At 41.2% G+C, this 51,319-nt stretch overlaps 2 protein-coding genes across 2 annotated transcripts; both read right to left on the bottom strand.

Moving 5' to 3' along the window:
• Positions 1-3,170: 3,170 nt before the first annotated feature.
• On the bottom strand, positions 3,171-28,790 carry LOC129740536 (uncharacterized). The gene is made up of 9 exons (XM_055732242.1): positions 27,849-28,790; positions 15,537-16,439; positions 14,156-15,469; positions 13,178-14,090; positions 11,462-12,392; positions 8,432-11,268; positions 6,267-6,827; positions 5,789-6,206; positions 3,171-5,109 (listed from the first exon to the last, which is right to left on the bottom strand). The coding sequence occupies exons 1-9, from the start codon at positions 28,415-28,417 to the stop codon at positions 4,286-4,288; spliced, it is 9,270 nt and encodes a 3,089-aa protein (XP_055588217.1). The 5' UTR covers positions 28,418-28,790; the 3' UTR covers positions 3,171-4,285.
• A 20,401-nt stretch (positions 28,791-49,191) lies between these two features.
• On the bottom strand, positions 49,192-51,313 carry LOC129740544 (uncharacterized). The gene is made up of 3 exons (XM_055732254.1): positions 50,614-51,313; positions 50,450-50,553; positions 49,192-49,941 (listed from the first exon to the last, which is right to left on the bottom strand). The coding sequence occupies exons 1-3, from the start codon at positions 51,037-51,039 to the stop codon at positions 49,275-49,277; spliced, it is 1,197 nt and encodes a 398-aa protein (XP_055588229.1). The 5' UTR covers positions 51,040-51,313; the 3' UTR covers positions 49,192-49,274.
• Between the last annotated feature and the right edge of the window lie 6 nt (positions 51,314-51,319).

Genomic DNA, 51,319 nt, shown 5'->3' with positions numbered 1-51,319 from the left:
GAGTGAGCGCCCAACCTCAGCTCGAGCCGACCTCAACTAACGTAAGCGTTCGGGAAGCATGAGCGATTGCCTTGAGAGAACCATCCGGAAATCGATGCATGTGGTGCATGACTGCACCAATTCCGGATTTCGACACATCAGCAGCAACGATGATGTCTAAACTCGCATCGTAGGGGGTCAGGCAGCAGCAGCTGATCGGAGCGTCGTCTTGAATTTTTCGAAAGCTTGTTGGAATTCTTGAAACCAGATAACCAAATTCTTCAATAGTGCATCAAGAGGGCGCCTAAAGGGTGATACGGTCAAAATTTGGTCAAGGGAAAACGCGTGTAAATCGGTGAAATCGTTAATTTAAAAAATCAAATTAAATTTCTTTTTCAAGTTTAATTAGTATAAAATTCAGGAAAAATATTCAGTTAGGCTTCCGCTTTTCCAAATCCGAATTGCCGGGCCTTACGCTTAACCCCTGCCATCAGATTTTGTACAGCCACCTCGTCCACCTTCTTCGCCGCAGAAGGCCAGTTTGCCTTGAACTGCTGCTCGTCCTTAGCAGTTTTTTTGGTCTTCTTTAGGTTCCGCTTGACAATAGCCCAGTATTTCTCAATTAGGAGGAGCTTTGGCGTGTTGGGAGGGTTCTTGTCCTAGGGAACCACCTGCACGTTGTTGGCGGCGTATCACTCCATGGCCTTTTTACCGTAATGGTAAGATGCCAAATCCGGCCAAAACAGTACGGAACAACTGTGTTTCTTCTGGAAAGGCAGCAGACGTTTATTCAAACACTATTTCACGTAAATTTCTTGGTTGACAGTCCCGGAAGCTATGAAAATGCTGCTTTTCAAGCCACAGGTACAGATGGCTTGCTAAACCAGATATTTCTTCGCGAACTTTGAAAATATCTGCTACCTTTCCCCTTCCTTTTGCCGTATAAAACTTTTGTCCCGGAAGCTGCTTGTAGTCGGCTTTGGCGTAGGTTTCGTCGTCCATTACCACGCAGTCAAACTTCGTCAGCATCGTCGTGTACAGCCTCCGGGATCGCGCTTTGGCCGTCGTATTTTGTTTATCATCGCGATTTGGGGTCACTACCTTCTTGTAAGTCGATAGTCCGGCTCGTTTTTTGGCTCGATGTACGGTTGTAGACTAGAGTGCCCCAAATGACCCGACTTTTGAAAAAGTTATGCGCTGCTGGCTAAAATTGATCCTTGGCCTAGTACAAGATCTCATACCAAATTTGGGCGAGATCGGATCACGGGAAGGGGTCGCTCAACGAGCCTGAAGTTTGTATGGGATTTTGAGACATTTTGTTCGGGAGAAACATGAAAACCCAGTTTTTCATTAATAACTTTGGTTTCCGTCGGCCGATTTCTTTCAAAAACGGATTCGGTCTTACTGAAAATCATGATGTTGTCTAGGAACGTTTCAACGCCTTCGATATTCGCTATCATTCCGTTCAGCAACTGCTGGAATGCCCCAGGAGCGGATTTCACACCAGGAGCTAGTCTGTTGAACCGGTACAGTCCTCGATGGGTGTGCTCTGCGAAGTAGTTCCACCTCCCCGTGGTGCAGAGTGGAAACGTGTCTGCAGACTCGTCACCTGTAGGCGTACAGCCAAGAGAACTACACGTCACACTTGGTGCAGCCAGGTCGCCGACGAGCTCCGCGCCGAATGTGGCACAAACGTGGTGCTTGGGCGACTGGGTGTACCAAGGCTCAGTCGCAAGAGGGAGGGGTCGCCACGCCTATCGCGTAATCGCGACCCCGATACGCGGGGCGACCAAGTGTTCGAGCGGGTGTTGATCGGTCTGCTTCTTGGGGAGGTTCCTGGCCTCAATTTGCGTGTATAATCGACTCACGACGGGCAGAGGGCTTTATGCCGTAAACATGTGGCGCCCAGTGATTGGGCTTCAGACTGTGTCTCGAAGAGTCGAGACGACGAACACGTTAGGTGATGTGAGTATCTCCAGACCCGAGAAGAGGCGAGTTGTACTAGTCTCGAATTGGATCAAGAGACGGATCGAAAGAGGGCCCTCAAGACATGAATAGAGGTGAGTTGTTCTCGTCTCAAATTGTGTCAAGAGGGATGAGCGTGAAAGGTTTTCGAGTCACGAGAAGAGGCGCCGGTCCTTAAGCCTCAAATTGTGACAAGAGGACGAATGTAGAGTAGAGAGAGAGATTTCTGCTGGTGTAGAACGAACAAATGAGTATTGCCGTGGAGCGCTCCGCGCGAGTATAGTCTCCCATTATGGGTACCGCCTTCGTTGCAGGTGCGGATGGGAATTATGGCCAGAGGCCCCAGGTGGACTTTATGGTGTAGGGGTACATAGTATCATGAGTCACCAGAGTAGCAAACTTGGGGGACGCGGTGGCTCGCCGTGCCTTGGAATGCAATCCATAAAAAGGATTTACCATCTGGGTGATCAACTAATAAAAAAAAGTCCTCCATGGGTGTTGAGGTGCAGGGGTTTGCCAGATGCTGATTTTGCCTGTTTGAGAGTTGGTTGTAGGGGTGGTGATCTAAGCTTCGTCTCGTGAACAGAGAAATTCTGGTTCCAAAGAGCTGTTTTAGTTTCTCGACAGTATCTTCAAAACTACAATCCCTCGGATGTCTCGGTAGAACGAAGTTCAGGTACCTATCGTGGACTATCACGTTCCGAAACTCCAAAGCAGCAGCCGTACCTTGACCGCATCGAAATATCTAGTAAACAAATACTCTTCATGCACCAGGAGCACAGGAATGCTTACTTTACTGACAGACGTTGAATTTGATGATTTGCCCAGAAACAAAAAAAAAACAAAATATTTTATTTCTGACTATCGTGATGTTATTTCAGTGAATTGGTAGAACTTTAATGTCAACAGAGAAAAGACGTCAGATTTTTGGGAAAACATCCCCGATTTAAAAAATACACATTAAATGGTGATTTCGGGGGGTTAATTGTGTCTGGCCGGTGAATAGTTACTTGATGGTAATATGAATAATAAATATCTTACCTCTGTTATGTATATAGTTGTACAGATGCAACCTTTCTCGAGTTGTTGTCACCAAAGACTTCATACAGAAATGAGCTTTTACCAAAAACATCAAAGAGAAGAACTACAGCTAGAACAATAAAAAGTAATTAATTATAGGTATCATTTCTCAACTTTTCCACGACAGAAACCGCCGAAAACGGTGCTTATTTTTGTTCTCATTTTTAATTGTAAGGAATATATGTATATATTTACAATATAATAAGAGCAACATTACAATGTTCGTTAGTTAAGTGTCCTCCAAAACGCTGTGAAATGGAGACGCTTTCGAGCTTTTTCCTTCAAATTTTTAACATTTTCCGCGGGCATTCTAGCGTTCTGTTTGTTTTAGTGATAGTGATTTGAATGGCTAGGAAATGTGGCAACAGTGTTTTCCGTCTACTTGGAAGCTCGTACTGTCTTTCTAAAGTGACAAACGTCGTTCGTCGATAAACATTCAAGATGTGGAAAGTTTTATTTATCAGTATAATACGGAACGAAATACAAAAACACGTCACCTAAAAGCCGTGTGCTTTCTGGAAGCATCAGTGCAGCAATAAAACACGGAATAGAAAAACCTCACTCAAAGGAAGCTGAACAAACAAAAGGGAAATAAAACGAAACAACTCCTACATAGCATTTTTTGCTATCTGATTTCCACCTATCCAAGCACAAGAACAAGCCTATTTTTGAGATAGATAGATACAATGTCTATTGGGTATCACACAATCGAAGCTGCACAGTTAGCTGGAGGCATGATGCGTTATCCAGCACGTGCGCGTCCGCTACATAGTGCCTGAAACTCTACGATTCGTTGATGCGTAGTTCTTCCAGAACAACGATGCGCTCTCAAACGAATGAATCAATAAGCTAGTAGGCAACATACAGCGCAGTGAAGCATTCGTTTGGTTTTGGTTTGGGATTCTCTCGAAACATTTGCGTTGAATCTTTTTTCTAGTTGGACAAGATTCCTACAGATACCATTCGCAAATTTTAAGTGGCAGTTTTGGTTGTAATTTCTGTTTCTGAAACAGATCTGGAACGTCATGCGTCCACAAATAGATTATTTTTCTGTTTTTTAACTAGCTCAACTAGAAATCTTTGCTAGAAGGAACTAAGAATCGTATGGCACTTCCGTTTCGAAGGCAACTTTGAGTCGTTTTGAATGGTGTATTTTGTGCCCTACTACTGTTTAGTTACTAATGGTATTGCTTGCGTGGCTCTCTTCTTTTTCACACTTGTGTAATCAATGGGTTTGATTGGATTGGTAAGCATTTAGCGCTCAATTGCTGATGAGGCTCTGAGGCATTTCGCTTGCCGAAGGGTTAGTAACTGGAGCGTTATTAGACGACGAACCCGCAACAATGACGCTTCCTAAACTAGCAGCATTACCAGAAGTGCCAATGATACCAAAGTTGGTGCTTCCTACACTGTCGTATGCTATCGGATCAGAGTTGGACTGTTGTAGATGGGTAAAATTCAAGTTTAGATTTAACCCCAAGTTTCCACCAACTGCTCCTCCAGCTGTACCACTGCTCAACAAATCGTTGTACAGATCATCACAGGAGTGCGCGTGGCTGCTCATCGATGAAGATATCCCGTCGAATAGGGAAGCCGATGAAGCCGGACTATCCGAGTTTGCAGGATACAGCACCCCGGAAATACCGCTCCCAACTACCGTGGTCGTTGTTGAAGTTGCCGGCGGGGTCATCTGCTGCTGAGGGTGATGATGCTGATGATGCACCTTCTGGGAAGGAGTTCCAATCGGTGCTTGCGGCCGAATCGGTTGAATGTCCTCGGTAATACTGACGCCTCCCAAATTAAGATCGTTGCAGACACTGCTATTGCTGCTGTCGTTGTTGCTTTTAATTGAACCCCCCTCGGTTGGTACCTGGGAACCTTGGTGGCTGATCGGGGAACCGCTTCCGATGGTTGACGACGTCTTCTTACTGTTACCTACTAGCTCCTTAACGTTGAGATTGATTTTCGTTTTGTCCTTCGGTGGATCGAAGTAGTAGTTAAACCGTTTGAACGCTTCGATGTCCCGTTCCTCCGATTCCAACTCGTTCAGGTTAACCATCTGATTCGGGGCGAATATGTTGTTCTCTATTCGAGGGAAAGAAAGATGAAACGTTATCGTCCACTAGACACCTATAGTAAAACGAAGCCTCATGCACTAGATTTGAATAGCATTGCCTCATCACTCTGTATATGCAATAAAAACAGTCATCCAAATTTATTTTGGGCTCCACCTTAAACCCGCTTAAATGTAATGTGAGACCCAGTTTTTGTTACCCTTTTTACAATTGGGTTTCCCCAAAAGGATAAAAAAACGAGTTTTTTTTAATTTTACTTTTTGGATCGTCTTCAAGAAGTTTAAAGTTTCTGCCACACTTTTATCAATTTATTTTCATTATTTCAATGATGTGAATTTTGTAAAAACTGTTTCTGAAATATAATGTGCGAGATGTTTACTGTCGGGGAATTTCCTTTGGGATTACCTTCATGTACCAACGTACGGTAAAACAAATCATACATTTTTTTCGTCATTAGTTGATGTTTTATTTCATAGTTATCAACACAAACTGAAATAATACAGGGATGGTGCTGAAGTTGGGCGTATTCTTTTGCTTCATTCACAATAGAGAACTGGTAAAAAGCAAGCGTGATATTTGTACAATTCAAACAGTAAAAAATCGAACTCAAAGAAATTAAACCGAATCTTATCACGAAAATTTTTTAATATATATGGGAAAATGGTATTAGGGGGTTCCCTGTTACTGACCTCCGAACTCTCCGATAAGTTGCTGCTGCTGCGGACGACCGATCGCTTGCAGCTGAAGTTGCTGCATCTGCTGAGTTAGTTGCTGCTGCAGATGCATTTGTTGAGACTGGTAGTTCTGGGTATACATTTTAGGGTCCACCGCTCCGACGTTTCCACCACCGGTGCTGGGTAGGCCCACGGCCAGCGAAGCAAGATGCTCATTGCCTAGCATGCCGCCCAAAGGCGAAGAACTGACCGGGGACATTAGAAGCCGGTGCTGCTGGGATGAAACCGGCGTTTGGGGACCGGGAGCCGAATGGCTGTTGTAACCAGTCGCCGAGCTTCCTGGTCCCGGTATCCGCGTGATTTCGATATCATTGGGAAGAGACTGTCCCTGCTGGCGGAGAAATTTGGACTCGTTGATATTGTGAATTGTGACCTAGAATAGAAAGCACGAAAATTAAGATAATGGATTGCATTAGAACACCATGAACATTACCTCGCTATTCAATCGCTGACCCGGTTGCAGATTTTGTAAAAACGACATATCGTCATACTTGTGATTGGAACCTGTTCCGTGTAAACTGTCGAAGTAAGACGATGTCGGAGAGTCGTCACAACAATGTCCACCGCTACTGGATCCCCCCAGTGAACTCGGACCATTTGTTCCGAACAAACGGCTTCTACAGTTGGCATCGCTGCCCACGGATAAAGCGGCGGCAGCCTGCGCCCTGGCATGTGATCTTTCCGAGCCAATCGCGCTCACTGTGGACGGCGAATTTATCGGGAAGTAGCCGGCCGGTGATCCCTGATCGCCAATGTACTCCTGGTTGCCACTGAGACCATACTGTAAACTCTCGAAAGGTGAATAGCTTCGCTGGCTGGAGCCGAGCGAGTTGAATGGATCATTTCCTGCATGGGAAGTTCCATTTCCGCTAGTTCCCCCTCCGTTCATCTGATGCCACGGATTATGATGGGATTGTTGCTTCTGTTTCTTCATCTCACTACCGATGGCGGAGTTACATTTCCTGGGAGGTTCCACTGTGGCCGAGAAGGGTTTCTGTATGTAGGATTGGAAATATTCAATTAGATTTTTAAAAAACGTAAATTTTAACCGGTGTTCACGTCGAATAAGAATGATTTAATATCTTTCTATAAAAAAAAGCATTTTTTTTCTCATTGAGAGAACTGCTCTATGGATTCCCTAGGAACGTACGAACCGAAGGTCAAATTGACCTTAACTGTATCAGCAGACAATGCAAAAGAAGCGTTCGTGATCCGCAAGAAATTGAGCGCATCAGACCATCACCTTGCCCAATGGTGCGAGAGTCGGATATCGGTACGACTTTCGTGGGTTGTAGAATCTAGAGATGATAAGTCGAAGATAGCCTGAATCCGGAGCATGGCGACACACGGAACAGTCGAAGAACGGTGGTTGAGTCGAAGAACGCCTTATCCGACGAGCCATGGTACTCCCGGTTAAATATATGGAGGAAAAGTATAAAACCTGCAGGATGGTCGATTATCGGAAAAGGCGAAAGTGGGAATTAGCCGCCAGGCTGATACGCGTTACTGAAAAAGACTGTAAAACGAGCTTGTAGACAAGACAAGAGAGCCGGGAAAAACTCCCTAGCCGAATAGCGAGAAATAGTCGTACGACATTTCTTGCCGGCTTAGTGGTGTAAGAAGTAAATCTAGAATATTACTGAAAGACCTGAAAAACTGAGCCGTTCAGATATTGAAAGGTCAAACAGATCAGCCATGTTGGACTGAGCATTCCGCGCATGGCTTTCGATCCACGAATATCGATGGCCAACAAACAGAACCCGCAGTTCGAAGCGCCAACAGTAAGTCGCATTACTGGCATCAAATCGGAAACGCCCTCGCTGACTGAAAGCAAACACGGCAAGCAAAGACGAGAAATCTAACGGAGCGACTGGAATTTATTGTATTCGGGCTCAAAGCACAAATGTTACATCTTCTGACGATATTTGGGATAATACAACATTCGCAACCGCCTATATGCAGAGTTTCCTAGTGAAAGCCCTGAAGAAAGGAGACCTGACAGAATGAGGCAGGTAACTTGGATATGTACAACCCTCAAAGCACCCTTCAAAGTGGTTCTAAACAAGATCTAGGAATAGATTGACACTACACGGCAACAAGCTGGGTTCCGACCTGGATGATCATGTGTGGATCACATCACGTTACTAACAATACTGAAACAAATTACCGAACCCCAGAACTCTCTTCTGAGGGTGTTTGTTGATTCCGAAAAAAAAGAATTCGACCTGAAAACATCTCTGGGCTGCCATTAGGCGGAGAGAAGTTCCAGAGAAGGCATTTTCGTGCAATGTCCTGCATGACGGTATCTTGTTCGATCCCATCCCGATAACCGCCGGTGTGAAGCAAGGATGTAATTTATCCCGCTACTTTTCCTCATCGTAATGGATGAGATCTTGATTGCCGTGGAATCCTTCGACAATTGAGTAGCTGATATTGTGTTGCTTGCCCGAAGACAACCGGGTGTATAGAGTAAGAAAGTTAGGTAACTTTTTTTTACAGAAACATGTTAAAATTATTCTCATTTTTAAGTGAACAGTGTTTAAGTTTCACTGAACACCCGTTATACGAAACAATATAGCAAAGCAAAATGTTACATACCGAATTTATGCTGCTAGGACCATCGTTGAGCAACGCGTTGTACTCCTTGGCCTGTTGCTGCTGCTGTAAATAGTTGACCGCCGTAACGGTCGCCGTCCCGCCCGGCGGGAGCAGTCCATTCTCCAGCAGATAGTTGGTGTTGAATGGTCGGAAGCCACTGTTGGAGGCCGGCGCGGCACCGGACAAGGCCTGGTGCAGGGCCGGATTCCGAATGGTGTACATGCCATTGTCATTCTTGAAGATGGTCGCCTGTTGCGGATCGAACCCATTATTGGGACCACTGTTGCCGCTGTTGGACGGGTCGTTTGAGGGAACCCTGGAAGAAGGAGCTCCCTGGAACATGGGATTGCGCAATGTAACAATCTTGTTTCCGTTAGATTTTTGATTTTTAACGTTCCGTTCGCCAGATTTCTGATGGTGGTTTGGAATGCCAGCACCATCTTTGTTGGACGAATCACTTTTATTCTTGCTCTTATTTTTGCGATTTTTCTTTTTGCCGGATTTTTTATCCCCTTCGTTGCTGCCCTGAAGTTTGTTGGTGTCAACCATGATGACGGCGTCCTGTGCTCCAGGAGCAGCGCCCATCATCTGTGGCGGCCCTCCCATCATAGGGTTCATCATGAACATACCGGGAGGTGCTCCGACCGAGGGCCCCCCACCCGACATCATCATCGTGTGAGGCGGCATCTTAGGCTGTTCCGGTTGGACCGTTTTCATGGGTTCGCAGATCTTCTTTATCGATTCTCGTTTGGCTTTAATAACTTCAGCTTGGGCAGGGTCGACCCGTGTCAAAGTTATACCGGGCGGCAGTTGAAGACCCTCGACTCGTATTCCGCGGCTCAGCTGATCCATTATGCTGGCCCCGAAAGAAGTATCCCCGGGTGGGAAAGTGTTGGGGATTTTCGATGGGGTGCCGAAGGTGGAAGTATTTTTCGTTTGCTTCGATTCGTTTATCAGTTCAAGTGTAGTGTCCGCACTAGTGGTAGCTCTGGAACGTGGTTGTCGGTCACTGTTGTTACTGGATGATGATTTGGCCGTTTTAACGGCTTTATCTATTTGTCGGTTTGATGGATTAGTAGGTTGCGACTGCTGAGTGTTTGAGTATTGTTGTTGCTTCTTTAACGAAGATTGTAGTACATTTTTGGTTTGTTCCTGTTGCTGTTTGAGCAGTTTCTTTTGACGTTTGGAGAGGTTTGCATCATCTATGGTTGGTTTCTCTGTAGGTTGAACAATACTTGGAGAAGGGGTTTTCTTATTACTGCTTTGACTGTTGTTGGAGGTATTTTGAATGTTTTTGATTTTCTTTTGTGTAACAGAAACTGGTGTTGGAGAAGCATTTTCTTTGTTTTTCTGCAATTCAGTCTCCTTTACCGGTGGCGGGGTAATTTCTTTGATTTTCTCCGGCTTCTTCTTGTTAGGTTTTTTGGAAGGTACTGTCGGAACGGAAACTGGTTCCGGAGGAGTCATTGGTCGAGGCGTTTCAACCACTGGCACTGGTTCCGGAGAAGGAGTTCGCCTGGTTAATCGATCCACAACCGCAACATCCTCAGTTTCTTTATCACCTCCAACAACATCCTCAACTTCGATTTCTTCCTCCGAACCACTGTCATCCAGGTTAAGCAATTTGAATGCATTGTTATCAAACTCTGGATCAATAAAACCATCATTTTTCTTGCGAATGACTTTTTTCTTAGTTTCCACCACTTCTTTAACCTCGGACTTTTTCTCTTTTACTGGTTCTGGTTTACCCTTTTCTTTGGATTTCTGTTCTTTCACATCCTTGACCTTTTGTGAGCTTCCAGTAGAACTTACCGAATCTTTGCTTAGCTTGCGATTCAAATTTTTCCCTATATTTCTTTCTGACTTCTTGGAACCACTTCCAACATCCAAACCGTCCAACCGAGCTACAATTTCATCAATTTCGTCGATTTCTTCGTTCCGTTTCTCCTTCTTCTTTTTCTTCGTCTTCTTTTGTTTGCTACCGGCTGTTTCTTCCTCTGGATCGTCCATTTCCAGTTCCAATTTGTTAACGATTTTATTCAACATTTGTGCCGCTGCTTTGGCCTGAGCTTCGCTCATAGAATTTTTAGCTTTATTTCTAATGTGCGTCAACTTGTCGGTCAGTTTGTTGATTAATGAAACCACATCCTCCTTCTTTTTGCGATCCTTCGAATTGCTAGCCCCAATCCCTCCGATGCTCTGAGCCTGTATTTTCTGCATCAATTCATCGATTTCTCGCATCGATTGTGCCTGTTGCTGCTGCGATTGCTCCTTCAAACTCAACTTCAACAACTTTTCCGTAATCCATATGTCCGTGTCCCCAGTAACTATCTGGTTCTTGGAAAACATCTCACTCAACTGCCTCGCATCGTTCAAAGCCATCTTCATTTTGAGCTGTTGTTGCATTTGTTGCTGTTGTTGTGCACTCTGCCGCGGTGTCCCTTGTTGTTGTTGTTGTTGAGCCTTCTGCTGTTGCCTACTGCTAACCGGGCTCGTTTCCGAGGCAGGCGATATTAGCTGCCCATTGACAAAAGTGTAGAGCAGCTGATCCTGCTCCGGTGACGCACCCTTGGCCGTAACGGTGACCTGCGGCTCGGACTGCGAGAGGAACGTTCGCTTGATAGTGACCATTCGGCGGGCCGGGTCTACGTTTACATTGTCCTGCGGAGACAAACTGGATGCCTTGGGCGGCTGTTGTTGCTGTGAGTTTGGCTGTCGCTCCTTTTGCTGTTGTTGCTGTATCAAATTTATGTTTTGCTGCAGCTTATTGGGTACTTTCTGTGGCACCGGAGGTTCCTTTGTGGCTTCTGGTTTTCGTGGTGCAGCTTTCGAGGCTCCTTAAAACAATTTAAAAAAAGTCGATTTAATACACTTGACAGTGACTTGGAACCTTTTTTTACAGAGTGTAAACTGTTTTTGAAAAAGTTTTGAATATTATGAAATTATGTGGTTACAGACATTCAAACGCAAAAACAAGTCCAAAATCAAAAAGGTAAACTCAATCCGCTTTTACAACGTCAATATACTTACCAGTATCTTTGTTTTCTTTCGTTGGATCGTTCATCCCATCGACATTGAAGTGAAATTCTGGATTGATGTTCCGGATGCTGGAAACCAACGAGTTAATGTCCGTTTGGAGTTGTAATTTTTTGATTTCGAACGCTTTAATGTCCTCCAGTAGCTGTTTTTTGTCCTTCTTCTTTAAATTCTGCTGGAACTGCATCCGCTTCTGAGCCCGCTGTTCCTCCAGATCCCAAAACTGTCCGCTTAGTTTTCCCAGCTCGAAGATTTTCTTCAGTTCCTGCTTCTTATGTTTTTGTTTGGTTTTCTTGCCCGTCTTTTTGCCACCTCCAGATTGTTTGTCGTCCCCATCATCACCCTCAATGTATCGTACAATATCGTCCAGCGATTGTTCTGCCATCGTGGGTGGTGGGGGTGGTGCCGGAATGAGCTTTTTAACTAACGGAACTGGTCCAGCATTAACAGTTTCAGCCGCCCTTGGAATCAGGTGGCCCTCGCGAGGTTTCATAATTGACGATTCCGATAGTTTAGCAGCCTTGGCGGCGGCCACTAGCGAAGGATTTTGCACCATGGGTATTTTAGCGGCTGCTGACACTGCCGCAGCCAGATTGGCACCGGCCGTGCTCGGTTTAAAGTTGCTGTTCTTCATCGCTTCCACCTTGGAGGTGATCGATTCCTTCGTGATGCTAGCAGCAACCGAACTGGGTGGGATAGGGCCAGCGGAAGTCGTCAAAGATGTCGGAACAGTTGCGCCGGTAACAACATTCGTAGAGTTGCTTTTGTTGGTGTTAATCTTTTTCAGCAGCCCCCCGGGAGGGATCTTGATGTTTTTCAAGTTTAACGACTTGAGCTGTTGGTTGTCTTTGTTACTTTGCAATTGTTTGATTTTTTTCCTCAGTCGATCTCGCGTTTCGTTCGTTCGTTGATTATGGTTGCACTCCTGAAAAATAACGAAACCATGATTAGAGTATGATTAATTTGATTTCAATGTTTTAATTTCGATAGATTTAACGTTTAATTTACCATATTTAACCAGAAGCTCAATTTTTTAAACAGAAACCCAAACATGAGAAGCTTTACTGATACCTGTCTGTGCAGAAGGACCTCTACCTAAATCACAAAACTGTTATACCGAATGTGTAGGAATGAAAGGCAATCCTATGAGGTAAAGATAAAAAGTAGCATGGGGGTGACAAGTTGTGGTATATGTCACTTTGTGGCAACAATTCTTAAATGATAGGCTAATATTTCACACAAATAAAATAAACTTTTGACAGTAATCGTCGGAAAAGTTGAAAATATCGTTACAAATCTAGATAGAAAAAATAATAGGTATCTTTTTCAACAAACAAACCTGGAACACAAAGATGTATGAATTCAGAAAATCATTCGCGAAAAATTGTTATATCTACCGAAAGGATTTTCTTCCAAACTACAATCAAAGTATCGATGAATGAACCATACAACCAATTTTTTTTGTTTAAAAAGTTCATTTCAGTCACCAACACCGACAAATATATTGATTTTCAAGATTGCAAGGACCCGATAGTTTATTTTATTCGGTGTTAAAAGCAATTCGAAGTGTTTCCTTATTTTGATAAATATCTGAATAAATTATTCAGTAAGTTCCGCGATTCGATACGAGATGGCGCTTCTAATACATAAGCATGCTCTAGTTAAGTCGATACTATGGTAAAAAGAAACGGAATTCACCCCGAAGCTTACCAAACAAACGCTCTGTCCGAACAGGGTGCAGTAGTAGCAAACGCAGGAACCGTCTCCACTCTTTTCGCCTGCACCGATCATGCCGGCAGCAGCGGCAGCACCGCCACCACCACCTCGGTGACAGGTCCTCTTGTGCTCCTCCTTAGACTGAATCGGGTGATGCGGTTGATGCGGATTACAGCTGGACACTGCCGCAGCCGCAGCAGCCGCCACTCCATTCGAACTGGTAGAGGGCGAAGCAATGGGAGCTGCACCATTATTGGCCGAAGCCGGATGCGTACTGGTACCCTTGGAACTAACTTTACCCGTAACCGATTGCGTTGCGGTGCCCGGTGTCATTGCGACGCTTGAATTTTGCATTGCTTTAGACAGAGTGGCGCCGTTGCTACCCGGAGCTTTAGTAGCTAATAACTTGGAACCATTGGGCGAGGGATGTTGCTGTTGAGATAGAACTGCTGCTGCTGCAGGATTTATCTTACTAGCTGTCGGTTGAGGTTGTTGCCCTATGGGCCCATTTTTGGGTAATGCATTGGTTGCCTGATTCAGCAACGCCTTGGCCGGACTGATAGCGCTAGATTTGGTGACGACAATCGGTGCATTTGAGCTGTTAGAAGGTTTCAACATGGCGGCAGCTGCTGGCAATATCGAAGCTGGAGTCGTCGGTTTAGTATTGTTAGTTGAAACTGACTTCGACAAAGATATTTCTATGCTTTTGCTATTCGTGATAGCGGCAACGAGCTTGTTACCTATGGAACTAGCATTACTATTGCAAAGAATGTTTGCCGCGCTGTTGATGCCTACGCATTGCTGCGCTATGCTGTGCTTTTGTTCGTGAATTTGCTCCAAATCGCGGACCATATCCTTCAACATGCTGTGTTCCTTTTGTAGTGACTTAAGTTCCGTTTCGAGTATTCTGAAATTGAACAAACAATAAAGATTTTTATTTTCTAAAAAAAAAATAAAGTTCATAAAACCTACTTATTGCTAGCAGCCAGTTTCAGCGCTTCCACCAGTGGTTTTTTGATTTCCTTTTCAAAAATTTCCGACTTTGTGACCGAATCAGCAAAGCAATCTTTGCAGTCGTTACAAATGGTACCGTCCTCGCTGCAGAACTTTACCAAAGGTTCAATGACGGCGGCTGCCATCGTCGCTGAACCGCTGCCGATAGAACTATTACTGCCACTGGCAGTTGCCACCACAAGACTGCTACAATCGCTTTGGCCGCTCGCAAAATCTTCCCCATTGATAGCAGCCAAGGCTTCCTCTGGTATGATCGAGCTCCAGTTGACCCCGAGCAATTTGCTTTGCATATCGTCTTCAATCATCTGTCGCAACGGAGAAGTCGGTGTGCTCCAGTTGAACAGTCGAGAACCACTAACGGTTTCGAAACATTTCATGTCGAATTCGATATCCGTACCCTTGACAAGGAAAAACTTGGTAAAATACTGGTAGATGACGTTACGTTGTGGAAATTGAAAATCGATCAGAAACCATTCGGCGAAAGCTGATGCCATATCGCTCAGTAGCGAGGATTCCGAATCGTCCGATTCCCAGAGCAGATCTAGAAAATGCAACGGATGAATGCGATCCGACATCTCCGTTCGCCAGCGTTTATTGATATCATCACAGAAACGCTGCATGAAATTTTTCACATCAATATTCCAGTTTTCTGCCATTTTCCGTCGCTCCTCTTCCTTCAACGGATGATACGATTTGATCAAAAATTTAGATAAATTTAATGGGTAAAGCATAGCGATAATATTGATCGCTACACGACATGCGTTGATCCTACAGGGTTCCCCTTGGAAAATGCAAAACCTTTTCGGTTCCAGGGTTGTCCAGGTGTAGCAACACCTATCTGGTAGATGTTTGAAAATAGCCCATGATATATGATAGATCCCAGATTTATCGGTCAATGCAGTGTTTTGCGTTGGTTCGCTTGAACTCGCAACTGCCGCATCCTTCGACGATGAACCATCTGAATTATTATTAGCGGTAGCACCAGGGGCGGACGCCGGTCTATCTCCTTGGGATTCAGACTCGGATGCTTCAGACGGAACTGCAATGTCAGTGGTAGAACTTGAGGAAGATCCCGAAATTGAAGGTGTTGTCATACCGTTGAGCTTTTTCTCAAGCCGCTCGTTCAGAGGTTTATTGAAAAATTCTCCAATATAATCTAAATAATCCCGATCAAGCTTTTTGAAGAAAGAACATTTAGCACAATATAACTGCTCTTTCAGTATTCCCAGACAAGTTCCACCGGCAATCAAACACGTACGACAATCACATCCACTAAAATGAAAAGAAAAAAAAACATTAGAATAACCTTCCTTAGCTAAACCAAGAAAAACAAGCTTACATATAATGGGTAGCCAATGCAAAGTTACACTTTCGACACTGGACGTTTTCGATGGAAGCCGTTAACCTGGGATTGACACAGGCAATCCAGCGAGATTTGAGACTATGCACTACAAACTCCCAAACAAGATAGCGATTTTCGAGCGCCAGCCACTCGACAATTGGTCGATCCCGCTGCCGCTGAACATCCGTAACGAAATTGAACTCCGACTCCTTGACCGCAACCATGAGGGAATGGGCTGAACTGATCCGCTTCCTGCGGGCAGAATCATCCCGGGCCTTGTGATAGTCGTGCAACAACGACCACACGTCTCGCCAAATTTGGGAGGTCGAGTTCATGTCGTCATCAAACTGGATGAAACGAAACACCATCGATTTGTATTCTTCGTCGAACAATAGTTCCTTCAACTTCAGAATACATTCCGGGATCACTTTCTGCACCTCGAAATACACGTACCGTTGAAACATGCGCTTGTTGATGAGACACCAGGTCAAGGAAAATTGCTGCAAGTGTCCCCGTTGCAGTTCAAACAGCAGAGGGGACAGTGCCTTGGCCGAGTTGCACAACTTGTCGTAACCATCCAAAATGTAATTGAGCAGATCCGTCGGGTTGTACTGCAACTCGCCATCACTCGTTTCCTGAATCAGATCGTCCAGTCCCTGGCTGTAGGCTTTCACGATCGACCGGAGCTGCAGGCAGAGCAGCTCGAACAGCTGGTGCGGATCCCGGGTGTAGAGCATGCTAAAAACCAGAATAAAGGTCATCTCATTGGACAGCGGCAGATTGGAACCGAGCGAAATTTGGATATTTTTCTTGGTGTTGATCCGCCCGTCGGTGAGCCACTTGAGCGATGACTTTTCCATCAGCTTCATGTAACGTCGATACAAAACCGAATCATCTTGCCTGGGGATGAAAAAAAAAACAGTTTATAGATTTTACGAAATTTTCATCTCCATTTTAACTACTTGTATAAATTATATGATATGATAACTGATGAAACTAAGATAAGCATTTGATAATGTGAAAACGCCGAGGACAGTAGCCAATCGATCGACTTGTTTCGAAAAAGTTGTTGCCCGTAAATGATAGAACTGCGCCTTCCTCGATATCGAAGGAGCGTTTAAACGCCTCTCATAATTCAATTTGAATAGCGATGATATCCCGTGAATTCGATGAAAGTGTTATAAAGTGGATTCAGGCAATGCTGAGCAATCGAAGAATTACAGCCAATCTAGTAGACACATCATTGACAGTGAAAACAACAAGAGGCTACCCCCAAGGAGGAGTACTATCGCCTATGTTGTGGATACTGGTTGTAGATGATCTCCTTAAAAGCTTGACTGAACTAGGCTTTGAAGTGGTCGGTTTTGCAGATGATAGAGTAGTCATTGTACGAGGTAAATTTGACTGCACTGTTGGTAACAGGATGCAAAATGCTTTAAACTATTGTCTCAAATGGTGTAAACAGGGAGGTCTTAATATAAATCTCTCAAAGACCACAATAATTCCATTTACAACAAAAAGAAAGGTTAATATAAAATAACTTAGCTTAACTTACCTTATCACTAGCAACTCAAGTTAAATTTTTTGGTATAATACTTGACAAAAAGCTTAACTGGAACGCACATTTAGAATACGCTATCTCGAAATCTCTTTCTTCGTTTTGGGTATGCAACAAGCCTTTTGGAAAATCATGGGGATTTAAGCCGGATATGATCTCATGGATCTATACAGCACTATCGAGACCCAGATTATCCTACGCGACTCTTGTTTAGTGGCAGAAAACTCTACAAGAAACAACAGGGAAGCATGTCTTCCAATAACAGAAGCGTCAAAATCGACTCCTTCATCTGCACTGGAGGCATTGCTATGGTTCGTATTGATCTTGAAACTACACACAAAACTTTCGAGGCCGGAATTTAGCAAAATTTTGCTCAAATTTGACCAGCTAGAAACTTAGCAATCAATTTAGCAATATTTTTTAACTATATTTTTAGCAAACGAGAAAAAAAGTTAGCCGCCGAAATTTTTGCTAAAATTTTTAGCAAAAACCGGAGGAAAAGATTGCCCGGATCTGAAATTTCAAAATTTATAGTTTTTTTTTTCTGGAGAATCAGTGAGAATGATTGCTTATGAAATAGAATACACAAATTTTCCTTTACTTTCAATTTATTTCACACATTTTTTTGAATTTCATTTCACACTTTTCCTACAACGGAAGTTTTGATCCTGAGAACGCATCTTCCGGCGAGCGAAATGCCAAGCCATCTTCGTCAACGAATGCGCCGGAGTGTGCCGGCTAGCAGCTCGTTCAAATTTCAGTTGTGGTTCCCTTCATTTCCGCGGAACAGTTGCGGGTTTCTTGTTTCAGTTGTAACCTGGTAGAAAGAAAAACAAACAAACAATTTTGAATTTAAAAATTGATAAATCTGTACAATTCATAATCGGCCCTTACCTGTACGCATCCGGTGTAGATTTGGCTAGTATTTTGTTTTTAACTTAGCCACCACTCTATAGAACGACTAGCATCGAACTTTCGGAAGCGCGCGCAATCGTGTCAGTTAGTTATTTTTCCTCCAACCGGCGCGACGGCTGCTGACTGTGCACATAGCGGCTATAAAACCTTCATTTTACTAAAATCAAGCAAAATGCACTATTTTATTGCTAAAATCAAGTAAATTTAGCTTTCTGCTAACTCAACAGTAAAAAAATATTTTTGCTAACGGAAAGTAACAGCGAAATTTTGCTAAGTGCACACAAAATTTTCGAGGCCGGAATTTAGCAAAATTTTGCTCAAATTTGACCAGCTAGAAACTTAGCAATCAATTTAGCAATATTTTTTAACTAAAATTTTAGCAAACGAGAAAAAAAGTTAGCCGCCACTTTTTTTACTCAAATTTTTAGCAAAAACCGGAGAAAAAGATTGCCCGGATCCGTAATTTAATGTTTTGTTATTTTTTCTATGGAGAATCAGGGGAATGTTTGATTATTGAGTAGAATACACAAATTTCATTCACTTATAATTTATTTTTAACATTTAAAAAAAATCACACTTTTTGTAAAACGGAAATTCCGATTCAGGGAACGCACCTACTGGCTAGCGAAATCCCATGCCATCTTCATCAAAGGTACAGCACCGGGGTGTTTGCCGGATGCAGCTCGTTTCCAGTTGTGGTCCTTCTTTATTGCCGTTGCGGGTTTCGTGTTGCAGTTTTAACCTGGTAAAAAAAAAACAAACACACAAATTTTAAATTTAAAAATTGGACAATCTGAACATTTTAAGATCGGACCTTACCTGTAAGCATCCGGTGTCGATTCAGATACCATTTAGTCGTGGAGTTGGCCACCACAAGAACCACCAGCAACGAACAACCGGAACCGCTCTTAATCGCGACAGCTTTTTATTTTCCTCCAAATTGGCGCGGCGGCTGGTGTCTGTGAACAAAGCGGCTGAAAAACCTTTGTTTTACTAAAATCAAGTAAAATGACCTTTTGTATTACTAAAATCAAGTAAATTCAACTTTTTGCTAACTCAACAGTAAAAAAATATTTTTGCTAACGGAAAGTAACAGCGAAATTTTGCTAAGTGGAGCCCCGAAATTTTTGTGTGTGGAGCCCCGAAAGTTTTGTGTGTACACACAAAATTTTCGAGGCCGGAATTTAGCAAAATTTTGCTCAAATTTGACCAGCTAGAAACTTAGCAATCAATTTAGCAATATTTTTTAACTAAAATTTTAGCAAACGAGAAAAAAAGTTAGCCGCCACTTTTTTTACTCAAATTTTTAGCAAAAACCGGAGAAAAAGATTGCCCGGATCCGTAATTTAATGTTTTGTTATTTTTTCTATGGAGAATCAGGGGAATGTTTGATTATTGAGTAGAATACACAAATTTCATTCACTTATAATTTATTTTTAACATTTAAAAAAAATCACACTTTTTGTAAAACGGAAATTCCGATTCAGGGAACGCACCTACTGGCTAGCGAAATCCCATGCCATCTTCATCAAAGGTACAGCACCGGGGTGTTTGCCGGATGCAGCTCGTTTCCAGTTGTGGTCCTTCTTTATTGCCGTTGCGGGTTTCGTGTTGCAGTTTTAACCTGGTAAAAAAAAAACAAACACACAAATTTTAAATTTAAAAATTGGACAATCTGAACATTTTAAGATCGGACCTTACCTGTAAGCATCCGGTGTCGATTCAGATACCATTTAGTCGTGGAGTTGGCCACCACAAGAACCACCAGCAACGAACAACCGGAACCGCTCTTAATCGCGACAGCTTTTTATTTTCCTCCAAATTGGCGCGGCGGCTGGTGTCTGTGAACAAAGCGGCTGAAAAACCTTTGTTTTACTAAAATCAAGTAAAATGACCTTTTGTATTACTAAAATCAAGTAAATTCAACTTTTTGCTAACTCAACAGTAAAAAAATATTTTTGCTAACGGAAAGTAACAGCGAAATTTTGCTAAGTGGAGCCCCGAAATTTTTGTGTGTAGAGAGAAAGTTCTGCACACTTGATGCACTGAAAAGGGGGTTTCAAAGTACACCACACAAGCTCGAAAATATCATCGCAAATATGGTAGCGAGTTGTCCTTGAAGGATCTGCCTAGATCCGGAAGAAAACCTGGTTCCAGTCTGCCCCAGTTATATGCTAAAGCAGTCACTCATATCAAACGTAACCGATGGTATTCGCCCATAGGAAAAGTTCGACATCCACGTAAACCTAGTAAAGTCTGGGTTATCTGGGCGCAGATGCGCGGTTGGATGGCGCGCCACTCTTCCCTCCTCAAAGGTCAAGGCCTACTGATACCGTTACCACCGTTACTGTCTGTGCTTTTCGATTTCATGAGAAACTGTTTGCTATTGCTGGAGAATTCAGACAGAGGTTTCACCAGCTGTTGATGTGTCCTGAAGTCAAGTTCTGAGGCAGAACCGGAGGTGTACATCAGGAGAAGTATCCCGATGCAATGATCAACGAATCGAACGTCGATGTTGTTTCTACAGTCGAGATACGGTAGCCGAGGTAGTCAAACTAGCACAGTAGGTATCGATACACCACCATGGCAATCCAAATCCCATGAAGTTGTTTGACAGCTAGGTGGTATCCGGATATTTATATCGTGCTTAGCAGCTTTTTTCTATTCAGGTCAGGACATGACCTGCAACTGAAAACATCCCCGAATTGGTTGAAGGAACTCGGCCATACTCGTTTGGCAAGTTTTAAAATACTTATTTGTAAGTGTTGTGCAACATTTGTTATTAAACGAATTTGTTATAAAACTATAATAGCTATAGACAATTTTAGCACTCAACAACTGATTAAAAATCATTCGAAAAACGAGAGGAAGACTTCGTTCTAGCAAAAATACTTAACTTGTAACGATGGCTAGCTCAGTCGTCGTTATACACAGGGTCGGCTTCTCTTACCTGAGGCGAATTCACAATTCTGAAGTAGGGTGCAGCGAAACAGGGAGGCCAATGAATCGGGGTTTTCGGGCATGCATTGATAACACGTTGATGTACATTTTAGGGGTTATTTATTGGGTCACATTTTTGTTAGGGAAGGGGAAAAGGGACGATGCGGCCGTTCAGGAACGTTGGGGCCCTTGGCGGAACACGTACGACAATTTTAGGAGGTTTATACTTGCGGTTGTGTGAGCGTGCGTAGCGACGGAAACCAGAGGATAGCCGGCTGTTGGGTCCAGCGTGATGACTTCGATAGACGATAGGCCTGGTCGTTTCATTTGCTCTTGTCCACGGCGGTGGGTATCCCCGGCGGGTGTTGGGTGCCGCGCGGGTGCCCCTTGAAAATAGCTGGCACGTGGATGACGTCTTGCACCAGGGCGGCCACCAGTGTAGCTCGGTGGCGGCCAGAGGCTCCTAGGCTCGGTCCCCGAGGTTCTTGGTCGTTCCTTGACGTGGAAGCACCGAATGCCAAGGCGCCCGGTCACAGCTAGCAGAACCGGATTTATCGGACCCTTGGTCCGCCCCCTAACAACCCCTGGCGGCTATCAGGACCGGATGTGCGGAATTGCCAGGAAGCCAATAATCGAGAGCTAAGGGCACTTCCGAAACGCAGACTTTAGTTGACGGTCAGTCTGGAGAACCTCCTGAGCACGTGGGTTGACTGTTCCACGGAGCTGGGTGCACGGGGAAAAACGTCTGCTCTCGGACGACGACAAAGACAAAATTCTCGTGGCTTCGTTCTCGACCCACCAGCTAACCTTTCACGCCACTCAATCTTGCCGGGCTCTTTCTCTCCTCTCTCGTGGAAACGTCAAATTTCCAACAGCGTTGCCAGTTGTACTGCCCGAGTTTTTCGCCGAATTATGCTGTCAGCTTCAGAGGGATAGGAATGGAGGGCGAAGGACCTGGGAGTTGATATACTTATCCTACTTTATCTAAGAAGTATACAATTCAAAATATATTTCTTACTTTGCCTTTACTTCCCGATACTTTGTACTCCCAGTTGTTACGGAGAGTCCGTAACAAACTCGAAGTATGATTGTGATTTTTTTTTTGGTTTTATTTTTGACACTTTACCACAAGGAATATTTAAATAAGGTAGTGTCGAGAGCCATATTGGATTTTTTTTGTGACGTCACAAAAACGAATGTATCGAAAATTTATATGCGAATGGCAGAAATTTCAAAGAAAAACATGTTTTAGAATGAAAATGAATTCCAATTTCATTTTGATTGTGTTGTAAGACCTCTATTTCACTATGTTATGAAATTTTCTGCACAGCAAATTTTTTTGTGCTGGAAACCAGCAAAATTTTGCTGGTTTTTGTCCCGCTGACTTTCCAGCAAAATTTCCAGCAATTTCAATTGCTGGAAAAAACAGCAAACGTTAATGCTGGTTTCCAGCAATTCAAATTGCTGGAAAATCAGCAATCAAGATTGCTGGAAACCAGCTATTTCTTTCAACACAACCGGCAGTATTTAGTATGAAATTTATATTTCAATTCAAAATTACAGTTCAATATTGGCTGTGCATATAATAAGCAATAAAAACAATTATTTTCTCCCATTTTCAATAAGGGATTTATTTATTTAAAAAAAAACTTTTTTTTACAACTTTCTAAAACCGGCTCTGGGGTGGCCGGTTTGTGCCGCAGTGTTGATCATCCGCTACCTGTAAAAATAGTTTTGATTAGTATCTTCTATGGAATATCTACCTGTACAATAAAAACTTACGCTTGACTTGATGCCTGGTTGCTAGAATATAGAGGAAAATAAAATAATTATATTAATTCAACCTAAATTCGTAAAATAGAATCTCACCTTACTTCAGCCCACACACAAAACTTTCGGGGCTCCACTTAGCAAAATTTCGCTGTTACTTTCCGTTAGCAAAAATATTTTTTTACTGTTGAGTTAGCAAAAAGTTAAATTTACTTGATTTTAGTAATACAAAAGGTCATTTTACTTGATTTTAGTAAAACAAAGGTTTTTCAGCCGCTTTGTTCACAGACACCAGCCGCCGCGCCAATTTGGAAGAAAATAAAAAGCTGTCGCGATTAAGAGCGGTTCCGGTTGTTCGTTGCTGGTGGTTCTTGTGGTGGCCAACTCCACGACTAAATGGTATCTGAATCGACACCGGATGCTTACAGGTAAGGTCCGATCTTAAAATGTTCAAATTGTTCAATTTTTAAATTTAAAATTTGTGTTTGTTTTTTTTTACCAGGTTAAAACTGCAACACGAAACCCGCAACGGCAATAAAGAAGGACCACAACTGGAAACAAGCTGCATCCGGCAAACACCCCGGTGCTGTACCTTTGATGAAGATGGCATGGGATTTCGCTAGCCAGTAGGTGCGTTCCCTGAATCGGAATTTCCGTTTTACAAAAAGTGTGATTTTTTTTTAAATGTTAAAAATAAATTATAAGTGAATGAAATTTGTGTATTCTACTCAATAATCAAAAATTCCCCTGATTCTCCATAGAAAAAATAACAAAACATTAAATTACGGATCCGGGCAATCTTTTTCTCCGGTTTTTACTAAAAATTTGAGTAAAAACAGTGGCGGCTAACTTTTTTTCTCGTTTGCTAAAATTTTAGTTAAAAAATATTGCTAAATTGATTGCTAAGTTTCTAGCTGGTCAAATTTGAGCAAAGTTTTGCTAAATTCCGGCCTCGAAAATTTTGTGTGCACGAAACAAAAACAAACTCCAAATTGACAACTCGATTGCTGATTTTCCAGCAAACTAGATCAATTACTGGAAAGTCCAGCAATTTGAAAACCGATTGCTGATTTTTCAGCAAAAATGACAAGCACATAACCGAATGCTGAAAAATCCAGCAATTCGAAAATCGATTGCTGGTTTCCAGCAAAAATTTGGATTGCTGAACGTTTCCAGCAATTTTTTTTGCTGAAAATCGAGGCAAAAATTTACAGTGTGGTCCTTTAAAGTTTGCATTAAAAAAAAGTTTGTTTTTTGATAACTTTTTTGTAATAAGGATCTTAAACGGCACTGACTTGATCATTTTCATGGAAGAATTTGAACTAATTTTAAAGTTTTGCAAATTTGAGTAGGGAAAATCCACCATTTTTTCGAACTTCGATAGTCTATTTCATACAAAAATTACTTGAAAATCCAACTTTTTTCGTACCAAGCTTGAAGAACAAGAATCCTTCTAGAATAACAGGTATTAAAAGTGGAACATTTCCAGCAAATTCTTCAAATAATCAACGAAAAAGACAAATTTCCTAGTAAATTAACAGATTTTTCGTGATTGTGACGTCGCAGTGTGTACTAATACTAAAGCAGGGCTGCCTCGACACTACCTTCTTTAAATATTCATTGACTTTACCATCATTATGGCATTCGTGTCTAGCTAGTTATCTTTTCACAATGTTTCATAGATTTTACATTTCTATAAATATTTTATGAGTGACTTTTCATGCAAGTCTTCGTTTTTTAAAACTTCATAAACTGTTCCATTTATCTGAATCAAAGCAATCGAAAGATTCCTTTTAATTCAACCACGGTTGGTTGGTTGAATTAAAAGGAATCTTTCGATTGCTTTGATTCAGTCGAATCATTCAACCAAGTAGGCTCATACCACAACAGAGTGTTCCATTTATGTTGTATTCTTCTCGAGCTTCTTTATACCCGTGGCAATCCGTCAAAATGTGCTGGACAGTAGTTCGTACACCGCAGAACTGGCATACTGGAGCAGGACTTCTATCAAACAAGTGGGCGTGTGTCAGCCTAGTGTGCCCGATGCGTAATCTTGTAAGAACGCGCTGGTCTGAAGGACATTTTCGGTCTACGTATTTTATTGGTGCATATTTATGTTGTCTTAGGAATGATTGGTTTAAATGCCATCGATGTTTCCAAGTCATCTATATGATAGCTTTTATGGATCTTACAGCGTCTTGAGCTGGAATTCTGGAGTCAACAGATGATGTGGAGCTTTCGCGTGCAATATTTGCACGTTTATCTGTTCCTTCATTGCCGGGTATTCCGACATGACCTGGTACCCAAGTGAAGGTTATGTTTTTATCTATAAAAAGATTCTCCAGTGATTGAATCCACGGATGTTTCGAATTTCCTTTTAGAAGTGCATCTAAACAGCTTGCTGAGTCGGTTAAAATCAGAGCAGCAACGTTCAAAGCATACACTTCAGCAGAGAAAATGCTGCAATCACCTGGTAGAACACGGCTGATTTTCCTTGGCGATGTGTAGATTCCAGCTCCCGACTTATTGGCATGTTTGGAACCGTCTGTGTAAATATGTTCATGGCCTAAATATCTATTGGCTATAAACTCGTTAAACTTCGGGAGTACAACTGATCGATGACTACCTGCTTTGATGCTCTTACGTAGAGTTTTGTCAATTTTCGGCTTTTTATCGTGCCATAAACGGTCAGATAGTCTTGCTACTGGATAGATGTTTGGTACAGCAGAGTTGGTGATTGACTGGAAAATATGCCTAGATCTATCGATAACAGATGAATACCGTTCGATACCTTTATCAATTAATCGAATTCCTAATTGTGCTAATCTTTGTGTTAGTAGAAGCCGAAATGGTAAGCAACCAGATTCAGCTAATAAGGACTCAACAGGACTCGAGCAGAAAGCACCAGAAGATAGTCTTATAACTTCGTTGTAAACGGGAGAAAACATTTCATCCATAAGATCGATATTGCAACTGGTTAGACCAACCACATACATAAGTTTGGAGGTAATCAATGAGTTGCCAACCTGAAGAAGAGTCTTTCGATGACTTCGTTTCAGCTTGTATCCAAGTATTTTCAAAATCCTGATACGATTTGCACAGCTCTGCTTAACACCTGCAAAGTGCTGGCGAAATAGCAATTTGGAATCCAGTAGCACACCCAGAATCTTTAATGTCCTTACTTGAGGTATAGGTTCATTATAAAGCTTAATAGGTCGACTGCGCTTACGATGTTTGATGCCACAAATGTGTATCAGTTTGGATTTAGGAGCCGATATTGTGAAACCTACGTTTTTTGTCCACTTTAAGACAGCGTTGACAGCTGCCCTCACCTGTTGGCGGATTTTGGACTTGTCTGTACCTTTTGCAATGAGAAGCACATCATCTGCATAAAGAAGGATCAATGTTTTCTGGAATGACGTCGAACAGCGGTTGCATGGCTACTAAAAACAGTGTTACGGATAGTGTTGATCCTTGAGGAACTCCATTTTCTGCTGTTCGCGGGCTTGAGAGCGATCCATTGGCAGATACCCTAAAGGTTCTGTTTTGTAGGTAACTACACAAAACATTTAATAGGCGACCTTTAATTTTCCATTTTTTCAGAGTTTCTAGAAGTTGTACCCTGTTCGTTGTGTCAAACGCTTTGGAAATATCAAGTGAAACAAGTTCTATGTGTTCTGAATCGTTAAACTTTATGAGGTTTTCAAGCTGAGCCAGGTGGGTGTCAACTCCTTGACCGGCGCAAAAATAACAACACCCTGTCGCCAAGATTGCGGAAATTGACCCGAAGTCCATATTCGGTTGTAGAGCTCGAGGAGTGCCCGTTTGGATGGTATCTGCATTTTTTATAGTAGGGGATATCCAACGTTGTCTTGACCAGTGGAGCTACCTCCGCGTCGTTCCAATGCCCAAAGCAATTCTTGCATTCCAAAGTCTTGGTTGTACTTTTCTCCCAGACATGGTCGGTCAACTGTAGTGAACATAGATATTGTGTGATTTTGAAGTCTTCTAGGACAGCTTGTATGATTGTGATATAATTGATAGATTGTGTAGAAAAATTTCAGTTTTAGAAACAGCTGCAAATAAGTCAGTTAACATCATAAAATATATATCTAATGGCGTATTTTTTTTTTTTTGATTCCGGATTTGGCTCTGGAACCGTCAGAATAAAAAAACGAGTTTCGGATTTCGAGTTATTCCATACGTAGGTGTGCGTGAGAACGAGCGCAATGTTTACATGCAGCTGTCATTTCGTTCTCCCTTCTGGATTTCTTCACTCGGTTCTTCACATCCGGATTGCCTTATTTTGTGTCCGGATTGCACTGGACAGCAGGTAGTACGATTTTGCTTGGCTGAGAGGTTCAAAATCGCGGCAATAATCATTTTCCCGTTCATTTTTTCAACTGTTTTGCTTTCAGCCAAAACAGCTGTTTAATGTTTTGACAACAACGTTGAGAGTATTGGTGAACTTCTCGCAAAACTGACTTTCTTCTCGGGGCGACTCCGTACGTTTTTCGAGCGAACCTAGGTTGCCTCTCGAGCAATAAATGAGCACGATGACAGCAGTTAGAGCGAACCTAGGTTGCCTCTAGTTTGCCTCCAGGTGAAAAAAAAAAAAACGGTATAATATTATTTTATCTCACATGTCATGTGATTTCATTAAAAAAAATATTTAGATCTTCAGGGATCGATATAATTCATGAATCTGTTAAATTAAAAATCTCTTCACAAAAACAAATTCTAGTTTTAAATTTTTCGGTAGGTGTATGAAAGTTATTTTTTTCTAACGAGTTTGTTGTTTTTTGGATTTATTAATTATTTTTGTTTAATGTAATTGCTTGTATAAAACCCAAACAGGTTGTTTTTTTTTTCTAATCCTACAAGTAAAAATAAAATGAACGACTGATAGAAGAGAAGCTTTGATAATGTTTACAAACAAATTGGCAACACAGTCGGACCAAATTGCGACTATACATTTTTTTCTTCTGTTGCTGTCCTTTTGCACAAATGAGGGGCCTATGATGGAAGGAATGTTATGAATTGCCTAGCTAGAGACCCGAAAGTAATGAAGGTACTTAGGAAGGTAAAAAAAATAATCGGAAAACCATTCTCCGGTCGATACTCACTCCGGTATGAAGTCGTAAAACTTCTTGATCAGCAACTGCAACCGTTCCCAGAGGGTGTTGTACTCGAAATCTTCGACGAAAAGTTGGATGATGGTTTCCCTGTAGCCGAGACAGGCCTGGCAGCAGCAGCTCAATCGGAAGAGATTGCTGTCGTGCTGTTGTTGTTGTTGCTGCTGCTGCTGTCCCTGCTCCAAGGCCACATCCTCTTGGTCACCCACCGAAGAACTACCAGCTCCGTCTTCCGGAGGCGTCGTCGTCGGCCCACTATTAACACCAACATCCTGCTGCTGATCACTTTCCGGAAGTTCGTGCATCGCTTCCCGATCAGCCTGTTCCCTAGCGGAAGCTTTCAAAGCGACAGCCGTATCGCCAACGATTACTTTTTGAGCCAGTGCTTCCAGCGATCGTTGCCAAAAGTAGACATCTTTATCACTGTTGTTGCTACCGCTTCCGGAACTGACAGAACCTGCTGCCACCCCTCCCCGTTCTTCAGTGGCGGATTGCTGCAGCTCTAACAAACCTGCGGCAGCCGTCTTGGCTTCCTCTCCACGGGGCAGGATCGAAGACATCTTTTCCTGCACCAGTCACCCTTAAAAAACCGTGGGGCCACCACCACTTTTCACCAAGTTTTGGCCCCTTTTCGTATTAATATGAGTTTCTTATTGCCGTCGTCGCGATTTTTTCCCACCGACGACGTCGCCGCTTTCCCCGTCGTTTTTTTTTTCAATTCAATCTTGTAGCTCGAAAAAATGCAACACCCGCGCCGTTTGCACCACCAAAATGACCGTACCGGGTACACTTACCCGACCAAACACATAAAACCGGCGGAACGCAATCTCCCGAACGGATTAGATCCGATTTTCCCAAAAGAAAATTATTTCCTTCCTCTCGGTAGCTAGCACACATCAAAAAGTTGTTCTTCTAGCAGCCGTCTTCGGACTTTTTTCTTTTATTTTTTTTCGGTTCCCTCTTCTCGATTGCCGGAATGTTGGCAGCGCTGAATCTGTCGCGGAGAAACGTCAAAAATTGCGCAAAGCCCACCAACACTTTATGCACACAGGTCGGTCGAAATTTTTGTGACGTCATAAGATTTCTTCGGAATTTATTTATGAAATTTATGAAAAATTCTCGCGTGAGCTTTCATTATAAATTATAATATATTATATAGGCCGATGATATAGTGAGAGTAATGCGATGCGAATTGCCGAACGCGGTCAATGCGAACTCGAGCGGCGCAACAATCTGCTTCAGCGGGTTGAGTATGTCAGGTTTAAGCGATTCACATTTTTATCAGTTATTGAAATCCTCGCCCATTTCCTCATCAAAGGCATTCAAAAGCTTTGAAGTCTTGCATATCTCGCGTGAGCTTTCATTACGTCGAATGAAACAAAATTTGAAAAACTGAGATATTCACTAAAAAAGCTTTATTATAACATTATCTACTTATGTGATTGATAAAACAATCAATTTTAACCCTTTTAATATATACAATTTAAGACTTTCAAAATGACGAATGAAACAAAACCTTGATTGCCAATTTCAATGTTGCTTACGTCCCTTCTTCCAAACGGCGAATGTGCAGAGGAAGAAAAACCTAGCACATTCGCTATGGATTCCATGAGCAAACAAGTGTATACAGGTAGAGGTTATCAGAATATCAACCTGGCAATGAATATTATTTCAGATTCTTGTTTTCAAGCGTTCTTAAATCGATACTCATGCAGGCTTTCGAACGCTGTAAAATAATGCAGCAAGGAAAAGAAACCGAACAGCAGCAGTAGCAGCAAAACTAATAACTAACAGTAGCAGGCTGATCGGCAGCAGCCTGCTGCTGTTAGTCACCCAATCACCCTTTTTTTTTTAGGTTTTATTTTTGACACTTTACCAGCCCCAATCACCCGATTCACACTTTTATTACGCATTCACTAATAAATTTACCGCTACACTCGACAACTCCACTAAGTAAACATTCACTATGCCGAGAAAACTGAAAATTTACCGGTAATTCCCTCAGAAACATTTGGGCGTAAGTGCAAGTTGAACGAATCAAAGGACGAATGAGACAAATTTCCCCACCAGCTGATCGGCAACAGAAAGCTGATCAGCAGCAGCGAGCTGGTTTGACCGATGGCGCACCCGATTCACATATTTCATTATGCATTTACTCACCAGTTTACCGCTACACTAGATATTTCACTTATTAAACAGCCACTACGCCGAGAAAATTGAAAATTTCCCATAGTATTTGCATCAGAAACATTTGGGCGTAAGTGCAAGTTGAACGAATCAAAGGACGAAAGAAAAGGGACGAATGAAACAAATTTCCCCTCCAAACGACGAATGTGTTCAGACGTATGAACGATTTATGTTTGAATATGTCGTATGTTCCTATATAATCAAAAAACAGCTCTAAAAATTGCAAAAAATTAAATTCATAATGTGGAATACCTGACACAATTAGTTTCCATGAATATTGCGTATTTTTTGAAGAGTTATCGGCGAAGAAATAAAAATAGGATTTGAAAAACACTCTTCAAATTTAAGAAGCGTTTTTCTCGGTTCGGTGTTTTTGTTTCATTCGACGTAATGAAAGCTCACGCGAGATATATGCAAATACAGGAGACGATATACCAGGGGTGCCAGGTGGTTTTGTCAAAAATCAGGACACCACGAAGAAAAAAAATCAGGATTTTTCAGCTCTGAATTCATGGAAATAATATCACAGAGAATGATTATATGCAGCTCAGCTTAGATTGCATAAACATAGGCGAGATACATGTGCCTTAATTTATGCAACAGAAGTGAGCAGTTTCTTTGCTGGCCTGCATTTCATATCGGAAAACATCATTCAAAATCATCTGAACAGCTTGAAGTTCTCATAGTTTAGTTACAAATTCGATTAGAATTGAGATGTTTTTTTTTTGAAAATCATGACAATGCAGGACTTTTTTTTTTTTGTAAATTCTTTATTTGAAACGGCTCATACCTTTAGGCTTTAAGGAGCCAAACTCATTTTGTTTGATAACAATTGTGTGCTTATATCTAGTTCACTTTTTTAAGAAAAGATAGAATATAGATAGGGAAATGTGAAAATAAAAAGAATTATAGACGAAGATCAATAGCTTTTAGGAAAAGATATATTTCGAACATGTAGTCCAAATCTATCACAGCCAGCACATCTCTCACTGGAACATAGGGTGGTTTTCCTCGGGCCCTTAGGGAGTCTATTAAATTCGTTCTAGCGACAAGATGGACCTCGCACGATCAAACAATATGCTCGATGTCATGGTAACCTTGGCCGCAACATAGATTGCTGCCAGCAATATCAAAACGATAGAGTACCGCGTCTAAGGAACAATGATTGGACATGAGACGGGAAAATATACGAATAAAATCCCGACTCAAGTTCAATCTATTGAACCATGGTTTAAGGCTTACCTTTGGGATAATCGAGTGGAACAACCGACCCTTCTCATCCTCGTCCCATTTGCGCTGCCAGTTGACAAGAGAGTTTCTTCGCACCAAATAGTAAAATTCGCTGAAGACGATTTCACGTTGATACGTGTCGCCTTCCATCGCTCCCACCTTTGCCAGAGAGTCTGCCTTCTCATTGCCCACTATCGAGCAATGAAAGGGAACCCAAACAAAGGTGATGGTAAAGCGACGTTTTGATAAAGCACTCAAATTATTTCGTATCTTCTCGAGGAAGTACGGCGAGTGCTTTCCCGGTTTTATAGAATGGATTGCTTCAACAGAGCTCAGACTATCCGTTACAATATAGAAGTGTCCATCTGGCCGTGATGCGATACTGTCCAAAGCCCAGTGAATAGCTGCTAACTCCGCTACATATACAGAGCATGGTGACTGAAGACTGTGAGAGGCGCTATATATTTCGTTGAACACTCCAAATCCTGTTGATTCCTCTATAAGTGATCCATCGGTAAAGTATACATTTTATCAGCATCGACGTGTCTATATTTAGCTTCGAAAATTCTTGGAATCAGAAGAGGGCGATGCGAGACCGAGATTCCACGAATTTCCTGCTGCATAGACAAATCAAACTGGACAGAAGAATTGTCGTAGTCTGGGCTACAAACACGAGTTGGAGAATACGAAGAAGGGTTTACCTGCATTGACATGAGGACATAGTTCGGTAATTTATTTTACAGAACTAGTTCTGTAATTAGAAAATTTTCGGTAATTGATTAATTTGACGTTTAGTTTTTACCGAGTTCAGTAAATCGGCTCTTGACTTACCGAAGTTCTTATATTTTAATGTAAACAAATCTCAATGCCATCAATTTTCGGTAAAAAATCACCGAAATTAAACTGCAAACAAGACGAACGTCAAAATTCGATTGTCATTTTTTCGCACTCCGGGTCTTCCTTCTCATTCTTGCAACCGAAATTAATCGTTTCGACTACTTTCGTGTGCTCGAGTGTGATGGGTATCTTTTGACCGGCCAGTCGTCGCCATTGCTCGGCATTTTCGGTTTCGCGTGTTTTGAACAATGAAGCAGCAGTTTTTTTTTTGCTTTGATGGCCTCCACTTGAACGCACATAGACGATCGGATTTGGGACATCACCAGAACCGCGGCGCTTCGCATGGAATGGATTGCTAATTTGATCGCAGCTCCAGTAAAGGTACATCGGATGAGTTTATTTTCCGCACTATAGTAAAAAATAAATTTTACTTCCAGCTCCCGTGGCTGTGACAACCTTTCTCCAGGCACCTGTGGCAGATGGCCATTGTCCACAGAATGTGGGGGGGAGGGGGGTGGGAGGCGAATCTTGAAAAGCCACGAGACGGTACCATGTTGCCATAACATAGAAAATAAAGTTAAAATAATTTGATACAGCTCCTCATTTTTATTTGTAGATTGAGCCTCTGCTATTGAAGCGTCTTCTAGAAATGCGATAGTATTTAGCAAAAAATATTTTTTTCGGTAATTTTTAACGAAAACCGTAAAACGTTTGGTAGTTCCAGCTTATGATACACAGCATATTACTTGAGATGATATTCGAGACTCAAATCATCTCGTGTAGTATGCTGGGTACGTACACCGAAAATACGGAACGTTTTACGGTTTTCGGTAAAAATAAGTGAAAAATTTAGTTTTTGGTTAATATTATTGGCATTGCGGCAATAACAGATATTTCGGCGGAAAAAATCAATTTTCCGGTAAAAACAACCGAATTTTCGGTAAAAATTGAAGGAATTTTGTGAAATTACCAGTTTTTCGGTAAACATTACCGAACTTTTTGAATTTATCTGGTAAAACTGACCGGTTTTTTGGTTTTAATTACAGATATTTCGGTAAACTCTTCCGATTGTTCGGTAAATATTACCGAACTTTTACAGTTTTTTCGGTAAAAGTTATCAGTATTTCGATAATAATTACAGGTATTTCGGTAAAAATTTCAAGTATTTCGGTAGTTTTAGGTATTTCGGTAATCGTTACAGGTTTTTCGGTTAAGTCTACCAGTTGTTCGGTTTACATAACCGAGCTTTTTAGTTTTTCGGTTAAAAATAACCGACCTTTCAGTAATAATTAAAGACATTTCGGTTCAACAATACCGATTGGTCGGTTATATAACGAGCTGTCATGTTGACAACTGTCAATATTTTGACAGATGATCAGCCGAGTTTTGGTTATTTTTTACCGAAAAAGATCCGTAATCTTTGACAGCTGTCACTTCTCAGTCATGAAAAAATTACCGAACAGTTTAACGATCTCCACATGTTAGGATTTCGGTAAAATAATTACCGAACTCGGTAATTTTCGTTTACTGTGTAGACATAAATCTATTTCGAAGATTTTGCTCAAGTAACCTTTCAAAATTCACAATCACCAATGGGTTCATGACCTCACACCTGATGAGGAACCGAAGTGATAGTAGATTGTATCGATCTTTCAAAGGAAGTATTCCTGCCAAAACTTCAAGACTCATGTTGTGCGTTGTGGACATACAGCCCAAAGCGATGCGAAGACAACGGTATTGGATACGCTCGAGTTTGATGAGGTGAGTTTTGGCAGCCGACTGGAAACAAAAGCTACCATATTCCATCACTGAAAGAATAGTTGTTCGATACAATTTTAAAAGATCTTCTGGATGGGCTCCCCACCAGGTGCCAGTGATTGATCGGAGAAAATTGATTCTTTGTTGGCATTTTCCTTTCAGATACTCAATATGGGCTCTCCAGGTACATTTGGAATCAAACCAAACCCCAAGATACTTAAAACACCTCGATTGAGTGATCGTTCTACCTAGGAGTTGAAGCTTAGGTTGAGCAGGTCTATGTTTCTTAGAGAAAACAACCATCTCCGTTTTCTGAGGGGAAAACTCAATCCCAAGCCCCAAAGCCCAGGAAGACAATCTGTCTAAAGTATCTTGTAAAGGTCTGTGCAGATGAGACTCGGAAGATCCTGTGACAGACACCACGCCGTCATCTGCAAGTTGTCTTAGAGTGCAGCCTTCAGAGAGACAACTGTCGATGTCACTTACATAAAAGTTGTACAAAAGTGGACTCAAACATGAACCCTGTGGAAGGCCCATGTAGGAGATTCTTCTAACTGCAATATCTCCGTGAGCAAAGTTCAGATGTTTCTCACAAAGCAAGCTGTATAAGATGTTGTTCAATAGAGGAGGCAGACCCCGGGAGTGCAACTTGTCTGACAAAACCTCTATTGAGACTGCATCAAAAGCTCCCTTTATGCTCCGGGAATTGATGAAATCAAATTTAACTTGTTGAAAAACCTTCCGGATGCTGCAAAATTTCGCTTGTTAAATTTATTTAACCAATTCTTGGAGCATAACATTGTTCCCCAAGATTGGAGACAAGTGAGAGTCATTGCTATCCAAAAGCCCGGAAAACCAGCGTCTGATCCCAACTCTTACCGTCCAATAGCGATGTTGTCTTGTATACGCAAATTGATGGAGAAAATGATATTGTTTCGTTTGGACAAATGGGTAGAAACAAATGGTCTCCTTTCAGATACTCAATTTGGGTTTCGAAGGGGTAAAGGGACAAACGATTGCCTTGCTTTGCTGTCTTCAGAGATACAAATGGCGTACGCAAAACGTGAGCAAATGGCTTCAGTGTTTCTAGACATAAAGGGAGCTTTTGATGCAGTCTCAATAGAGGTTTTGTCAGACAAGTTGCACTCCCGGGGTCTGCCTCCTCTATTGAACAACATCTTATACAGCTTACTTTGTGAGAAACATTTGAACTTTGCTCACGGAGATTTTGCAGTTAGAAGAACATCTTACATGGGCCTCCCACAGGGTTCATGTTTGAGTCCACTTTTGTACAACTTTTATGTGAGTGACATCGACAGCTGTCTCTCTGAAGGCTGCACTCTAAGACAACTTGCAGATGACGGAGTAGTGTCTGTCACAGGATCTACTGAGTCTTATCTGCACAGGCCTTTACAAGATACTTTAGACAGATTGTCTTCCTGGGCTTTGGGGCTTGGGATTGAGTTTTCCCCTCAGAAAACGGAAATGGTTGTTTTCTCTAAGAAACGTAGACCTGCTCAACCTAAGCTTCAACTCCTAGGCAGAACGATCACTCAATCGAGGAGTTTCAAGTATCTTGGGGTTTGGTTTGATTCCAAGTGTACCTGGAGAGCCCACATTGAGTATCTGAAAGGAAAATGCCAACAAAGAATCAATTTTCTCCGATCAATTACTGGCACCTGGTGGGGAGCCCATCCAGAAGATCTTATCAAATTGTATCGAACAACTATTCTATCCGTTATGGAATATGGTAGCTTCTGTTTCCAGTCAGCTGCCAAAACTCACCTCATCAAACTAGAGCGTATCCAATACCGTTGTCTCCGTATCGCTTTGGGCTGTATGCCCTCAACACACAACATGAGTCTTGAAGTTTTGGCAGGAATACTCCCTTTGAAAGATCGATTCAATTTATTATCACTTCGGTTCCTCATCAGGTGTGAGGTCATGAACCCATTGGTGATTGTAAATTTCGAAAGGTTACTTGAGCAAAATGTTCAAACCAGATTTATGTCTATATACCATATCCTCATGTCAATGCAGGTAAACCCTTCTTCGTATTCTCCAACTCGTGTTTGTAGCCCAGACTACGATCATTCTTCTGTCCAGTTTGATTTGTCTATGCAGCAGGAAATTCGTGGAATCCCGGATCCGCATCGTCCTCTTCTGATTCCAAGAATTTTCGAAGCTAAATATAGACACGTCGATGCTGATAAAATGTACTTTACCGATGGATCACTTATAGAGGAAACAACAGGATTTGGAGTGTTCAACGAAATATCCAGCGCATCTCACAGTCTCCAGTCACCATGCTCTGTATATGTTGCAGAGTTAGCAGCTATTCACTGGGCTTTGAATAGTATCGCCACACGACCTATTGAACACTACTATATTATAACTGATAGTCTCAGCTCTGTTGAAGCAATCCGCTCTATAAAACCAGGAAAATTCACGCCGTACTTCCTCGAAATGATACGAGATATATTGACCACTTTATCAAGACGTTGCTTTTCTATCACCTTTATCTGGGTCCCCTCACATTGCTCAATAGCAGGCAATGAGAGGGCAGATTCCCTTGCAAAAGTGGGTGCGATGGAAGGCAACATTTACCAGCGTGAAATCGTATTCAACGAATTTTACTTCTTGGCTCGAAGAAACTCTCTTGTCAACTGGCAGCGTAGATGGGACGAGGATGAGTTGGGTCGGTGGTTCCACTCGATTATCCCAAAGGTAAGCCTTAAACCCTGGTTTAATAGATTGAACCTGACTCGGGATTTTATTCGTATATTTTCCCGTCTCATGTCCAATCATTATTCCATGAATGCGGTACTCTATCGTTTAAATATTGCTGGCAGCAATTTATGCGGATGTGGTCTAGGTTACCATGACATCGAGCATATTGTTTGGTCGTGTGAGGACCACCTATTCGCCAGAGCGAACTTTATAGATTCCCTTCGGGCCCGAGGAAAACCACCCGACGTTCCAGTGAGGGATGTATTAGGTATGATGGACTTGGACTATATGTTCGAGATATACCTTTTCCTAAAAGCTATCGATCTTCGACTATAATTCTCTTTATTTTCATATTTCCCTTTCTATCTTTCTTTTTCTTCAAAAAAAAAAAAAAAAAAGTGAACTAGATCTAAGTACACAATTGTAATCAAACAAAACGAGTTTGGCTCCTTAAAGCCTAAAGGTATGAGCCGTTTCAAATAAATAATTTACAAAAAAAAAAAAAAGCTCCCTTTATGTCTAGAAACACTGAAGCCATTTGCTCACGTTTTGCGTACGCCATTTGTATCTCTGAAGACAGCAAAGCAAGACAATCGTTTGTTCCTTTGCCCCTTCGAAACCCAAATTGAGTATCTGAAAGGAGACCATTTGTTTCCATCCATTTATCCAATCGGAACAAAATCATTTTCTCCATCAATTTCCGAATACAAGACAACATCGCTATTGGACGGTACGAGTTGGGGTCAGACGCTGGTTTTCCGGACTTTTGGATAGCAATGACTCTCACTTGTCTCCACTCTTGGGGGACAATGTTGTGCTCCAAGAATTGATTAAATAAATTTAACAAGCGAAATTTTGCGGCATCCGGAAGGTTTTTCAACAAGTTAAACTTGATTTTATCAATTCCCGGAGCTGAATTGTTGCAAGAGAGGAGTGTAGTGCTCTTCCATTTTTCTTCACTAATTTATTTCAAAATTACTTTTCACAAATTCAGTTAATCACGACACCGAAATATGAAATTACACTTTAGCATCCGTTGCCACCAAAATTACTCAACTGAATGATGGGATTGCCAACCGTTTTGAGAGTTCAGCATTTATCTCTCTCACAACGAGTGTATCTCTCACGGATCCCCTGTAGCGTTTTGCTTTTCCCATATGGTGCTTTTGAGGAATAATTCTTTTCAAGACATAAGAAATAGGAAGGGTGTATCTATATATGATATATTTTATTGACTTGCACACTAAGAATGCAAATTCTCTCCTCGGGATAATGACTCTCCGAACCACAGGGAAACTGGTTAATTCATACGAGCTTCGAAAGGGAACCCTCCCGAATCTCGAGACGCTTGACCAACCCCCTGGCAACTTGACGTTTCCCATACAAATCGCGTGTGCCAGTTTTTTCTGGTTCTCTGGTTCTGTCAAATCGAAAATCGAGCTAATTAACATGTCGGAAGGACGCATCTTGAAATATGTTTTCTGTAACTGATTCAATAACTAAAAAATGTTTTGAATTTGGAACTTTTTGCTATGTTTTATGTGAAGTGAATCTGTTTTCAAAAGTTTAGTCCAAGAAAACAAGAAGAGCGTTAATTTGTGTGTCCTACATAAGGTATAAAAGTTCTGGACTACTTCAAATAATTTACTGATATCCGGCAGTTCTTGGGACAAGTTTACCTTCCATTGAAACTGTTGAAGACACTCAAGCACAATAAATGTAAAATACAACATTACCGCATCAATCATTAAGTGATTGCCATAAGCTGCGATGCATATGAAAATTTTAAAATGACAAAACAATCACATTATAGCAGAGCTATTCCCATTTTATAGAAAAACTGTTCCTACACTATATATAAATCGGTAGAATATTGAATATGATTAACAATTTCGGTTAAAACTTTTTTTTATTCATTCGAAAGTTATGAATTCGCCTGATTCGTACCACATTTAATAGTGTGCCCTTTTCATATGCATGATTCGAAAAGTATGTAAACGAGCGGCACACACGCGACATCTGCGATTTTGAAACAGACACACGAAACTCGACCAAACTGTCAAGTTGCCAGGGGGTTGCGCTTGACTTTTCCTGAAATCTGGGACAAAAATTCCATGAATGCACAGGTACTCGAACAATCGTCCTGTAGCACGGGGAAACTTCAGTTGTCAACTGTTTTCTTTCGCGCCTTTTTTGCGGTGGTTTTGGTTTCTTCTCTTTCACACCAGTGCAAATCGCGGAACATTTTTTCTTGCATGTACCGTTTTTATTTCAATCGGGTGGCCGGTACTCACGTGTATAGTTATATTTTCTTGGATGAAAGTAAAATCGGTGAACAGCACAACCTAATTAGTATGGTGCTTATGGGCAACCGGGACCGGGAAAATTAATGATGCAGCTATGGATAATCAACAGGAGCGCTATTCGAACGAGGCTAGTTTAACTCGGGCCCAAGATTCCTTCCTCCGTTTTGGTATTTTGGTTGATCGGCTTGCTCACAATGGCCCCGGAACGCAAGATCTTGAATTCCAGGTTTTCACAGCCATCGGTAGGTTTCACTGTCAACAGGCGTTTAGTACATGAAAATATTTTTTTTTTTACAGAGAAAGTGTCCCGCCTGTGTGTTCTGTTGCGGTTGTTTATGTGTCGCATTTTTTTTTTAATTCGGAACGTAAAAATGTGTAACGCGTTGATAAAAAATATTTAAAAATAAATTTCATTTTTTTGTGACAATTGTGTTTTTTTAATTATAAAAAGAAATAAGAAGCAGGGGGAGGATGCCTAAATTCACAGAAAATCCCAGGGGAAAGCCGTTTCGAAAGCACAGAAAAATTTCAAATGTCCTGAAAATTACAGAAGAACACGGATTCGAGCATACAGGCCAATTTGACAGTTGTTTTCCTGAGCACTTTTTCTGTCCCGAGATTTGTCCTGTAATTTCAGCTGTTGAAAATACAGGACAAAATCGTCCCGATCACAGGAGAAAAGATTAAGTGTGTGTGTTTGTCAGCAAATAACAAATCTTTTTTTTTCCAATCAATTAATTAACTACTATTATTTCCTACAAGGAGGGCAAGTGAGAATTCGACCATCGAAAAGCTGGAATCCAGATCGCATCTGTCTAGGGACACATTCCGGACAACATTTCGGTTCGGTGTGGAATCGGGACAGACTTTTCGTGCAAAGTTGAATATCCATCTATGTGAATGTTCCTCGCTTTCATTTGTTGAAGATCGATTACGCATGTTTCGTGCTACTTTCCACAAGGTATTCAAGGACGTTTCTCGTGATAACCCTTCTACGAATGTACGCCAATGTGCTAGTTTATTCCCTTTAATCAATTTTTTGAATTGATTTTCAAGGGACAGATATGCTTGAAAAAGATCGAGGGTTCCATGTTTTCTAAAATCTTTGAATGCTTTTGATTTGTCCTTTTAAAGCTTGGAGCACTGGTTGTCCCACCATGGGTTAGGAGGTCTTCGACGTACAGATAAATTTGGGATGGGTTTCGTTTGAGCACAGACTGCGCTTTCATGTATCAAACAAGCTAGGAAGTTAAATATACTCTTCCAAAGGAGGAAGAACATTCATAGAATTGATGGCTGTTGTAATCGTGTCCGCATATTTTTTCCAGTCGATGTGTCTTGTAAGGTCATATGCCATATTTGTTTGATTCGAAGTGCTGGCCCCATTGGTGATTGTAATTTTGACTGGTAAGTGGTCACTACCATTGGGATCAGAGATTACCTTCCACTGGAAATCCAATGATAGTGAATTTGAGCAGAGTGAGAGGTCAATTGCACTTGGTCTTGCAGGAGGTTTAGGTACTCGTGTTTTTTCACCCGTGTTCAAAATTGTTAAATTGAAACTGTCACAAATGTCATAAATAAGAGTAGAACGACTATCGTCAATTTGTTCTCCCCAGACAGTTCCATGTGAATTGAAGTCACCCAGGATCAACCTTGGCTCAGGAAGTACTGAGCACAGGTCCTCTAGGTGACTTCGATCCACTGCAACTCTATGAGGCCAGTACAAACTGACAACGCATAAGTCCTTACCTCTTATAGTTGTATGACATGCAACAGCTTCAATTCCTCCTGATAAAGGGAGGTGGATTCTAAAAAAGGAGTGGCGCTTATTGATCCCCAAAAGCACCCCTCCATAAGAATCGTTGCGATCCAGACGGATAATGTTAAAATCGTGGAAGGAGATGTTTGATTCGGAAGAAAGCCATGTTTCAGAAAGGGCAAAAATATCGCAACTAGTTTCATGAAGAAGAAATTTGAACGGATCCAGTTTAGGGATAATACTACGACAATTCCACTGTAACACAGTGATATCTCCGACCTCTCGGCTTAAATTAGCCATCGAGAGAGATAAACACTGAAAGAAGGGGCCCAGTTTGCATCAATTGCTTCAAAAATGTCTTTAATACAGGTAACATCGAGGTTACAATGCTCCTGACCGATTCCGTTGCGTAGAAAAACGTGAAAACTCCATTTAAAATGTCGGAAAACTTGAACAGTCCCGATTGAGTAGACGGTTCTGGCAATACTTCATTAGGCTTTGGGGTCTTAGAAGTCTCTGGTACTTGTGGTTTATTCTGGGGTACAAACTTCATGGAGAATCCAGGAGGGAAAAGCTTATCTTTTACAGAAGTTGTCGGTTTTTGTGTGGCGTCAATTTGGGAACTAAATGTTGGAACCTTTTTTGGAACTCTCGGGGTCTTAGGAGCAGGTTTTGCTCGCTTCCGAGAGTTAGCAGCAAAAATTACTGGGTGATCTTGATCAGTGGAGTCTGTGTCATCATTGTCCACTGGCAGCACTGAGAAAAGGTTGGAGGACTGAGGTTGGATCGGGGGCGCCGCGCCCTTCAAAATTGCGGCATAAGACCGCTTCGACCGTTCTTTTAAAGAGCGCTTTTGACTATCCCAGCGACTCTTGTATGCCTCGCACGAGGAGATATCATGGGGTGAGCCCCCGCAATAGACACATTTCTGCTCTATTGCTGAGCACGCTCCTGCCCCATGATTCTCCCCGCATTGAGGACAGCGTTGCTTATTGCAACAGTGTGATGCTGTGTGCCCCAACTTAATGCAATTTTTGCAATCCATGGGTCGAGGCACAAAGAGCCGCACAGGCAGCCTTAAAATTCCGTCAATCAAGACGTAGTGAGGGAGGGCGGTACCCGCAAAGGTCACACGAAACGAATCTGAAGGCGAGTACACTTTAACTCCATTTATGACGTTGGCAGTTCGGAGTTGACGGCAATCCAAGATTTCGACCGAAGTCGAATCAAGGCTCTTGAACTTGTCAACGCCGTTGGATTTCACGTACTCTTCCTTCAGGCTCGCTTCCGTGATTACACCCTCGATCTCTACGTCTCGAGACGGAATGTAAACATGGTACTCTAAATTTATGAAATTGCTGGCAGCAATTTCATTAGCAGCTTTTCGGTTGGCCACTAACACGCGCAACTTGTTTGGTCGAACCTTTGTTATGCTGGTCACGGAGGTCCACCTCGCCAGATCTTTGGTGATCTGTACCACATTTAACTGTTTTCCGTTTTTTTTGGGCCGGATAAAAACCACCCATGGACCAGTGAAACCTGTGCTCTCCGTGTAGGCTCGGAGACGGGTTGCTCTACTACCAACTGAAGATGATTCCGAGTCATCATCCATCCGAGAATGAGGAGCATCTGAAGGACCAGCAGCAGCCGAATCCTCCAGATGCTCCTCATCCTCGTAGGTAACACTCTCATTATCTCCAGTTGGCGGGTTAAACCCCCCGCCTTCGCTCATATTTTAAAGCGAAGACACAAGTGTCTACCGATTTTAAACTATGAGCAAAGCACTCAATAATCGAAATATAAATATAGAGAAAAAATAGAAAAAGAGAAAGGGAAAAAAGAATAAAAAAGACTTACAATTGTTTTTAAGCACTTCTTTGATGTTCACTTTTTTGAGTGTCCTTTATTTTCGATCAAACACGTGGTCCTTTGTTCGTCTAATAGTGTTTTCGTTTATTGGCAGTGGCAACCTAGTTACCCACGAGTTTTGCCCTAACTGCTGTTATTACGTTCGGTTATTAATTCAGAAGTCCACTAGTTTTGCCCGAGATTGTAACCTCAAGCAGGCGTCCTGGGTAACGATTCTGTTTGTTTATTCAGAAAAAGTTTTGCCCCGCGTGAGTGGAGATAAACGAAAACGGCATAAGATGGCGATGGCGACGTTGACCGGCAAAAACGACCAAAAACGCTGGATTTTGAGCCCTCTTCCAACCCGGTAGCAGCAATCAAAACCGAATCCGTCCGGATTTCGCCCAAGCGGAACTCCAACCCGGATTTATGGGGCGAACAGGAAGCACCTTCGCATGGATGATGGTAACGATGATGGCCTTGGTGTTTCGAAAACAATTTGCGATTTTTCGTCTGCAAATATGTAGCAAAACTCTTACAACAACGGCATTCGGTAATTGTCGACCGAACCACTAGGATAAATTACTTCACGTGGAGAAACTGCACCGTTGAACTTCGCAAAAACACCTCGACACTGTAGAGACTTGACAAAAAACATCCGCACTAGCCGAACGTTTGAAATCGAATGAAGACATAAGCTTTTTTCAGATTTATTTATTTAAGCTTTTTTTCCTCAGATTTAAGGTCTTATCTCCTATGTTCTTAAGGCAAAAAAAGCTTTAATCTGGGGAAAAAAAGCTTAAAAATGAGATTCACCAACACTTAGTTTAAAGATGTTGGTCACACGATACATAGACAAATCCTGTATCGTTGCCGGGACCTGGTAGCAACCAAATGATACTTTAGTAATGTATTTCAAATCTTCAATTAATCTTAAATCAAAAATAAGTTATGGAGCAATTAAAAAAGTGACCCAAGGTACCCCAGCAAATATAAAATCATATCAGAAATGATGAAGTCGTTGGTGTTGGTGAATCTCGTTTTTAAGCCTTTTTTCCTCAGATTTAAGCTTTTTTTGCCTTGAGAGCATAAGGAGATGAAAGCTTAAATCTGAGGAAAAAAGCTTAAATCTGAAGAAAAAAGCTGAAGTCTGAGAGATGTGCTCCACACGGATTGTAATCGTTGCCGGGACCTGTTTTTGGGATGCCCCATCACATCATAAACGTGTGACGCTCTCTTACTCAAGTTAGTCGCTCAGTTTAGCCACACGTTGCAAATCTTGGAGTTCTCCCTCTTTTCTTTCTCGCTCCCAGAATTTCTTTTGGCTCGAGCTAGATCGGCTAGTAGGGGAAAGGTTTCCTAAATGGGCCTATCGGGTAAAATGACCCTACGGCTGTTTGGCGAAATGGCTGACTAGACAGCTTATCTGACCAATGCATTTTGAGGGTTATACGCTAAGAACATAAGGCAAGAAAGAATTTTATGAATTTATAAACTTAAAAAAATTATAAATAATCATACAAGGTTTTGATACATTTTGATGTAATATTTCGACTTTTAAAAATTATACGTAAAGAAGTTTAAAACAAAAACTAGGATGGTTTTTGTTTCTTACTCAAATGAACTTAAGAAATTAAACATATTTCAGCTTTTGTGGACGTTTTATAATGATTTTTTAGTGGAATAATAGAGTGTTTCAGTATGCCCCCATCATGTTTGTAAAATGCCTCCATCCTAAAATAACAGGTTAAATAGAATAAATTAATGATTTTTATCACTGAACTTTCAAATCTAAGCTCTGAATGACATCTTAAGAATGAATTGAAGATCTAAAGACAGATTTGATAAAGTTTTTCTCATGGATGAAGTGCCTCCATAGTATGGCTACCCAAACTTTTGTTTTATTCCACATAATTATAATATACATAGATTTTTATAAAACTTCAGCTTTGTTGTACGGAAATTATTACTTTCTAGCAGTTTCAATGAAATTATACGGAAATATTTCCCAAAAAACAGAAATTTTGTTCAAAACATAAATAGGCGCGTTTAGCCCGCACGGTTTGAGCAGTGGTTTGAGGTTCGGCATTTTAGACAACACTTACAATAAAATCGTTTTCTTGGAAACAGAAGAAAATTTTAACATAAAAATTACTCCAATGTATAGAGAACTGATGCCTGCACACGTGTATATAGTTTTTGTACACATATTCGACGTGATATTTGATTAAATCAGTGTTCTGCTTAATAGGCGCATATAGCCCGCTCCTCCCCTAAAACTACTAAAATGAGCGTGGCGACGAACGCGTTAAAATAATTTCATTCCCGCGCGGGCATCAAATGAGAAAATCATCGTCATGTTCTCTCTGCAATCAACAGCGCATCAAGATAGCTAAAAATCAGATGGGAATTGAGTAATATCACAGAGAACAGACGTACAAGCTAGCCCACGAAACTTGTGTAAAATTTCCAACGGTCGTTTGAACCAATTTTTGTTTTTTGGATGGGCCACCAGATGTCTCCAAACACACCACAGAGAACTGTCAAAACCAAACTGAGAAATGAAACAAAATTATGATCAGTTTTCGAACAGGTCGTATGGACTGTTTGGCATGTTTCAAGAAAATTGCTGTTAAAGTTTTGTAACACCTTCGTTCGGTTGCATAATGGAAAAATATCTTAAAAGTTTATCACAATTTTTTTCAAGCTAGAAGCATAGAAGTGCTAAATGTTGGACATGATGACATGCAAAAGTGATACTTGAAAGTAACCCAGTTTGAGATGTCTATAGTATCAGTTCTGATGGGTAAGACTGATCGTCAAGAATATTCCTAATTGACTGGATAGCCGATTCGTCCTCTGACGATATCCCTTCAAGAAGTGCAAAAAGTTGTTCCAAAACGGTTAGTTATTTTAACTGCCTCAGTAGTGCAAAAACAAAGTGAACAAAAATTTATCACCGGTACTTTTAATACGGTTTTTACTTATTGACTTTTTTCGGTGAGTGAAACAATTTTTTTAATTTTTAAATTTACGTAACGTTTTGGGTTACTTTGGGGACATCTGATGATGAGTAAAGAAAAGTAACCCGAAACGTTAGGTAAATAAAAAAAAAGTTGTCTCACTCTCCGTAAGAAGTCAATAAATAAAAACCGTATGAAATAAAAGAAGTGAAATTCTGTCCAGTCAAAACTAACTCTTTTGGCATTTATCTAGAAACTAGCTGATCCCATACGAACTCCGTTTCGCTTTTAACTTGGAATATGTCATGAACAGTTTGTATGAAAGTCAATTTCCAAGCATTTTCCAGATGCACTTCCGAATTCATTGTTAAGTAATAATTGCAAAAGTATTGGACGATCACTTGTCCTGTCGTCTTCTACTAAATTTGAAATAAAGAATCAATTGACCGTGTCAAAAAACCCCCGTCCATAAATTCCAATTGCCAAAAAGTTAACCCTTCATTTCATGATTTTTTATTTTTTCTCGAAAAAATTCTCAATAGTGCGCAATGATGAATACATGAAGGGAAAAATAAGGAAAAAATATTATTTTCACATATTTCGGTTATTTAGCAAAAATATTAATTGTTGCAAATATGCAACAACATGAAACGGTTACACCTTTTTTTCTTCACACTCGACAACTGGAAATAAATGCTTATTCCTAATTTCTTTTGCACTAATCATAGTTTTCGCACAGGAACTTCGCAAATCTAGATTTCTGGACACCGGAAAGTTAAGAATTTATCTGGGAGTAGTTATGTATGTTGGTTTTCCACCATGGGTGCACGGATTCACCGCAGTTTCTGCCTAAGTATGTGCTCACATGCATTCTTGGACCGACCCCATGGCTTCGTATGTAGGTATATTTTGGAAGAACGAGTCAATCAGGTTACTTAGAGGTATTCCGGCATCCGTGCATATACCTGGCCAGCTGGCAGCTGGTTAAACATTCATAAAATCAGTTATAAGAGGAAACACATCTTACCTGTCGGCTTCTTATGGGATTCGAACCCAAAAGTTGTCTCGCCGATACCGGGAATCGAACCCAGCCTGGCACATCGGAACCAGACTCGCACCAGCTTATCCACTAGACTACAAAGACTCTCGAGAAATTAGCTAGGAGTAGTTATGCGATAATATACCACCTACTGAGGAAATTATTCCTTACGTTTGCTTGAAGGTGCTAAAAAAACGAACACACACATATATGATCTCAGTGAAACTTCATGTTTCTTTGAAGAGATCTAATTTACTTAACTCTAAGGCGTACATCTTTCAAGGATTTTATGGCTAGCATCTTACCACCAGACCACGGAAAGAGCACTATATGTGCCGTGATCGGGATTCGATCTCATGGACTCTGGCTTAGATGGCTGGAACGCTATCCTCTAGGCCACGACCGGCGGCAAAATGGAAAGCTTCTTACCTATACAACTTTTCTGAACATAACCTTGAACAAATCAACACAAATCAATTCCGAAAACGTATTTAAATTGGTTCTGATAAAGATTCTTAATCTTAAATCATACCATAACTATATGCCAGTTTTAATAAACAAACTTGATATTGAAGGGCAAAGTCTCAATTTAGTTTTGAAGGAATGATCCAATTACAAATTACATTAAACTATTAAATACCATTTGTTGGCAAAATTAAAAGAACAATAAAGATTTCTTCGGAATGAGCATCAGAATTTGGAACATGATTCTAAAATTAGAAATCAAACTTGAAATCAGTTTAAGAATAAAAAAGAAATAAAAATAAAACTAAATTCGAGAACAAAAAGTTTTAATTTAAAATCAACTTCCAGAGCTTCCAGGAAAAGGTTGAATAGTACAAATAAATAGCATTTTTCGTCGATTGATAATAAGAAACGGCTCATACTTTAGTAAAAAATAATGAGCATTGTAATTTTCAATCAAATCATTCATTCATCTCTAAGAAAAAAAAAGCAAAACAATACTTCAAACCTCGGTTATCTAATGTTGGTAGATAGTACTGAATTTTCAAGTGGAAAAATAAAAAAGCGTATTCATTGTTTGTTTTTAGATTTTTAAACTCTCTGGATAAAGCCCCGTACTTGAGTTTGAATCACGTTGAATAATATAGAAATTGGTGTATGCTTATTTTGCAAGTTATGAAGGCATCCGACATTTTTTTTTATTCAAAATATGTATTTGTTATACCAATGGGCCGCGGAAAAAAAATCAAAATAATGTGTTTTACATACGCAGAACTACCAATCCTAAATAAGTTAATTATTCGGACCCGTCCTAGTTTAAAGTTTGATAAATTTTGAACTTTTTATAATATTTTTCTAGTTTTGATAACGGTTTAGAGCAAAACTTTTATTTTTTTCACCTCGGGGGCCCTCTTTATTCAGGGGGGGGGGGGGGGGTGGCAATTTTTCTCATCCCTCCCCCCCTCTTAATACGGCCTGAACATGATAATAAATCATTAATAACGAAAACATTGTCATCGGGAAACAAATACACTGTTTAACGATGCAAGTTTCGAAAACACACTATGGAACCCATATAACTAGCTAGGGTACTACCGTTGCATGGTGTTGCATATTTGCAACAGTTATTGAAAACCCATTATATCAGAGAAAAAACAAAAAAAAAATCTCAAATTTTGTTTATTATGTAAATTACTTTAGTGGGAATACGAAAATATTTTTTTTGAGTCGAAAAAAAATTCTCAATATGAATTACACTAGGCCAAAAATTTGAAAAATTAGGCTTTTTCTACATTCCATATTTTTCAAATTCAAGTGGGTTTTTTTGGTTCCTATAAACACTAAAAATATTTTTTTTTTAATTGAACGTGATCTTAAAATTATAAATATTATTCCCATCGAAAAAAAAAAATTACTTTTTAGCTAAATGTGAAGTTTAGAACAGTTTTAATTAATTGTTGCATATTTGTAACTTTATGAAACGAAGGGTTAAAACTCTTTCGGTGGCCTCTTATATAATCTTTGATATCTGAAATCGATTCCCCTTCCCTCACAACTCCCGTGTGCAAATGTTCAAAGCTATCCATTGCATAATAACGTCAATATTGCTGAACACAGTGAAAAATTTATTAATATGGCAAAACATTTGACATCTGATATCGATTGCCCGTCCCTGAAAAATACCCTTCAGAAGGGGTCATCCGAAAATCTAAAAACATTTTTCATCATTTCTGGTCCTAATGAGCATCCATACCAAATTTCAGACCTCTAGCTCTTAAGACGGCTGAGTCTATAGAGGACAGTTTTTTTATGTTATGTTGATAAAATAAGCTCGTGCCCAAAAGCTCGTGGCGGCGAAGTCTAGCCGCTGAAATCCGCACAGTTGACGAGAACCTTGGCTGGCAGCAAGTGAAGACGCTGGCTCCGGATCGCCAGCAGTGGAGATCTTTTATCTCAGCCCTATGCGTCGGTCAATCGGCGCCAGACCCTTAGGTAGGGGGATAAAATAATGTTCTACACTTGAATTTTCATCTGGGGGCATGAATCGAGCTTCAGAGAAGAATTGAGATCAGCTGAACTTTCCAAATGATTTTAAGATGCTCTTCCACGTCCTGGTTTTTGTGTTTTTAGGTTCGTTAAAGGGAGCTAACGTCATCATGTTCGATAATGATGTTACCAACATTCGATTATCAATTTATTTTCTGTTTTGCACAAAATTCGTCAAAAATATTTAACAATTTCAATCACATGAGTATACGTTCTAAGTACTTCAAGCAAATTCTGCAAACGCGTTCAAATAGTCACCGTATCGGAGATGGTCGACACATTGTCACCGATCATGTTGTGTTCGTCCTGGAAACGGGCGTATCGCACCGGTGCTGAGTTGCTTCTCAAGCGTGCGGTTATGGTTTGAAGTTCCTCGGCCAGGGTTGTAGTGTGACGGCGTCGTCTGTACAGGACCAGCGCTACCCCGGTAAACAGGACACAAACGGCTAGGGCCGCCATAATCGAGTAGCTGAGCGGTCCAGCAGAACTGGTAAAATGATGATGCTTTTGTGTTGAGTTTCCTTGATCGCTCAGTTGTTCCGTGGTTGGTGTAATCGTTGGTAGCTCTGCGGTGCTGCCGGGGGCTCTGGTAGCGTTGATTTTGGGTAGTTGGGTGGTGGTTGTTGTGGTTGCTACCGTCGTTGATTCTAAGGCCTCTGTTGAAGAAGGAGTTTGTGTGGTAGTGGGGAGTTGTGTGGACGAAGTTGTGACAGGAGCGTCGATTGTTGGAAGGGAAGTTGTTGAAGAAAGTGGAGCAAATGTAAGCATATCCGTATCGGTTGTGGTCTCAAGTATATTACTGATCGTTGAAGCCAACTCAGTTGTTGTAACTTGAACGGTTCGGGAAATCTTTTCATCTGATGTAGTGCGTGGTGTCTCGGTGGTTATTGTTGACGAATTAATGGCTACCAATCTGAAAATGTCATTGTATTTTTATTTGTTCAGGTATAACTCAAGAAGTACGAAAAATAAGTATATACGGGTAAACATATTTAAGGGTACATGTAACTGGATTTGCGTTGTTGTCGATCGTTGGATTATCAGAGTAGAAAAGCTGGATAGTCGCATGTCCAGAATGAGCGACACTCGATCGGCATTCGAGTTATTACGAGGAAAAGTCCTTGAGACCTTGAGTGGTTAAGAGAAGAGATCATAAATGAGCATATGCTGTCATCTAGACTTCGTTAATGCCTTCATGAGCAATGCTTTCTAAGAATCCAGCAAATGTATCATCCATTATCTTTCACTTTCAATGTAAAGCTTCATTGCAGTTCTGGGTGAGATGAAGGCCATAAACTCCAGATCGATTTAAGACCGGATGGTTATACTTGAGTGGGTACCGTATAAGACAAGTTGCAATAACCAAACCTTCATCTCCTAAAGAAAAGAAAGTAATTTTGCTCAGGTTTGATTCTTCATACCTCATGAAATCGAGCCGAGAACAGTTGCAAGCTATAGTTTTGGTGTCCATTGTTGACTCACAGAAGGTTGAACTCCAGCTTGTTTGATCATCCCATAGTTGACACTGCAAGAACCATTGATACGGATTAAGTATTGGTTAGAAAATCGTTTGATAATTTCTTACCTGGTATTGCAGGCCGTTGTCGTTTGCCGGATTGGTTATGTTCCAAATAAACTGTCCAGTTTTCCAACGTGCTATTTCCGCTTTTTCGCTCGTATCGACAACCAAAAGAAATACATAGAAAATATCTGCATCCATCAGTTCGGCTCCCTTCTTAAGTAAATCCTTTCGCAGTCGATAACTGCCCAAGCAAAAGTGATCGATGCTAGATGACATTTCTATGCTATACGAAGCAATCCCAGTGAAGAATACGTTTTGTGTTTGATTCTCGTTCTTGGGTAAACGAATAGTTTCGCGCAGAGGATATCTCACATTCCCCTTCATTCTTTTTACATTTAGTGCAAACCAAACATCATCAAAATGATCCTGGAGATTCGAACACAAAGTCTGGGCAATATCAGGAATATAGTCTATGAACTTTGCCTTCATCGAGATCTTTTTATCTTCTGATTCGCTGATCGATTCGATTATTCCTCGATATAGATCTAGTTTAGTTTGTTGTTTGGTTTGCTGAGATCCATCAACCGTAGCTAATTTTGTTGACCGAACTGTTCTAGATGGACCACCTTCGGCTGAGTCGATCAAGTCAAGCAATTGATCCAGTAGACGATCGTTGCTGCCACCCTTGAAATCCAACAAAACTTTCACTTGTTGAGTAAAATACAAAACAGTAGCTGCTGTTAAATAGATTTTACGCTCTACGTAGTTT

The sequence above is a fragment of the Uranotaenia lowii genome, chromosome 1 (genome assembly GCF_029784155.1).
Source record: "Uranotaenia lowii strain MFRU-FL chromosome 1, ASM2978415v1, whole genome shotgun sequence".
In the NCBI taxonomy this organism is placed as follows: Eukaryota; Metazoa; Arthropoda; class Insecta; order Diptera; family Culicidae; genus Uranotaenia; species Uranotaenia lowii.
This window is presented reverse-complemented; position numbering and strand designations above follow the sequence as displayed.

Bases quoted from the DNA above. Each gene is read 5' to 3' on its own strand.
- LOC129740536 (XM_055732242.1), bottom strand. From the start codon at position 28,417: ATGTCTTCGATCCTGCCCCGTGGAGAGGAAGCCAAGACGGCTGCCGCA. The intron at 16,440-27,848 runs GTGAGTATCGAC...TTTCATCCCCAG, and splicing joins TTTTACGACTTCATACCGGA to GCAAGATGATTCGGTTTTGT. The intron at 12,393-13,177 runs GTAAGCTTCGGG...GTTATTTTTCAG, and splicing joins TCGGACAGAGCGTTTGTTTG to GAGTGCAACCATAATCAACG.
- LOC129740544 (XM_055732254.1), bottom strand. From the start codon at position 51,039: ATGAAGGCAAAGTTCATAGACTATATTCCTGATATTGCCCAGACTTTG. The intron at 50,554-50,613 runs GTAAGAAATTAT...TGGTTCTTGCAG, and splicing joins ACAACGGCCTGCAATACCAG to TGTCAACTATGGGATGATCA. The intron at 49,942-50,449 runs GTATGAAGAATC...TGACATTTTCAG, and splicing joins TCTCGGCTCGATTTCATGAG to ATTGGTAGCCATTAATTCGT.